Source organism: Bos grunniens, chromosome 1, assembly GCF_055505025.1.
Source record: "Bos grunniens cultivar Pamir isolate PY7600 chromosome 1, Bosgru_T2T1.0, whole genome shotgun sequence".
Lineage (NCBI taxonomy): Eukaryota > Metazoa > Chordata > Mammalia > Artiodactyla > Bovidae > Bos > Bos grunniens.
Window position 1 is genome coordinate 38,315,257 of NC_141165.1, and position 62,767 is coordinate 38,378,023.

The following is a 62,767-nucleotide window of genomic DNA, read 5'->3' on the forward strand; positions in this document are numbered from 1 at the left end:
ATCTAAATTTGGCAATGACCTTTGAAAGTTAACTGCCATTCCTATAAAGCTAAATGTTTCTTTATAAAATTAAATATACCATACTATACAACCCAGTAATCCCACTCCCTTGAATATTCCTGGCAGCTGTATTAATAAAACCCAAGTAGAAGCAGCCTCAATGTCCACCGGCTGAAATAATTACATTGTGGTATATGCAGGCAAAAGAATCCTACTCAGCAATAGAAAGGAATGAATCACTGATATTCAACCACATGAATAAATCTCAGAAGCATCATGCTAAGTAAAAGAAGCCATATACAAGAGCCTACATACTGTATGATTGCATTCTATGAAATTCTAGAAAAAGTAAATCTATACAGATGGAAATCAGAGCTGTGTTTGGCAGGGGAGGAGAATGGAATTGACCACAAGATGCAATAAGAAAGTTTTGGAGATAATTGTGGTGATAGTTATATGATTGTATATTTGTTAAAACTCATTGAATTGTATCCTTTTAAAAAGTGAAATCAGATCAGATCAGATCAGTCACTCAGTCGTGTCCGACTCTTTGCGACCCCATGAATCACAGCACGCCAGGCCTCCCTCTCTATCACCAACTCCCAGAGTTCACCCAGTCTCACATCCATCGAGTCAGTGATGCCATCCAGCCATCTCATCCTCTGTCGTCCCCTTCTCCTCTTGCCCACAATCCCTCCCAGCATAAGATTCTTTTCCAATGAGTCAACTCTTCGAATGAGGTGGCCAGAGTACTGGAGTTTCAGCTTTAGCATCATTCCTTCCAAAGAAATCCCAGGGCTGATCTCCTTCAGAATGGACTGGTTGGATCTCCTTGCAGTCCAAGGGACTCTCAAGAGTCTTCTCCAACACCACAGTTCAAAAGCATCAATTCTTCAGCGCTCAGCCTTCTTCACAGTCCAACTCTCACATCCATACATGACCACAGGAAAAACCATAGCCTTGACTAGACAAACCTTTGTTGGCCAAGTAATGTCTCTGCTTTTGAATATGCTATCTAGGTTGGTCATAACTTTCCTTCCAAGGAGTAAGCGTCTTTTAATTTCATGGCTGCAGTCACCATCTGCAGTGATTTTGGAGCCCAGAAAAATAAAGTCTGATACTGTTTCCACTGTTTCCCCATCTATTTCCCATGAAGTGATGGGACCAGATGCCATGATCTTCGTTTTCTGAATGTTGAGCTTTAAGCCAACTTTTTCACTCTCCACTTTCACTTTCATCAAGAGGCTTTTTAGTTCCTCTTCACTTTCTGCCATAAGGGTGGTTATTGATATTTCTCCCGGCAGTCTTGATTCCAGCTTGTGTTTCTTCCAGTCCAGCGTTTCTCATGATGTACTCTGCGTATAAGTTAAATAAACAGGGTGATAATATACAGCCTTGACGAACTCCTTTTCCTATTTGGAACTAGTATGTTGTTCCATGTCCAGTTCTAACTGTTGCTTCCTGACCTGCATACAAATTTCTCAAGAGGCAGGTCAGGTGGTCTGGTATTCCCATCTCTTTCAGAATTTTCCACAGTTTATTGTGATCCACACAGTCAAAGGCTTTGGCATAGTCAATAAAGCAGAAATAGATGCTTTTCTGGAACTCTCTTGCTTTTTCCATGATCCAGCAGATGTTGGCAATTTGATCTCTGGTTCCTCTGCCTTTTCTAAAACCAGCTTGAACATCAGGAAGTTCATGGTTCACATATTGCTGAAGCCTGGCTTGGAGAATTTTGAGCATTACTAGCGTGTGAAAAAGTGAAATAACTGTATATAAATTATGCCATCATAAAGCATTTTAAAGAAAAGGTAACTGCCAAAGAGATTCTCCTAATTTCAGCCTGATAATTAGCTAATTTAAATGGCAATCCATCAACTAAAAGATCACAAATATGATAACTAGAACTTGAGAGGTGAAAAATATTTGAAATACATTTGAGAAACTGGACAACCTTATCCCTCCCTTTTGACCATTATCATGTTGTTATTATATTACTGGTTAGAATAGATAATAAAACTAAGGCTGACAAATCAAGCCATTACTGTGTCTTTTTAAGATTTTAAACTAATTACAGGTTATTCCCATGTCTGGATCAGTTAAGCCTGTCTATGAAATTTTCATTTTACTGACAGATCACTGCAAAAAACTCCAGTCACCCAAATTGAGCTGAAATGTCATCTTCCCTTCTCTACTCCCACAAAAACTCTGATCACTTAATTATTTACTAATTAATTCCACATTCTTTCCCCACTTCCAAAGGATCTCAGCAACTTCAGAAATAAATCAGGCAGGGTAATAATGGAGAAAAAAGGTTAAAGCATAAATAAATGCAGGGTGAAGAGCCAAGTAACTAATGGAAAGTTACAAATTTTGCTCTAAGCCTCTTGCTGCTGCTGCTGCCAAGTCGTTTCAGTCGTGTCTGACTCTGTGTGACCCCATAGACGGCAGCCCACCAGGCTCTCCCTTCCCTGGGATTCTCCAAGCAAGAACACTGGAGTGGGTTGCCATTTCCTTCTCCAATGCATGAAAGTGAAGTCACTCAGTCGTGTCTGACTCCTAACGACCCCATGGACTGCAGCCAGTGGCCTAAAAAAAGAAAAAAAGAATTAATATAACTCAAAATGTCTATTAGATAATGAAAAAAAACTAAGTATTAAGGCGTACAACACTCTTTCTGATACCAAGACCAAGGTGAAAATTTTCCCATGGAGCCTCTGAAAGAGGAAATTCTGTGACACCAAGAAGCATCTACAAGAGCCCATAGGAGGGACCTATTAACCCTAGTGGTCCAGTGGTTAATATTAATAATCTGCCTTCCAAAGCAGGGGTCACAGGTTTGATCCCTGGTCTGGGAACTAAGATCCTACAAGCCTCAGGGCATCAAAGCCCACATGCAGCAACTATTGAGCACGTGTGCCCTAGGGCCCATGATTAGAAACCAGATGAAGTCACAGCAGTGAGAAGCCTGCGCACTGCAACTAGAAAAAGGCCATGTGTAGCATCAAAAATAAATAAAATTTAAAAAAATAGAATCCATAGAATTAATGCTTTCAAACCGTGGTGTTGGAGAAGATTTTTGAGAGTCCCTTGGACAGTAAGGAGATCAATCCAGTCAATCCTATAAGAAATCAACCCTGAATATTCATTGGAAGGACTGACACTGAAGCTGAAGCTCCAATACTTTGGCCTCCTGATGTGAAGAGTCGGACGTGACTAAGCAACTGAACAGCAACATAGGAAAAGTCACAACAGTGAGTTTTTTGTGACATCCTTAAAACCATGGGAAAAGTCAAGAAGATAATGCCATTCTAGGAGGGGAACATGGTAGCTGGGCTGGGGGGAAGGTAGCAGGCAAGACTTACTTTTCACATACACATATGTTTTTTAGTAGTGCACACCTACACACATTGCCAAACAGAGGTTAGTACACAGACTGGAGAGGCAAGCCACCTGATTCAAATCCTAGCTGTACAAATTACTAGCTGCAAAATGTTGGGCAAGCTCTGAGCCTCACCTCTAAAGTAGGGAGTAGAGACTACCTCATCAGATTGCTGGGAAGGTTAAATGATTTAATGTGTATAAGAAGCTTAGCATCAAGTATGTGTCAGTCATTACTAACAATAAAGCCAAAGTGAAGATTTGTCAAGGTTGTCCTATGATGAGGAGAAGGCAATGGCACCCCACTCCAGTATTCCTGCCGGGAAAATCCCATGGACGGAGGAGCCTGGTAGGCTTCAGTCCATGGGGTCGCTGAGGGTCGGACACGACTAAGCGACTTCACTTTCACTTTTCACTTTCATGCATTGGAGAAGGAAATGGCAACCCACTCCAGTGTTCTTGCCTGGAGAATCCCAGGGACGGGGGAGCCTGGTGGGCTGCCATCTATGGGGTCACACAGAGTCAGACACGACTGAAGTGACTTAGCAGCAGCAGCAGTCCTATGATGGGCCAAGATATTGTTGCTTGTATGAAGTTAAATAATAATCAGATTTTAGCCAGGAATATAAATTTAGAGTATCTAGCAGATATGAAAATCAGCTGCCATGCCTGTGGGATTTATATAGCTAACAAGCCTGAATTGTTTGAGTTTTGTTATATGTTTTAAAAGGCAATAGAATAGTAAGCATTGCTGAAAGAAATTAAAGAAGATTTAAGTAAATGAAAAGACATCCTACGTTCATAGATCAGAAGGCTTAATTGTTGTCAATACTCCCCAAATTGAGCCACAAATTCAGTGCAAGCTTATCAATATTCCAGCTTCCTTTACTGTAGAAATTAATAAATTGATCCTAAAATTTATATGAAAATGCAAAGGATTCAGAATAACCAAAACAATCTGAAAACAGAATAAAAACAGAGAACTCACCCTTCCCAATTCTAAATGTACTACAAAGCTGCAGAAATCAAGAAACCATGGAACTAGCATTAGGATAGACATATATGTCAATGGAATAGAATTGAGTCCAGAAATAGAGCTCTCACATTTACAGTCAAATGATTTTTCAAAAGGTGCCAAGACAACTCCAAAGAGAAACAATAGTATTTTCCACAGATGGTGCTGGGACAACTCAGTGTTCACACTGAGAAGAAAGAGGTTGGACCTCTACTTCAGATCACACACAAAAAATAACTCAGAATGGATTACAGACCGAAATTTAAGAATTAAAACTATAAAACTCTTAGAAGAAAACTTAGGGGTAAATCTTCATGACTTTGGATTAGGCAATGGTTTCTTAGATATGACACCAAAAGCAAAAACAAACAAACAAAAAAAGAAAGAAGTTTGATTATGTAGAAATGTCAAACTATTTGCTACAAAATATACTAGCAAGAAAAGTCAACCCATAGAATGGGAAGATATATTTGCAAATTATATACATGTAATATATATCTGAAAAGGACTTGTATCCAGTAAAGACCTCTTTTTTCCCAGATTTTTTAATTGAAATATAGCTAGTTTACAATACTGTGTTAGTTTCCAGTGTAGAGCAAAGTGATCCGGTTATTTATATATATATAGTATATATGTATATATATATGTGTGATTCAGTTTCCTTTTCAGATTCTTTTTCACTATAGATAATTGTAAAGCATTCAGTATAGTTCCCTTTGCGATACAGTAGCTCCTGTTGTTTACCTATTTTATATACAGTAGTGTGTATAAATTGGGCTTCCCTGGTGGCTCAGCTGGTAAAGAATCCTCCTGCAAGTAGGAGACCTGGGTTCAATTCCTGGGTTGGGAAGATCCCCTGGAGAAGGGAAAGGCTACCCATGCCAGTATTCTGGCCTGGAGAATTCCATGGACTGAACAGTGCATGGGGTTGCAGAGTTGGACACGATTGAGTGACTTTCACAGTAGGTATAAGTTAATCTCAAACTCCTATCTTACAAAGAACTCTTACAACTCAAAAGGGTTTCCCTGGTGGCTAAGTAGTAAAGAATCTGCCTGCAAATTCAGGAGACTCGGGTTTGATCCCTGGGTCAGGAAGATCCCCTGGAGAAGTAAATAGCAACTGACTCCAGTATTCTTTCCTGGGAAATCCCTTGGACAGAGGAGCCTGGGGGGCTACAGTCCACAGGGTCACCAAAGAGTCAGACGTGATTTAGTAACTAAACAAAAACAGTAACTTACAACTCAAAAATAAAAAAACCAACTCCGTTAAAGGATGGGTAAAGGGTTTGAATGGACCTTTCTCCAAAGAAGATTCTCAAATGGCCAATACCACTCCAAACCCATTAGAATAGCCATAAAAAAAAAAAAAAAAAAAATAACGTGTATTGGCTAAAAAGTAAAGAAATTAGAACTCTCCTACTAGTGGGAATGCAAAATGATCCCTATACTTTTGAAAAGTCTAGCCGTTCTTGAAATGTTAAACACAGAGTTACTAACTGATCTAGCAATTCTACTCTTGGTATATATCCAGGAGAAAGAAAAACATATATTCACACAAAAGCTGGGAAACAAATATTCATAGGAGCATTACTCATATAGCTAAAAAACAGAAATTACTGAAATGCCCATCAACATGTTTATCCATGATATGAATAATTAAAACTGGTATATCCATATAATGAAATATTATTTGGCAATGAAAAGAAATGAAATACTAATAATGCACGCCACAAGATTGAAGAATCACAAAAACATTTTGCTAAGTGAAAGAACCCAGTTATAAAAGACTACACATAGGCAAATCTCTATAGACAAGTCTATAGAGACAAAAAATAGATTAGTAGTTGACTGAGTGCTGAGGAAAGGGGAAAGAAAAAGGAATGATTGCAACTGGTTATAGGTTTCTTTGGGGTGATGAAAATATTCTCTACTTATATTGTGGTGATGTTTACACAACTCTGTGAATATACTAAAAACTAATTGTGTGCTTTTTTTTTTTTTTTCGGTCACACCTCATATCACGTGGGATCTTAGTTCCCAACCAGGGATGGAACCCATGCCGCCTACAGAGTCATAACCACCAAATGCCAGGGAAGCCCCTAATTGTATACTTTAAATAGCTTGATTTCACAGTATGTGAATTATATCTCCATAAAGATATAATGATACTACTTTAATGGCAAAAGCAAGAGGAACTAAAGAGCCTCTTGATGAGGGTAAGAGAGGAGAGTGAAAAAGTCAGCTTAAAACTCAATATCTTTAAGGGGAAATGGTGGAAGTAGTGACAGATTTCCTTTCTTAGGGCTCTAAAATCACTGCGGAGGTGACTGCAGCAATGAAATTAGAAGACAACTGCTTCTTGGCAGGAAAGCTACGACAAACCTAGACAGTGTGCTAAAAAGTGAAGACATCACTTTGCTGACAAAGGTCCGTATAATCAAAGCTATGGTCTTTCCAGTAGTCATGTACGGATGTGAGAGCTGGACCATAAAGAAGGCTGAGAACCAAAGAATTGATGCTTTTGAACTGTGGTCCTGGAGAAGACTGAGTCCCTTGGACAGCAAGGAAATCAAACCAGTCAATCTTAAAGGAACTCAACCCTGAATATTCATCGGAAGGACTGATTCTGAAGCTCCAATATTTTGGCCACTTGATGTGAACAGCTGATTCATTAGAAAAGACCTTGATGCTGGAAAAGATTGAAGGCAGAAGAGGGTGACAGAGGATGAGATGGTTGGATGTCATCATTGACTCAATGGACATAAATTTGGGCAAACTCCAAGAGATGGTGAAGGACAGGGAAGCCTGGCATGCTGCAATCCATGGGGTCACAAAGAGTCGGATATGACTTGGCGATTGAACAACAACAAAACTTTCTTTTAAGGTAATGTAGCTGGTCACCAAGCTCTTGCAACTTGTGGAGTTGGAACTCCAACTCTTGAGTAAAGAATGGACTCCTTTAGGCCTCGAAGGATAATATATCTTGAAACTAAGCTTCCAGTTAGATATGAACAGGGTTGTGGTCACTGGCAACAATTCCAGGTATGGATTTTATGTATTATCAATTAAGGGAAAACTTTTAGGCTGTCAGTTACCTAGTTAGTTCCTGTGTTTGGCCAGATGCGGTGTATTTATTCCATGGACTGTCTGTGGGAACTCTTTGTGTCTTAGGGCCGCACATTGCCCTCTGCTCTTGATTATATTTCCAGGTCAGTTGTTCCCACCATCAATTAGCATGTGTGCTCAAGGGAATGCAAACTGATTTCAGCATTATCTTAAACAAAACATAATCAGGAAGGTACGTATCCTGCCAAAAAAAATTACATAATGCATTCCAAGGCCAACTAAAAATTAATTTGGACCAACCATGCTGAGTATATGGATTTAGCAAAAGTTTAAATGGTTAATAGTTCTGGGTACTCTTGTAGAATACCAATTTTTTTTTTAACCTTAAATCTTCTTTTAGGAATCAGAAATTCTACAAGTTTAAATTTCACAGAAAAACAATAAACAAATGAAAGTCTCAAACATCTGTCTCGGTACATGTATTAAGGTAGTATTTGCACGTAGTATCTATCTACCACCTGCAAAGCCTTATAAGCCAGAACGTTTGAATACCTACTTGGTCCACAGCCTGGGACATCACCTGAGAGATCCACCCCAAACCACTGAGTCAGAATCTGCATTTCAGCAAAATCCCCAGGCAATTTGTGGTCACATTAAAATTTGAGACGCTTTGATCTCATAATTCACGAAGCTCAACGTGGAACAGCGTCAGGAAAACTGGTCAGTGGGTCACTATTAGTAATCTCAATTAAGACAACATCTAAGAATAGATTGTAGCAACCTCAAAATGCCCCTATTTGACTCAATGTGGTAAAAGCTGCAAAGTCTCTGTTTCTGTAACTCTGTTTCATGTAAATGTTTTTCTCATATGAAACACAGGAAAGGAGGCTATGGTGACTGCTTTTACTGAAACACTGCGGGTTGGTGGGGTGTGGGGTGGGAAGGGGGTCGGGGGGAGTGTGGAGCCGAGAGGAGCTGTTCCTAAGGAAAGCCTGCTAGTTCTAGTTGTCCACAGCTCTTCCTCTAGGCTTTGCCCTTCTGGCCCCAGAACCACATCCTGTGGGAGCCCAGTATGAATACTTAGACTTCAAGCAGCAGGTGGTTAAGTGTCATAAGGGTAGGAGGGTTCCTGGGTGAAAGAGGAAAACCTCACTCTCTCGAGTCCACTTATCAGTATGGAAAAGAGCAATTCAAACCTGAAAGCACCACTCTGTTTTCCCTTTCCCGGTGCATATGTGTGCTAAGTCATTTCAGTCGTGTCCAACTCTTGGCAACACCGTGGACTGTAGGGTGCGAGACTCCTCTGTCCATGGGCTATTCCAAGCAAGAATACTGGGTTGCCATTTCCTCCTCCAGGGGATCTTCCTGGCCCAGGGATTGAACCTGTGTCTCTTACATGTCCAGCTTGGCTGGCGGGTTCTTTACCACTAGCGCCCCTTTCCTCTCCTCAGGTAGGTGCAACTCAGCTATAGCCTTTTATCTTCCTTGCGTGCTTGCTAAGTTGCTTCAGTTATCTCCAACTCTTTGGGATCCTATGGACAGTAGCCCACCAGGCTCCTCTGTCCATGGGATTCTCCAGGTAAGAATGCTGGAATGGATTGCCATTTCCTCCTCTAGGGGATCTTCCTGACCCAGGGATTGAATCCTCATCTTTTTTATCTCCTGCATTGGCAGGCGGGTTCTTTACAACTAGCACCACCTGGGAAGCCTTATCGTCCTTAAAGAGCTCCAACTCTTCTAAACTTGTAGGCTTTGAGTAAGTGGTAATCCACTTACTGCACCTTCTCCCCACATTTCCACTTCCTTCAAAGGAAGTTTAGAATGCCAAGTAATCAGGCGGCGTTCCGAAGCAAATGAGTGGTGTCAATTGCTATGGTCAGGATGGGGGAAAGGAGTCAAGAGTCTCCCAGAGATGACATTTAAAATGCTGATTCCTGGGTTCTATTATTAAGATTCTGATTCAGGGGTCTGGGCTTAGAACCAAAAATCTGCCTTTTTAACAAGTGCCCCCAAGTGATTCTGATGTAGGAGGTCCAGGCCTACACTTGAATAAACAGTGATATAATTAGTTTGGGCTTCCCTGGTGGCACTAGTGGTAAAGGATCTGCCTGCCAAAGCAGGAGACACCAGAGACTGGGGTTCGAATACTGTGTCAGGAAGATTCCCCAGTGTGGGAAATGGCAACCTGCTCCAGTATTCTTGCTTGGAAAATTTCATGGTCAGAAATTCCAGGGTGGGCTACAGCCTACAGGGCTGCAGAGTTGGAAGGAGTTGTGTGAGTGACTAAGCACACATACCGGATTGGTTTGAGAATAGCAATACCACCTTGACAAATAAATCACTTATCTAAAGCATCTGTTTGGTTGTTTCAACTGATGTTGTCAACTTCCTGTTTGGTTTCCATTCAGCAGACACTGAGCAACTATTGTTTGCAGAGAATTGTTTCAATACTAGCTGCTGCTTTCCTGTGTGATTGGACTGGATGGAAGAGATGGGAGAGAAGGGTATGATCACATCAGAGAACTATTTCTCAACTTCCTAGAAAAATGACAAACTCACCTTTTCATGATTTGTGAAACAGATTAACCTAAAAGACTGTACTACCCATAGTTTACTAACCTTTTGGGCACCAGAGTACCAGAGATGCCATGGTCTTGCTTGCAAGGTCAGTTCTGTAACAAAACTGCTGCTGCTGCTGCTAAGTCGCTTCAGTGTGTCCGACTCTGTGCGACCCCATAGACGGCAGCCCACCAGGCTCCCCTGTCCCTAGGATTCTCCAGGCAAGAACACTGGAATGGGTTGCCATTTCCTTCTCCAATGCATGAAAGTGAAAAGTGAAAGTGAAGTCGCTCAGTCGTGTCCGACTCTTAGCGACACCATGGCCTACCAAGCTCCTCCGTCCATGGGATTCTCCAGGCAAGAGTACTGGAGTGGGGTGCCTTTGCCTTCTCCGGATGTAACAAAACTGCTATGGTTCAAACCCTACTTTCTCCACTTACATGATACGACCATAGACAAGTGACTTTTCTGTGACTCAGCTTCTTCATCTGTAAAGATTATAGAACCTACTTCATTGAGTTAACGTTTGACAATTCAATGAAACACTGAAATATCTAATTGATGCAGAGGACTTCGAGAATCTAACGTACTGAAAATGTATTCTGTTTTTAGGTTAAGGCCACAAAACCGCTGTGAGTACACTGAGAAATGCTTCCGGAGGGTGATTTGGAATTCCAGGTGAAGAAAGTGCAGTTAAACTTTACGTTCAGATGAATTATTCTAACTGGAGTGATCTGGGGTTTTTGTTTTGTAAAGTTCCCTAATCCTTGGCTTCTTTGGGAGTTTGTCCCTGGGATGCCACACTCTGCCGCTAAAATCCCCCTCCAAAGCCCCAGCTCACGGTCTCAGGCAGGTGCCCCGCGGGAGCCGGACCAGGACTGGAGCGGCCACGGACGTGGACGCGGAGCCCAGCCCCGCAGTGGAAAGGCCGGGTGAGGACCGGGGTCCCGCAGTCCCGGGGCCGCCTCCCCACGAGGATGCCGGCGGGCGCGGGGAGCGTGCGCGGCCACGTGACGGCCGCTATAAGAGCGCTCCGGGCGGACGCTCAGCTCCCGCCGCGCCTCCTCGCCGGCCGCGCTCGCTCCCCGCGCCCGGCGTCTCCGAGTCACGAACTTGCGGCTGCGGCTGTGGCGGCCGCCCGCGCCCCCGGCTGCACCATGACAGGTACGCGCCGCCCGCCGCTGCCGCAGCGCTTCTCCCCCCGCACCCGGCCCTCTGCCCCGGGGGAGCTCCCGGCAGGACGAAGACCGCCGCGAAGTTGCAGGCTGGCCGCAGCCGGGCGTGTCGCTTCCTGCGTCAGCCGCTGCCTCGCCGCCCCGGGGGCCCGAGCTGCCGTCCCGACCCGGAGCGCAGCCGAGGGGCCCCCGCCGGGCAGCGCCTGGGCCCTCCGCCGAAGCCCCCGTTCCTGCTTCCGTCTCCTTGCCCTTCCTCCTGCGCGCACCGTGAAGGGCGGGCGGGCGGGCGGAGCAGCTGCGGCGGGCTGCGTAGGGGCGGGGAGCCGGCTCCTCCGGGGCGCCCGGCCCGAAGCCGGAGAGCGGCGGGGTCGCGGGGCGCCGCCTCCACAGCCCACGGGTTGGAACCTCTGGAAAGGGGCGGCCGCGAGACGGGCACACCGGCGGCCCCGGCCCGGCTCCTCGGCCGTCAGTCCCGGCGCTGGCCGCCTCGCCGAGCCTATTTTTAGGCCTTTGGGGCTGGGTTGCGGGAAGCCGGAGCCCGGCGAGCGCCCCCGGGGAGCGGGACCCGAGCGGTGGGAAGGCGCCGGCCCACTTGTTGCAGGGTGTCCGGGCCGCTCGGCGAGTCTGCCCCCGAGGACCGCAGACCGTGCTGTTGAGTCTAATAGTGGGGTTATTACAGCCACTGAACTGCGGAAAGATTGCAGAAGTCACCCGGAGCTCGGCCATCTCTGGGAGGGTTTAGCCTCCTCCCCAGCTGTCATTGGTCTTTCCTTTGCTAGGTTTGCCTTGCAAACCTCAGTTCCTAAGGTTGTCCTGCTTCCCTCTTCCTTTGGGAAATCATCCATATCCTTGCTTCCTGAAAGCCTTGAATCCTACTTACCTGTAAACTTTTCTCTTTGATCCCCCGGTGTGTGTATATGTGCTAAGTGGCTTCAGGCATGTCCTGCTCTTTGGGACCCCATAGACTGTAGCCCCTCTTGTCCAGCGATTCTCCAGGCAAGAGTACTGGGGTGGGTTGCCATGCCCTCCTGCATGGTCCTGGAATCAGGACCATCTTTGAGTTGAAACATCATTCATCATGCCCCAGGTTAAGCGCCCCTGTGGTGGGCTGACTAAAATATTGCTATCTTATGACGGGTTGAGGAAACGAGAACAGGCAGAGGTTGATGGGTATGTCAAGGGATGGGGGCCCTGTTCCGAGCTTTCCTAGAAGCAGATGACCCTGGAGGAGGGCGAGGTGCAGGTAGAAACTCTAGACCTTCTACTGCTTAACAGAGAATCCAAGGCTATATGTGAAGATTGCCCTCAAATCTGCGGATGGGGACTGTGCTGGCTCACTGGACAGCCTACAATTTCCTCTTACTTCTCAATGGAATTTGCCTCCAGGCTCCACTGGAAAATGGGCAAAGGGAGGAAGAGGAAACCTAAGACAGAATCTGAGTGACTTCGTTACAGTGTCCCAACTGCCCAGTTGGGCAACAGTGACCCACGTGAGCCCCAGCAGCACTGGATCCTTTGTGTTTGTATGCCCACCAACCTGTTTTAACGTTAAAATCCCTTTCGAGAGGGAATGTGTCCCAGAATCATCCTGGGAAGGACTAAAGAAATCCTAAAGGCTTGGCTGGTGGCCTTGGAAGGGTAAGGCCTGTTCAGGAGGAAGAATAATTCATGTATTTGCAACTAAGTGATTGTTGGAGATTGATATTTGAATGTGGGTGTGTGTGTGAGAGAGAGGGGATTCCCTGGTGGCCAGGTGGTAAAGAATCCACCTGCCAAGCAGATGTGCGTTTGATCCCTGGGTCGGGACAGTCCCTGGAGGAGAAAATGGCAACCCACTCCAGTGTTGTTGCCTAAAAAATTCCATGAACAGAGGAGCCTGGCGGGCTACAGTCCAGGGGGTCACAAAGAGTCAGACAGGACTGAGCGACTGAGAACAAGCATGGGTGTGAAAGAGAGGGTTGAGGGGCCCCAGGGTACTGGGTAGGATGTAGTGCTTGCTTCTCCAAGGAAAAGGACGCAGGTTTGCTGGAGCTTGTGAGGTAGTCCCTAAATCCATTCAACAGTGATGGGCCACTATTTAGATGGAAGCATCAAGGAGGGAAGGCTTCTTGGGGGAAGTGATGTTTAAGAGAGACTCAAAGTGTCTCTGGAGAGATGGTTGGGTGACTGTGGAGTCTTTGCTCCAGGTTGAGGAAAGAGTTGAAAAAGCCGGAGGCTTGGCACACGTGAGCACCAGGATGAAGAATATGGGCTCTGCTTCAGATGCTCTCAGTTGAGGTTGTTGGCTGGGTTTGTTCTTGACTGAGAATACTGTCTATGATACCTTGTAGGACAAACAGAAAATGCACTTCTTGATCTCTTCTCTACTACCTGGTAATTGCCCTCTGGGTGTTAAGCTACTGTGTAGTCTGAGAATTTAGTGTGTCTGGACTCTAGATTTAATTTTTATAGCCTCTTGAAGGTTGCCAATGATCTCCTACTAAAGAATGGTATTGAGACACTCTGAAAGTGGGCACTGGGTTCTCTCTCCCACCCCCCATCCCCCAAGAGGTTCTTCCTTTATTAATCGAGCAGGTTGATCACAGAGGAGTTGATTTTGCCCAATTATTGGTTGACCAGGGTCCTGGGGTCATGTTTTCTAGTTAGAATGATGTAATGAATACCTTCTGTTTTCCTTGTTTTAAGATCAGGCCTTTGTGACACTGACCACAAACGATTCCTACGCCAAAGGAGCCCTGGTCCTGGGCTTGTCTCTGAAACAGCACAGGACCACCAGGAGGCTGGTTGTGCTCATCACCCCACAGGTCTCGGACTCTATGAGGTGAGGACCTTGCTGCCGGGCTGTTGGTTGGGCTCTGACATCACCTCCCCTGTTTCTAGCATCAGTGGACCTTAAGGCCAGACCCTTTCCAGAGATTGAGTGCTGGTGGAGAACGATGAGAGCTGCTGAGTGAAGGATTCCTGGGTCTGAAACCTCTTCCTGGCTCTTGGGAGATGTTCCACCCAAGCTCCATCTGGGAGGTGGAGTTCTGGCCCTTGTGCTTACTGATCACAACCAGGAGTTGGGCTCTCTCATAGGCAGGTCCTCTCTGGGTGATCCAAGTGAGTGATTCAGTCCAGCCATTCCCTCTGTGTCCTCCTCCTTCACCTGCATACCTTTCCCCCAAAGGGAACAGGGGCTATTGTTTCTGTTTCCAGCCAAGCAAACCTCCCTTGCCTTTGAAAGAAAGTAGCAGTTCTTGCCTGAAGAATCCCAGGGATGGGTGAGCCTGGTGGACTGCCGTCCATGGGGTCGCACAGAGTCGGACACGACTGAAGTGACTTAGCAGCAGCAGCAGCAGTTTTCTCCACCACATCTGACACCATCTGACCTAATGATCTTTATTTACAATTCAGCAGACTAGATATTTTCCAAAGGGCTCTCTGAATTAGGGGTCCTGCTAGGAGAGACCCTGAGGGGTACAAGCTGCTTGTTGATTGGGTTAGTGCATATTACTTTTTTGGAATTAAATTTTGAAGTATCTCAATCAACTGCCTTGATCCTCATACTAACTTATTTAAGAGTATCTTGCCACACTAGCACCTCTGTATTGCTTTATTTTTGCTTTCTTTTATCCCTTTTAGAAGTTGAAAATGCCCCTTTTGTGACTCTTTTCAAAAAATATAAGCACATGCCAAGGACCCCTGAAAAAGAGGCATTATATATGCATACGTATATCTCACACACTAACAATCTTGTTCCTAAAGGGTAATTTAGGAAAACCAAATTACCCCCAAACTGTCTCCTATGTGTATGTCCTAATCTGTAATCACTTTAGTGAGGATACTGTAAGAAAGTGGATGTAGTCTTAGAAACCAAGAAACCAAGCCCCCTTTCCTGTGGTAAGTGGTACACCAACCATTTCTTTCCAAGAAATCAAGTTTACAGTGTGAACTGGAACATATTTTTGTACAGCTTTGGAGATTACTAGCACAATACCAGTTTTGTTCTCCATGCTTGATATTGTTATAAACTTTCAGTGATGATCTGTCTTTATCCTGTGTTTTTTCTTGTGCTGAGTTTAGTGTCTCACCTAAGAAGTACACCCCGACTTCTCTCACCTCTGGCTTGCTTTCTAAAGTAAGTCTTTAGTTAATTTTGGGCAGAGATAGGTGTTATACCTCACAAACCAAAGTGAGTCTCTTATGCCAGGGGTGCTAAGCATATAATACATGCTGGTTATATTTGATGCAAAAGAATGGAAACCGAGTAATTGAGTCACTCAACTTCTTTTACGACACACAGTTTCAGGCAGTTGTCAGCTGCTTTAGCAAAAATTATTAGTTATAGGCGTCAGTGCAGATATTGTATGCCTTAACTCAGCATCACTTGGAAAAGTATTCAGCGGTCAGCAAGAAGCAGTTCTAATAAAATATCGTTAAAGACAGAGGCTGTTGAAAAGACATCTGACCAAACATGAGTTACATTTTTACAGGCTGTTTCACAATTTGACTGGCAGTCAGTGGTACGGAACTTCTTCTATGATAGTGTTTAAGACAAGTAGTTCATCCTCACCATAAGTCTTGGCATTTTAGTGAAGTTAACTGCACATGCAAATTAAAAGTTTGTGCTGAAGTCAGAACATACTTAAGAGACTAACATACCAAAGTAATAGATTGCTGTAGTTGTCAATAAGCTAATAAGAATGCAGTCTTATGTTGTCTGGGTCATTTGTTCTGAAGAGATGCTAAGAGCTGTTTTCTGGATTTTATTTTGACAGGAAAGCTCTAGAGACAGTCTTCGATGAAGTCATTATGGTAGATGTCCTGGACAGCGGTGATTCAGCACATCTAACCTTAATGAAGAGGCCTGAGTTGGGTGTCACGTTGACTAAACTCCACTGCTGGTCACTTACACAGTACTCAAAATGTGTATTCATGGATGCAGATACTCTGGTGAGTATGACTTCGATGGCTGGAGAGATGGATATAGTAACTGAAAGCGGTTAGGCATGTGAAGAATGCTGTCAGGACTTGACAGTAAAGTTCAGATAAAACTGCTGTTGTGAAAAGTGTCAGGTGTTGAAGGAGAGTAGGAGCAGTCTGCCTCACAGGTGTCATCTGAAGAGTTAAAGACCAGCAACAGATTGCATCTTGTGTGTTGGAGAACTTAGGAAGGGTTATGCTATAGAAGAACAGTTCTGAAATGCTTTCCCTTCTCCCCACCCCCTTACCCTTGAATCAGGTCCTAGCCAATATTGACGATCTTTTTGAGAGAGAAGAATTGTCGGCGGCACCAGACCCAGGGTGGCCTGACTGCTTCAATTCTGGAGTCTTTGTTTATCAGCCTTCAGTCGAAACATACAATCAGCTGTTGCATCTTGCTTCCGAGCAAGGTAGTTTTGATGGTACGTATCTGTTTTCCTTGTATCAGATAAGCTGTGAATAACTTCTAGGGGCTGCTCTTCTCAGGGAGTTGCTACGTTTCCTTGTGTTTACAAGATAGTGATACATGTGATAAGACAAGTGTTTTAAGTCATGTTGTTCTGGGAAATAGTGTGTTTTGTGTGTGTGTATGCTTCTTTTTCCTATAGGTACCTAGGCTGTTTTACAGACTTGCCATTCATTAATCTTCCTGTGCCTAAATTGGAGTATGATTAAAGCAACCATGATTATTCAGGAATTCAAAAGATCACTAAACAGATGAAAGAGTTTAACAGCTGTCTTAAGCCTGAGTAAACTGAAGTGCAAGAACAGGAGGACCCAGAATTGTTTCTGTGGAAATTTGAGGAATAAATTTAGGCTCTCATTCTCAGAACACAGGCTCTGTGAGTAATCTTTGTCTCCAAATTTTCACTGTCTATAAGGAAGTGCATCAGATAGAGTGCTATCTGCAAAGCTAAAGCATAGAACCTTGGCAGTCACCATCCATTTTCCGTAAGGCGTATGTGTATCTATCTATAGCTGTCAATATATGTTTATATAGAAAGGTTATAACTGTGATTTAGGGCTTCAGATCCTTTGGAGAATTTTGGTTAAATTAATTAGTTAGGTATACTTCTATTTTGGCAACCCACTCCGGTACTCTTGCCTGGCAAATCCCATGGACGGAGGAGCCTGTTGGGCTGAAATTCAGGGGGTCGCTTTTCACTTTCATGCATTGGAGAAGGCAGTGGCAACCCACTCCAGTGTTCTTGCCTGGAGAATCCCAGGGACAGGGGAGCCTGGTGGGCTGCTGTCTCTGGGGTCGCACAGAGTCGGACACGACTGAAGCAACTTAGCAGCAGCAACTTCTATTTTAGGCCAGTCTCTAAAATAATAAATAATAAGTCACTTTTGTTTTTAACAGCACAAACCACAAAACTAGCAGTTAGTATGCAAAAGCAGCTTTTTTGAAAATAAACATTGATGGATCCTTTGAATTAAGAAAAGACCCAGTTGTATCTAGGAAGAAGGATTTGTACAAGGAGACCCCCTTCTCAGCAGTGACCCTCTGTCAGATACTTGACACTGTGGCAGAAGCCAGGGCCAGGAGCATGGGGGTAGTCCAGAGCCCTGAGCAGACCCCAGGCCCTACTTTCCACTCCAAGAGCAGGTATGAGATTTGCAGTGAGTAGATCTTTTGACACCAGCAGGAATGACCATCCTCAACTGACATAAAGTTCAGCCCTGGATGCAGATATGGGGGTTCATCTCCATTAACTAGTTGTAAAGTTAAAAATCACAATTTCACATGTAAAGTTTTTGAATTAAAAATACATCTAGACGTTCATGGGATTGCTGAAATTAAGAAATTGGAATTTAAAACATTTTTGTGTGTTAGTCACTCAGTCATGTCCAACTCTTTGTGACCCCAGGAACCTTACCCTGCCAGGCTCCTCTGTCTATGGAATTCTCTAAGCAAGAACACTGGAGTGGGTAGCCATTCCTTTTTTTCAGAGGATCTTCCTGATCCAGAGATTGAACCCAGGTCTCCTGCATTGCAGTCAGATTCTTTACCTTCCCCACTAGGGAAACCCAAAACAGATTTAGTTACATATTAAATTGAAATTGGGTTTTTGTTGTTGCTGTTCACAGAAATTGAATTCTGTTTAGTCATTTGAGGATTTGGAACAGCAGCTATTTGAAATGTCATTGAAAAGGAAGGAGAAATTTAAATCTCAGTCTTGTTTCACTGTTTGACTAGTTTATATTCTATACCAGTAGTGCTAAACCTGGGGCGATTTGGCCCCACCCCCTGGGGACTTTTGGCAATGTCTGGAGACATTTTTAGCTGTCACAAGTGAATGGGAAGACAGGACTGGCATCTAGTGAGTAGAAGCCAGGGATGCTGCTAAACATCCTCCAACGCACGCCCCCACACCAAAGAATCATCCGGCTCAAGAGGTCAGTAGCGCCAAGGTTGAGAAATTCTGCTCAGTGCCAAGTCATTATGTGCCCTTAAAACAGTGAGCAAAAGTATCTGAGCCGTAATAAGTGGCAGCCTCTGACAGGAAGTGCATTTTTACTTTAAGCAACCTTAAGTGAGAAATAATGCGCTGAGTGCTTACTGTGGTTATGGCCAAATGTAACTTCTTCACTTCACTGACTTATTTTGTAGCTCCTGCTATTTTCCTTTCATATAAGGAATGAAAGTTATATTGGCATTTGAGTTCAAAACATGTATTTCTCTTGCTCACACAAAAATAGTTACCTTTGCACAGAAGGAAGATAAGAGTATTTTTAGCAGAAGTCCACTGTTTGTCTTAACCTTTGCGTCAGATTGTGGCTTTCTTCACCTCCTCTCATTAAATTTAAAGGAAGTAGCATAATCCTGCCAGAAATTTCATATAAATTATCAGATCTAATAAGTGAGTCGCATGCTACAGTAGATCTAGCTGCCTAAAATGCACACGATTATAATTGCGTAAAGAGAATCCACTTTCTAATTTTGAAGAATACTAGATTCTGTTGTCGCAAGATGAAAGTTTGGATGCCAGTGTGCCGTGATAAATTACTGGGTTACAATTTCAGAATATAAAATGGTTTAATTAGCTGGTAGAAACCAACCTGGATCATGTATTTTTTCTGGAACCAAGAGGTACTAAAGGAATTGATGCTCCGTTGTTAAGAAGCAAGAACGTGTAAAGAGGGCTCAACTAGAAAGCGCTTTCTGCTCTTTTCAGCTAGAATCTGAAACCGCAGGCGATTCTCTCTGTGCCTGGGAGCACATTCATTATTCAGCAGCAGGGTTTCCAGGAGCTGGCCTTTCTGGAGGGTGCTCCATTTACTGGCTTATTGGTGGCAAAGGATTTGAATTTTTTCTGTGACTCATGGAAATACCTAGTTGAAAGAGGTGAAAATTCAACTATGTAGATAGGAGCTTATGCTTATTCTTTTTTAAATGTTATTTATTTATTTATATTTTTGACTGTGTTAGGTCTTCACTGCTGCATGGGCTTTTCTCTAGTTGTGAAGAGAGGGGGCTACTCTCTGGTTGTCGTGAGAGGACTTCTCGTTGTGGTGGGTTGCAGTGGCTTTTCCTATTACTGAGCACAGGTTTCAGTAGTTATGGTCCCTCGGTTTCTGGGCTTAGTTGAACCAAGGAACTGACGTCAAGCTCTCAATGCAAATGTCACACCACAGGCTCTGAGATGAGCACTTTCAGGCATTTCCTTTCACTTTACCATACATTTTCTAATACCCACAGATATCTCCCCCCACCCCCAGCCCCCAGGTGTACTGAACAGGGGTCTTCAGTCCTAGCATTTTTAGACTGATATTAAAGAAAACCTGTTTGCAGATACCTATAGCTCTGTCTGAATGTCTTGCAAGTTCTGCTTAATCTCCTCATACGTTCAACAAAAATTGATGGGGCCTGATGTCCACTAACAAGCCACGTGGGCTGCTGATGGCTGAGTATTTGCAGCTGCTTCTGCAGCCCTTCTCATGTGAAAGAATGTGGCTGTCAAGGCTTCTAATCACCAGTCCTCTAATCACACCACACCCTTGCCTCTGACCAAGAGGATATTCCTAATATGGCAAATCATGCTAGGGACCTTGACATCTTTTTTCTTCCCCAATATCTATAGAGTGTTAGAAATTTCGAACTAGTGACTTCATACCTAACTCATGGCTGGCGTTTAATTTCCCACAATGAGGTGTCTAACTTCCTATGCTGTTAATATTTGTGGACTGTCTTGCACTTACTTCATAACCAACATTACATGTTTTCTGAAGAGTTGTACAATAACTGTTGCAAAACACATATACAGTAATATTTTATAGACTCTGACGAGATAAGGACGACTTCAGGACTTAACAGTGAGAAGGAAAAGAGGTGATGATTTTGTAGATACTAGTCAGCAGTTTTATCTCCACGCATGAGAGAGTACAGTAAGGCTGATTCACTTGACTCTTCATTTGATTAAATTAATCTGGATGCAAGTTGAGATTTTTATTTCCTTTTCTCCCATGACTCCAGAGTATCCTAAATTAAGGATGCCTGTACAGTTGAAATCATTGTATGGCATCACTGACTCGATGGACATTAGTTTGAGTAAGCTCCGGGAGTTGGTGATGGACAGGGAATCCTGGTGTGCTGCAGTCCATGGGGTCGAAAAGAGTTGGACACAACTGAGCAACTGAACTGAACTGATACAGTCGAAAAGTTTAGTGCTTGACACTTGCTGTATATTAAATTTTGTTTCCATGTGTTACCTTCAAAAACCTAAGTGAAAAATTAGAATTGATATTTTCCAATTTCAAGTATCCATCTTTAAAAAAAATGGAATTCTTAGTGTAATCTAAATATCCTAAGCTTTTTTTGAAGTCATGACATTTTGGTGTGTAGTTGAATTTTCAAAAAAAAAAAAAAAATGAACAGAGTAAATTGGTGTAGAATGTTAGGTATGGTTTTCCTTCAGCAGAATCTAAAATCTGCTGTGAGGTCATTAAACTGTGTGTTCCCTATTCTGATTTTTAAGGGGTCACTGAGACCCTTAAACTGAATTTTTTTCTGTGCTTGGAAATGTAAACTGGGAGAGTACAATGAAGTTTTTAAATAATTTTAAAAGAGATTGTTCTAAATTCTAAGTTTTAAAGTGTAAAAGTGACCCCAGTGTTCTCTAACCTTTGCGATTAGTTTGGATTCAAGCTGTCCAAAAAAGTAGTGAAGGAGAGAGATATTCCCAGATAGTACTTGTCTTGTTCAAACCAGAGATGCTCAGAAATTCAGATGTGCCTCACCTGGTCCCCTGACTTGAAAGGTTCCACTTTGACAGGTGCTCATGGTAGGCTTTCCCCAGTGGCCCACAGACTAGGCTACTTGTGGCTATATAGGCCTTAAGCTGTGTTGTCAGTTGCTTTGAAAATTACTCTGTTCTCTTGTGTTTATATCATCCAGTAAGTAAATTTTAATTGATAGTTTGGGTAGTATATTGAATAAAGATGAAAAGCAAAAGTCATATCATGTAGCAAAATAAATGAGTACACACAGGTTTTAAGGGCTATTTTTATCTCACTGTACCTACCCATGAGTATTTTTTTTTAACTTAGCCATCTGTTTCTAGCCTCGTAACCAGCAGAGATCATGAACTCGAATAGAGACGGAAGGAAGAACTAACGTGTTCATGTGTACAGGCTCTTAGGGAGGTCATTTTACTTCTTCATTTATTCCTTAACAGTTTTGTGAAGTAGTCATTTATTTATTCATTAGTATATTAATTCAATAGATGTTTATTGAAGGCCTGCTATATGGCTGTACTGGGCACCGGCATCGATACAGTTTGGACAGCCTCTTGCCAGACAGTCTGGCAAGGTGTGAAGCAGTCTGTCTGTCTTGAAGCTATGGCTGGGTTGTATGAGTGTAGTTTTATGTCTTCTCTTCCAATGGATCACCACATGCTGCAACATTCATGAAAATATATCCTGGGAATGATACAGGATGGAGGAAAATATTATACTGGCTTTATTACAGATTAATTACTTAAAATGCATTGCCCTGACTAGAGAAAGCAGTTGATATAGTCCTCATTTTAGAGATGAGGACACTTAAGTCTTCTATCTCTGCAGCTACTGTTTCTCCCCTCTAAACCATAATGTCTAGAAATATTTTGTCTTTTTATTGTTAAAATAGTGGATGTGTTTTATTTGATGAATGAGATATGGTTGATTTATAATATATATAAGTTTCAGGTGTACAACATAGTGAGTCACCATTTTTAAAGGTTACACTCCTCTCATAGTTATTACAAAATATTGGCCATATCCCTTGTGCCAGTCTATCCATGTGGCTTATTTTATACATAGTAGTCGGTACCTCTTAACACCCTGACCCCTATCTTGTCCCCACTTTCCTTTCCCCACCGGCAACCATTAGTTTTCTGTGTCTATAAGTTACTTTGTCTTTTTTAATCAGCAGCACAGTTGATAGTCTCAAATTGTGGGTTTAGAAGTATTTTTGCAAATGATTAATTTTGTCTTTGTTTCTGTAATCCATTCCTATAGTATTGAAAAAAAACCATTTGAGCTCCTCATCTGGGGAAGATACTAAGTTTAAGGGCTAGGAATATATAAGTAAATAATACAGGTTTTTTTTTATCCCTACCTGTATAAACCTTGTACACTGTATATTTTATGAGACCTTACATTTAACACCTGATTACACAATTATGTAATCATGAATCTGATAAATTCAGCGTGCTAAAAGAATCTAGACTTAGGAGGAGCTGCCTTAAATTGAGAAAGTGAAATTTAAACCACAAATAAGTGTTCCCTTGCATCTATGTAATTATTTAATAGCTTATTTAAAATATTTTTTAAAGTGAGAAACAAAAGCTGAACATGAAATGGTAAAATAAATCAATCGTTCTTTGTTTAAATGGATTGAGGCCAGCGAGATGCAGTGATGCTAAGACCAGGGCTGAAAGTACCTGGATTCCCATGAGCCACCTGGGTTAATCCGATGATCCTTAGTAAACCTAATGGAAATATCCCCAAGAGATGGAACACTCACAGACAATAACTTAGTATCCTTGGCATGCTCTCTGTCGACAAGAGTGGTAACACCTGCGGAGCATGTTATAGGAATTCAGTGTTAAGGACTGAGTCACATTTTCATTTCAGCATTTGCCTATCTCTTGCTTATGTTGTTCAGTCACTAAGTCACGTCCAGCTCTTTGTGACCCCATGGACTGTTGCCTGCCAGGATCCCCTGTCCATGAGATTTTCCATGCAAGAATACTGGAGTGGGTTTCATTTCCTTCTCCAGGGAATCTTCCTGACCCAGGGATCAAACCTGCATCTCACGTGGATTCTTTACCACTGAGCCACCTGGGAAGCCCATCCCTCTCTTATAATATTAACCATATTTTGCTTTAAATTGTTTGCTTGGTTTATGCTCTTCTACTCCCTGATTAGGTTGAAAACCATTTGAAAGCTGGAGCCTATTTTAGTCATCATTCTATAGTACCTATATGTAATTTATATAACCTCAGACATTTTCTATAGAAATGACATTTCTAAGAGTTACGTTCTCTAATATAATAAAATTTAAAAAGGGTCATTCTCTAAAAGACCCTAGACCAGTGCTTCTCAGATTTTAATATGCAAACAAAGCATCTAAGGATTCAAATGAGCATTCTGATTCTGTGGGTCTGGTGGGATTGGGCACTTACTATTCCGCAGTTCTGTCAAACTCTCATGTGATGCCCCTACTTCTGGATCCGTGTGTTGAGCAACATGGTTTTAGGGGAACATTTCTTTGAGGCTGAGAAATTCAGGTTCATGTTTAAACCAAAATTCATCCCCCTACTCCTGCCCTGCTATTCACAGTAGGCAAGCCGGCTGCCAACAAACTATGGGAAAACACACAAAATACTTAAGCACTGAATGCTGCTGCTGCTGCTAAGTCGCTTCAGTCATATCAGACTCTGTGCGACCCCATAGAAGGCGGCCCACCAGGCTCCCCCGTCCCTGGGATTCTCCGGGCAAGAATATTGGAGTGGGTTGCTATTTCCTTCTCCAATGTATGAAAGTGAAAAGTGAAAGTGAAGTTGCTCAGTCGTGTCCAACCCCATGGACTGCAGCCTACCAGGCTCCTCCGTCCATGGAATTTTCCAGGCAAGAGTACTGGAGTGGGGTGCCATTGTCTTCTCTGTAAGCATTGAATAGTGCACACATTAAAAAACATAACAGCACTCAATTCCATTTCTGTCTCATAAAATAATGGACACAGTTCTGATAAGTGCTGTGATATGTTCATGTTTATCAGGTTCATGACTCTGGTCAAAAGACCTGGAAATACTGAGTGGTTGTAACGTTATCACTAGCACTTGGCCAGCCTGGGGGAAGGAAGATACAGAATTCTGATGTTTGCTTTTGTTGCAGAACAGGTGCCATGCGTCTCTCGTTCCATTTCCTTTCTCTCTGTCTCTCACCTGTGTCACCACACCCACGCTTGCTGGATCACAGCTGCTGGCATGTCTGCTAATCACGCTTGTTGGTTCTGAGCTGATTGAGATGAACAGTGTCTTAACCTGTCAAAATAAATAAAGTTGCCTCTGGAAGCCTGACTACAATGTACTGGACAAAAGTCCTGGGGTTTTCATTAGGAAAATTCAGCAGCCTTCATTACATCCTTGTATGTCTTATAGCAAAGATCTGCTTAGATTTGTATTCTGCTTTAAAGTGTGCTCGAGTTTAGGGACTTCTAATGAAAGGATATTGATAGCACCAAACACAGATTTTTCTAGTGAAACTAAAACATAGTTTTGTATGATCTTGAAATGTGCAGTTGTATATTTGGGAGAAGATGGTTAGATGGCTGAATTTAAAAATTATATAAGAAGCCATGGACTTCTAGGTGGTATTTAAGTCTATTTTGAATCCACAACTTTTGACTAAAGGGTCACTCTTCATAGTCACATAATGAAGTCAGTGGCCATGGAAGTTTCATGGTCTATATGTTCTGTGCCCTGAGAGGTAGGGTCCTTGTTAAGGGTGTAAGGACGAACCATTTGAATGCGTACCATTGATACACACGTCTGCTGCCCTGTCTCTTCCACTTGTTGCTTGTTTCCTGGTCTAGCAGTGCTTCTCAGCCCTGCCATGGCACACAGCTGAGGGACTCATGGTATTCGGAGAGTACCTGAGAGTGAACGGAAGCGGCCGTTTGTGGCTGGAGGCAGCTGGCCAGGGACTCTGAGGGATCAACAAAACTCTTGACTCCTGTTTCCCAGGCTCACCCTGTCAGACTGGGGAGTCCTGCTTTATACTTACTCTTCTGACCTTCGTGGAATTGGATTTCTTCTCTGCGTTACAATGTCGTCAGTAGTCCTTTTAAGTGGAATTGCTTAATTTGAAAAGAAAAGTCTTTAAATATGGCAGGAAAAAACAAGTAGTAGAAAAAGATATGTAGTCTGATGCCTAGTTTTATGAAGTTCAAAAACAAGTGAAAATGCATGTATTGTCTGGAGATACACACACACGTGCTAAAGGAAATCACGATAATTACAAACAAATTTCATAATAAATAGTTCCTTCTGGGGTCAGGGGCAGTGAAATTGGGTAAGGGAACCCCCACAGAGAATTTAAACAGTGTTGGTAATGTATGAGTTTTTCAGTTGGATATTGGGTATATTTAGTGTTGTTGTTGGAGAAGGCAATGGCACCCCACTCCAGTAGTCTTGCCTGGAAAATCCTATGGATGGAGGAGCCTGGTAGGCTGCAGTCCATGGGATCACTAAGAGTTGGGAACGACTGAGCGACTTCACTTTCACTTTCCACTTTCATGCATTGGAGAAGGAAATGGCAACCCACTCCAGTGTTCTTGCCTGGAGAATCCCAGGGACAGAGGAGCCTAGTGGGCTGCTGTCTCTGGGGTCGCACAGAGTCAGACACGACTGAAGCGACTTAGCAGCAGCAGCAGTGTTGTTGTACGCTTTATAACCTACACATATATTTTTCTTTTGATAATATACTTCATACTGAAAATAAATAAGTGAAAAATGGAAAGAAAAGTTCTTGGCACAATTCTCATTCTTCCCCAATTGTATTATTAATATGCTAGAATTACAAAAATAATGTAACAATATTAAGGAAAAGTTGGAGTGAGGGAACATCGGTAACACCAATCCCCTCACATTGCTACTGTTGTTGGATTTATTATCTTCTGGTAGGAATGTGTATGTTCTTGGGGCTTCCTCAGTGGTAAAGAATCTGCTTGCCAATACAGGAGACCCAGGAGATGAGGGTTCGATCCCTGGATTGGGAAAATCCCCCAGAAAAGGAAATGGCAACCCACTCCAGTATTCTTGCCTGGAGAATTCCACGGACAGAGGAGCCTGACGGGCTACAGTCCATGGGGTCACAGAGAGTCATACACGACTGAGCACGCGTGTGCGCGTGTGCGCACACACACACACACACTTATGTTCTTAGTTATAATCATAATATGTCATTGTTTATTTTTATATTACACAGTATATTGATGGTCTTTATAACCACTGGTTTTAATGGCTGAATAATGTTCAGGGAGTGGTTCAGTTCAGTTCAGTCGCTCAGTTGTGTCCGACTCTTTGCGACCCCATGAATTGCAGCACGCCAGGCCTCCCTGTCCATCACCAACTCCCAGAGTTCACCCAAACTCATGTCCATCGAGTCAGTCATACCATCCAGCCATCTCATCCTCTGTCATCCCCTTCTCCTCCTGCCCCCAATCCTTCCCAGCATCAGAGTATACTAACCACTCTTCTATGGTAGAAAATTCAAGTTGTTTCAGCTTTTCTGCCATTAATGTCCTTCTTCATGGTTCTTTTTTCATTCTACAAATAACTTACCCATGTGTAAGGCATTCTGCTAGCTGCTAGAATTATAATGATAAGCAGAAAGAGCCATAATCTCTGTCCTTGTGGAATCTAGAATCTAATGACTAACAGTTCTTGATGGCGTTTTGCATTTTAGTCACATTAATCTTTGAACTTTAAAAAAAAGTTTTTTGAGTGAATTGTAGATTTACATGCAGCTTTAAAAAATGTATAGAGAAACCCCATATATACTTCATTCACGCAGTTTCCCCCAATGGTAACATCTTATAGAATTGTAATTCTGCAACAGGAATTGATGCATTGACACAGTCCACCAACCTTGATTCTCTGGAGGCCTATCAGAACTTTCTGATACAGAGAGATCACTTCACGTGAGGTCACTCCAGACAGTTGCTCAATGATGCCTTTGATCCATAGAGTTGATCGAAGGCATTTGGAAAGGATGGGACACACAGAGGATAGGTAAGGTATGTTTGGACTTTAAGCCTAATGCCCTGATCTTACTACTTAGCTCTCAATATTAAATACATCTCCAGATCTTTAAAGTCTTTTTCAGAACCAAGAAAAATCAAATAATAATGACAGCCAATTCGGGTATGTTTAGAAAGGAAACTAGGTCTTAGTGCAAAGCGAACCAGGGAGGGAAGTATCTGTGCGGTTTACCAGCCTTGCACTTTGAAAGAGCAGGATTCTGCTTGCCTGTCGCCCTCCCTCCCTCCTAAGCACACATACACATACCTGCACACACCTATGAACACCTGTACACCTGAGCTGCTGTTCTGATTCACGGGAGACTCTGGTTCTGGGTGTTTCTTAGGCTCATGAGCCTAAGGTGAGAAGCACGTGGGCTCTGTAGTTGAATGTGTTTTGAAGTGATGGAGAAGGCAGTGGCACCCCACTCCAGTACTCCTGCTTGGAAAATCCCATGGACGGAGGAACCTGTTAGGCTGCAGTCCATGGAGTCGATAAGAGTCAGACACAACTGAGCGACTTCACTTTCACGCATTGGAGAAGGAAATGGCAGCCCACTCCAGTGTTCTTGCCTGGAGAATCCCAGGGACAGGGCAGCCTGGTGGGCTGCTGTCTATGGGGTCGCACAGAGTTGGACACGACTGAAGTGACTTAGCATAGCAATGACTTTTTGGTTACTTGTGTGTTTATGACTTAGGTCTTGCTCTTAGCTGTTGAGATTTTTATTGTTTTATTTCTTTTAAATGAATGGCATGGTCCTCACTATCTAAGCGAAGTGTGAGGTCCAGGAACCCCCAGGGTCTGAGCAGTCATTGTGCTAGGTGTCTGTGGCTGCTGTTGATGTTAGCCCAGTGAGGACTGACCTGCCTGGAGGTATGTTTCGTGGTGGAAGGGTGCACCAGGGTGCCACGGCCTGCTGTCCATCAGCCTTCCATCAATGCTGGGGCCTTCAGAAGCAATTCTACTAAGTTTGCTCTCTTTTGCTTTTGACTTTTTCTGTACCATTTCTCTTTCTTTAAAAAAAAAATGTGCCATCTGACCTTTTAAAATATTTTTATTTATTTGTTCATTTGTTTATTTTTGGCTGCGCTGGGTCCTTTTGCTGTGTGGGCTGCTCTCCAGTTGTGGTGTGTGGGCTTCCCATTGTGGTGGCTTCTCTTGTTGCAGGGCATGGGCTCTGGGGTGTTTAGACTTCCGTAGTTGTGGCTCCCAGATTCTAGAGCACAGGCGTAGTAGTTGGGGTGCACGAGCTTAGTCGCTCCCCAGCATATGGGATCTTCCTGGATCAGGGTTCGAACCCGTGTCCCCAGCATTGGCAGGCGGATTTTTTTTTTTTTAATCACTGAGCAACCAGGGACACCCTGTCCCATTGCTCTTTAACCTAAAGTCCAAAATCTTTAACCGAGAACAGTCTAAAATCGAAGCCTGGGGTGGTCTAGTTGTGGCCTACCTCTTGGAGGCCCACCTGGTGCCAGGTGACCCCGCCCTACTCTGCAGTCCACTTACCCAGGCCGCCTTCCAGGTCTTCTTTCCATAGCTGCACGTTTTGCCCTCCTCAGGTCTGTGGTGCTATGTAAGTGTTCTGCTTGGATCGCCATCTGCCCACCTTCTCTCCAGCTGCAGTTGTCAGCCCGCCTGTGCATCCCTCGGACACCCTGTGTATGTAGGCAGTTCTGGCTTACATACAGTATCTGCAGCCTGTCAGACCAAGTCTCAAGCCACTGCCACGTGCCTCATAGCACTCAGAACTTTGCCTCACTGCCCTCATCCCCATTTGCGATGGTGTTGTGGATTCTTGATTTGCTGATAGTGGTGCCTCCCACCCTACCCAGACTGTCCTAGAGATGATGGCTCTGTCTCTGCCCACAGCTGATTCTCTAGTGCCTGGGCTGGTGTCTGGCACATAGTAGCTTCTCAGTGAATATTGTCTCAATTAATTAACTGAGGGAGATGGCTGCCCTCTAAAATGTCCTTTGGGAGCATGACATAGAATTTATTATTTTAAAAATGGAATTAGTGGGAATTTCCTGGCAGTCCAGGGGTTAGGACTCTGGGCTCTCACTTCCGAGGGCCTGGGTTCAATCCCTGGTTAGGGAACTAAAATCCCACCAGCCTTGAGGCACGGCCAGAAAAAAAAGCCAAAACAAAAAAAATAGAATTAGCCTATTTATAAAGGTCCAGTTATATATTCCTGTAAAATTACTGACCTGTCCTTGAAGTCCGTGACTGTAATTTGTTTGTTTCTTTCAGGTGGGGACCAGGGTTTACTGAACACGTTTTTTAGCAGCTGGGCAACAACAGATATCAGAAAACACCTGCCATTTATTTATAACCTAAGCAGCATTTCTATATACTCCTACCTCCCAGCATTTAAAGCGTAAGTGCAAGGGGTTTAACTGTGGTGTGGGATGGTGAGGGCAGGGGGTGCGGTTCATATTTCGGGGCGGGGTGCCTCAGTGTCGTTCTTGGGGCAAAAACAGGTGGAGACTTTGAGGAAAGTCCTTTCTCTCATAAGAAACTTGGCTGTGATGGGGAGGGGCCTTGCTGGTATTCATCACTTTACGTTTGGAGGAACCCAGAGGGCACTTTGCTGCCTGTGGGAAAAGGTTCCCATTGGTTCCTGGAAGCCAGGCCCTCTGATGAATCATCTCTCTGACACGGTCAAGAACACTTCTGCCTTGTACAAGCTGTTGAGCCTCAGCTCTCTAAAATGAGAGTGTGAACAGCTCCCTCTGAGGTTGCGGTGGGGGTGATATAAGATGAGTGGTGTCATGGTCAAGCTCAAGGCCTGTGGAGCTGGCCTCCTTCACTTCACATCTTGGAGAAGCCACTTCCTGGATGGTTACTAGTTACTGAAGTCGCAGCTTAGTAGAAGTTGTGCTTGTTACTGAACGCTCATCCTCGGTGTCCTCCAAAGGTTATTGTGAGCACTAAGGGAGGTGGCTCGGTCAGTCAAGAGTCTGCCAGCACTGTTTATAATAGCCAGGACATGGAAGCAACCTAGATGTCCATCAGCAGATGAATGGATAAGAAAGCTATGGTACATATACACAATGGAGTATTACTCAGCCATTAAAAAGAATACATTTGAATCAGTTCTAATGAGGTGGATGAAACTGGAGCCTATTATACAGAGTGAAGTAAGCCAGAAGGAAAAACATAAATACAGTATACTAATGCATATATATGGAATTTAGAAAGATGGTAACAATAACCTGGTGTACGAGATAGCAAAAGAGACACTGATGTATAGAACAGTCTTATGGACTCTGTGGGAGAGGGAGAGGGTGGGAAGATTTGGGAGACTGACATTGAAACATGTAGAATATCATGTAAGAAACGAGTTGCCAGTCCAGGTTCGATGCGCGATACTGGATGCTTGGGGCTGGTGCACTGGGATGACCCAGAGGGATGGTGTGGGGAGGGAGGAGGGAGGAGGGTTCAGGATGGGGAACACATGTATGCCTGTGGTGGATTCATTTTGATATTTGGCAAAACTAATACAATTATGTAAAGTTTAAAAATAAAATAAAATTTAAAAGAAAAAAAAAAAAAAAGAGTCTGCCTGCAATGCAGGAGACCAGGGTTTGATCCCTGGGTTGGGAGGATTCCCTGGAGAAGGAAATGGCAACCCACTACAGTATTCTTTGCCTGGGAAATCCCATGGACAGAAGAGCATGGAAGGCTGCACAGTCCATGGGGTCACAAAGAGTCAGACATGACTGAGCCACTCAGCCTACCCAAGGGAGGCAATCATGTGAAGAGCTAAGAGAGGCTGGCCTCCCTTTGTTGTTGTGGTTCAGTCACCAAGTCGTGTCTGACTCTTTGTGACCCCGTGTACTGCAGCACACCAGAATTCCCTGTCCCTCATCAACTCCAAGAGTTTACTCAAGTTCATGTCCAGTGAATCAGTGATACCATCCAACCATCTCATCCTCTGTCGACCCTTCTCCTCTTGCCCTCAATCTTTCCCAGCATCAGGGTATTTTCCAGTGAGTCAGTTCTTCGCATCAGGTGGCCAAGGTATTGGAGTTTCAGCTTCAGCATCCGTCCTTCCAATAAATATTCAGGGCTGATCTCCTTTAGGATGGACTGGTTGGATCTCCTTGCAGTCCAAGGGACCCTCAAGTCTTCTGCAACACCTCAGTTCCAAAGCATCGATTCTTCGGCCTCCCTTAGCATTTAGTAATAGCAGGCGATGCGTCCTCTCTGGGAGGTGATCCAGCAATGCAGGCAGTCTCCCAGCCCAAGGAGCAGCGTGTGTGTTCTCATTCTGCCATTTCCGTGCAGCGTCGGGAAGGCTCTTGGCTTCAGTCCACCATATGTAAAAGGAGGAGGGAAGTAAAAACCTCCCTCGTCAGGCTGTTGGGATAAAGCAGTTCATATACATAAAGTGCTCAGCGGACATTTGCTGTTTTTGCAACGTGCTCATTTCACACTGTTCCCTGTGTATTTCTAATTCAGCAGCTAATACAGCCCAGTTAACAGCGCTTGTCTCCCAGTGAGGGCCGGGGCGCTGTCCTTTAGGCTCTGACTCATTCGTGTGCAACCAAGATGATGATTCAGGCTTCTTGAGCAGAGGCCAAGCTGTCAGGTTGATCCTGAGACGTAGCCGTGAGCAGCGACACTCTGCTGAGTTGGGCTAGGCTCGTGATCTCTGTATCCCGCATGGGCGTTCCTGAGTGAGCAGAAAACAAAGGGTCTTTCACGCCTTGTGTTTCATTATCCAAAGTCCCCTCTAGATATCTTGCCCCACGGTAATGAGCATGCCTGGGTTTTTGAGGCCAAAATGTTTCCTTTTGTGTTCTTTTCTGGGCAAACTCTGTCAACGTTACCCAGCTAAAGATTACAAGTATTTTGTGTTCTTTCCTCCCTAACTGTTCTCTTGGAGTGTGTGTCTCTGACATATTGCAGCCTCTTCCTTTCTAGAACAAAACAGACAGCCTCTCAAACCTACCAACTGTGGTCTGAGTAAGCAAACAGAACACAATTCACTGTCAAGGGATGAAATAGGAGATGCATTATCTTTGCCTCTAGTCCTTGGCCTTGTGAGGTACAAGCCTGTCTTGCTTGGAAGTGTGGACTTGATTTTCTCTAGTTTTGCTTTTAGTTTCAGATATACAGCAAAGTGATTATTTTTTTCAGATTATATTCCAATAAAGGTTATTACAAGATATTGAGTATAATTCCCTGTGCTTTACACTATATCCTTGTTGATTTTTTTGATGTATAGTAGTTTGTTAATCGTAAATTCCTAACTTGTTCCTTCCCCTCCCTGTTCCCCTTCGGTAACCATAAGTTTGTTTTCCGTGTCTGTGAGTCTGTTTCTGTTTTGGATATAAATTCATTTGTATTATTTTTTAGATTCTATATATGAGTGATAACATAGAATATTCGTTTTTGTCTGACTTACTTCACTAAGTATAATATTTTCTCTGTGCCTGATTCTTTGTAACCCTTATTGCCTCATAACTAAAAGTGTTCCTACAAACCGTGGTCACTTTGTTGGTCACTCAGTCATGTCCGACTCTGCAACCCCATGGACTGCAGCACACTGGGCTTCCCTATCCTTCATCGTCTCTCAGAGTTTGCTAAAACGCATGTCCACTGAGTTGGTGATGCCATCCAACCATGTCATCCTCTGTCGTCCCCTTCTCCTCCTGCCTTCTATGTTTCACAGCGTTAGGGTCTTTTCCAGTGAGCCAGCTCTTCAAATCAGGTGGCCAAAGTATTAGAGCTTCAGCTTCAGCATCAGTCCTTCCAATGAGTATTCAGGGTTGATTTTCTTTAGGAGTGACTGGTTTGATCTTGCTGGCCAAGGGGCTCTCAAGAGTCTTCTTCAGCACTACAGTTTGAAAGCCCTCTAGAACTGAATTGCTCTATAAGAGGGCAGTTGCTTAATTTAATTGACTAGCTTCAGCTGGGCAAGCAAAGGTGCGCGTGCAAAAGAGAAAGAATCATTAGTGGTGTGAGCAATTCTGCGCCTCCTTCCACTCAAGTCTGCTCATCGAGCTTGTATCCTGAGATGACTGTACTGGGGAAACATGAATTTGACATCCTCCCAATTGGACTTGGTTCCCAAACCATGTTGATGCAGAGTTTAAAGATTCATATTTTTCATGTAACATGGCCTTATTTCCACTCTGGTTCATTCAGAGATTCCCTCTGATTTTCATTTTCCTACCAACGTTGAACTTACTGTCCTTTTAGTGATAAGCCTGGTTTGCACAGACATTGCTTGTGTTCATTTTATTTTGACAAAGAACAAGAAGCAGGTAGAGCCGAGTTAAATTATTTAGGGAGAAGACAGACTGACTTGCTGGAATCTTGGCCGCCTCTCTCAGAATCCCAGTGGTTTTTATATCCTCTAAATGAATTTCCCAGCACAACAGTTTGGGATCTAAATTACCAAAATGGTTAGGATGGTTTCTTCTTCCTGACTCTAGAAATGAGTGCTAATTTTGGCCATCTGCTTGGGGTATTGCCATAACCGTAGTGTAGATGACGCACTGGGAGGTTAGGAGCAGCCCCGTCACTAGCTCGACGTCAGCTGGCGTGTGACCTGACGGGAGTTAACACTGCGTCCGTGCTGCTCTCCCTGGGGGGTGTCGGCTCCACAGTTTGGTAATGAGGCTTCTCAGAGAGATGCCTTCCCTTTCCCCATTGCTAGTTATTTAGGGAAGTGGAAACCAGATCACAGAACTCATTTTCCCTTCCCTTTGCCAGAAAATTCTTTTGTTTTATTTTGCAGATATCCGTCTCCAGAGAAATTTTTCCTTACATTTTTGTTACAACTGGGAATGGCTAAAAAGGCAGGCAGTTACATTTTCTTTTTTGTTTTAAGTTAATATAAAATTGTGGCCCAAATCTTTGAAGCTTCCCTGGTAGCTCAGTGGTAAAGAATCCGCCTGCCAATCCAGGAGATGTGGATTTGATCCCTGAGTCAGGAAGATCCCCTGGAGAAGGAAACGGCAACCTACTCTAGTATTCTTGCCTGGAAAATCCCATGGAGCTTGGAGGGCTGTGAGTCCGTGGGATTGCAAAGAGTCTGATACAGTTTAGCAACTAAACAGCAACACAGACAGTCATGAACTCTTGGGCTGCCATCGCTACCTGACCAAGAACCCTGTGCACCGCTGAGAACTCAGCTGGGCTCAGGATAGCCTTGCTGGCCTCCAGGACCGAGTGGCTCTGTGGTGTGCTGGCCTTCCCCAGGGCAGCACAGGTGGTGGCAGGTGGGATGAAACTAAGAAGTGGTTTAGAGGCTTCATGGAAGAAGTCAAGAATTTGGCCCCCCACTCCTAGCAACCGTGTGCCTTGAGAATGCCGAGACAGTATTTACATGCCCCAGAGTCTCACCACCTTGGATGTCTTACAGCAATGTAGCCTTTGCTCTTCCATGAAGTTTCTGCAAAAGGACAGCCTGACATGAATCAAAATGAACATGAATTTGAGCCACAGGGGTAGCATATCTAAAGCCTTTCTCTGCAGACTGTTTGGGCAGAACAGAGCACAAAGGAAGCAGATGTACTAGTTTTACCACTTTGAATGGATTCTCAAACATAGCTTCTGAAAAACCAAATTAATAATATTTTCTGTAACAAAAGATCCTGTTTAATACTGCATAACTTGAGAACCAAAATGCTTGGCTTAGAACTTTCCAATTAATTTGTAATATATGTGTTGAAAAACAAGCTCATAAATGTATTTCTTAATGAAATAATATTTCTGAAAGTGCCTCGTATAATGTTTGGGAAATAGCAGGCTCCTAGTTAATATTCGTTTCTTTATGTTTTCTCCATCTGGAGGGCCTGTTTTATCCATATAGCATAGATTTTGGCTTGTACATAATGCTGGGTAAAATCTCATTAGTCTTTTTAAAATCAGCCATTTAGTTCCATTTTTACTTTCTATTAAATCCATTGACTAAAAGCTGTTTCTGTTATATTATGCTATATAAAATTGACCTAAAGCAAAGATAAAGAATTCTATGGTATTGTTTCAAACCGCCATACATTTTAATTGGTCGAATTGATTGAATAAAAAAACTTGATTTGTCAAATAATTTCCAAATAAATATTTTTAACTTACCCTTTTTCAGTTCAGTTCAGTCAGTCAGTCATCTCCGACTCTTTGTGACCCTATGAATTGCAGCACACCAGGCCTCCCTGTCCATCACCAACTCCCGGAGTTCACTCAAACTCACGTCCATCGAGTCAGTGATGCCACCCAGCCATCTCATCCTCTGTCATCCCCTTCTCCTCCTGCCCCCAATCCCTCCCAGCATCAGTCTTTTCCAGTGAGTCAGCTCTTCGCATGAGGTGGCCAAAGTACTGGAGTTTCAGCTTTAGCATCATTCCTTCCAAAGAAATCCCAGGGCTGATCTCCTTCAGAATGGACTGGTTGGATCTCCTTGCAGTCCAAGGGACTCGCAAGAGTCTCCTCCAACACCACAGTTCAAAAGCATCAATTCTTCAGCGCTCAGCCTTCTTCAGAGTCCAACTCTCACATCCATACATGACCACTGGAAAAACCATAGCCTTGACTAGACGGACCTTTGTTGGCAAAGTAATGTCTCTGCTTTTGAATATGCTATCTAGGATGGTCATAACTTTCCTTCCAAGGAGTAAGTGTCTTTTAATTTCATGGCTGCAGTCACATCACTTCATGGCAAATAGATGGGGAAACAGTGTCAGACTTTATTTTTGGGGGCTCCAAACTTACCCTTTAACTTGAGTTTAAATATGATCTAAGACCTGGCCTAGTGATCTAATCTCAGAAACTATATCTACAGACCCAAAATATTTCTTTCCATTTGTTTGCTGCTTTAGATGTTTCGGAGGATGTTCATATCCATTATTTCTTTCCCAGAAATGTAGCTTATTCACTAAAACCTTTTCTAGCCTCTTTAAAGTCAGTATTTTCTGAAAGTGAAATTGAACCTTTGGTGTCCTCATTTCGGTTGTGTACACATATTTCTGATGTGGTTGTTTTTCCTTGATCCCTAAGAGACCCCTGGCTCCAGTTCTGCCTGGAACTGCTGTCATTGAAGATATAGACCATCTGTGTTCATTTCTTTCCACACTCCTCCATCTTCACCTAAAACCCTGAGGAGCTGTACTTGGTATGGCTCTTATTTTTTCATCCATTTGTTGTCTTCTTACTGATTATCCAGCATGGAGCATATGGAGGGTGCCTGCCTTCTGCTCACAGAGGACCAGAAGAATGAATGAGGGTACTGTAATCTAATCAATGTGGCAAATGCTTAAGCATGCAGAGCTTCCTGTACATCCCATGGTACAGTCCAGCATGGTTTGAGTGTCGAAGAATCAAGTCTGTGGTTCCACAGATGTCTTCTTTCTCCTTTCTGGGTGTCAGGGGTGCCTGCCGGGCCCCAGGTGCCCCATGTCTCAGCATAGCCATCGGGTTGTTCTGACTTCACCTCTAAGCACCTGTCGGGTGGTCTGTCCTCAGATCTTACTGCTGCAGCCCATTCTGCTACCCGGGTCCTCATCATGAAGCGGGAAGCTTCCACGACAGTCCCATTGCAGCCTTCAGAGGCTGCTCTGACAGCAGGCACAAAAGGGTCTGAGGACATGGGCAGGACTCTGACTGAGAAATGCTGTCTCACAGGAGAGGGAGCTCGTGGGAGGGGAAGAACGTGGGGATTGAGTGGAAGATTCGGGCTCTTCAGAGGTCTCAAGCTGGTGGGCTACAGACTGTATTTGTCCCACGGATATGTTTTGTCTTCCTAACATAATCTTTTTTTTAATTTTCTCAGTTATTAATGATTAAAATTAGGGAATTTCACATGAAATGCAACTTTCCAAGTCCTTAAAAAAACAGATCTTTAGCAGGATGTGGAAGAAGAATGTCAAAGATATTGTTACCAGCATGGGACCTAAGCAGCTGGAGCAGAGGAGCTGCCATTTCCCAAGATGGGGAAGACTGTGAGCAAAGCCGGTTATTAGGAGCAGGGACTGACCAGAGGTGTATCCAGTGTGTGAAGTTGTGGGGCAAATATTAAGTTCAGGAGAGAGGTCGGGTAAGACATTGCCACAGGAGTGTCAGCATATAAGTGATATTTATAGCTGGGAGACAAGATGATATCAGCAAGAGAGTGGTTATGATACAGAAGAGTCCTGGAGACTGAGCCCTGAGACGGGAAAATGTGGAGCAATAAGAACAAGAGACCAAGACCAGCAAGGCAGGAGGAAACCCTGCAAAGTGAGGTTTTGCACAAGCCAAACAAAGAAAACATTTCAGGAGAGGGGGCAGTGATCCATCCGTGTCAGTGCTATGGTGAGCCAGGTAAGAGGACCACTGAGAAGTGGTCCTGGACCTAGAACGTGGGGTCACCAGTGACTTTGGCAGGGACACGTCTGGTGGAGGGTAGAGGAGAAAACCTTACCACAGCAGATCCAAGGGAAGGGAGAATTGGAACCCTTCTGAAGCATTTAATTAAAAGAGAGAAGAGAAAGGGACTCCTAACTGGATGGGAATGATGGACCAAGAGACAGTGGTGGTGGTGGTTTTTTAAGATGGAAGCAGTTACAGCGTGTTTGTGTGTTGATGGAAATGATCCAGGAGGGAGAGAGAGCCCTGAAAAACCTGGAGGGAGACTTGCTGAGTGAGATGCCCTTGAGAAGGTGAAAAGGAATGTGTCTGAGTGCACAGGTGGAGAGGTTGGCTTCAGACAAGGGGAGGACGGTTGTGTGGGACGGATGCAGGTAGGTGGCTGTGGTTTTTTGATCGAGTGAATGAATGAGCAGTCAGCCAGAAGAGACTGAGAGTGACACGCTACCCCCAGGAGCGTCTCCCTAGTGACCTTACCTCATGGGGCTCCCTCTGCTACTTTGTGAAGAGTAGCCAACCAGGTAGGTGGCGGAGTTGACAAGGTCCAAGTTGAGGTTATTATTTTTTTTTAATATTTGTTTATTTATGGCTGCACTGGGTCTTCATTGCTGCGTGTGGTCTTTCTCTAGATTCAGTGAGCGGGAGCTATTCTTCATTGCAGTGTGTGGGCTTCTCATTGCAGCGGCTTCTGTTGTTGTGGAGCACAGACTCTAGGGTGCAACAGGCTCAGTAGCTGCAGTGCTTGGGCTCAGTTGCCCCGCAGCATGTGGGGTCTTCAGGTGTGGAACCTGTGTCCCCTGCACTGGCAGGTAGATTCTTAGCCCCTAAACCACCAGGAAGTCCCAAGTTGAGCTTATTTAAGTCTGGGTTTGAGTACTGATGTTGTTGGCATTTCCAGGGCACAGTTGGAAGGGTTATTTAATTTAGCTTGAAAGCCAAAGAAAGATTGGGTGGGTCCCTGGAGGCTGCAGTTGGTTGTTGCTGGGTAGCAGCTGTCTTCTGGTGATGGGAAAAGCACTCACCCCATGACCCCCCCTCACCAGCTCCACTCTCTACATGACCAGCCCACCCCATGGGCACTTGGCTTTATAACTCTTGATCTAGATTGTGAGTGGGTAAGAGGAGGAAATTTTTGGTGAGAGAGGAGAGGTGGCTGGCTGATCGACTGTGGGAATCAGTTTGGGTTTGTGTGTGAGAGGGAATCCGAGAAGATACGAAAGTGAGTAGCCACAAATCAGAGAGCATGAGTCACTGAAATGGTCCGAGGATGATTGGCACGGCGGCCACATTTCCTAGGGAAGGATTGGGCTGGCAGTGCTGCGTGTCTCTTCCTGGAACCTGCGTGAACAGTGCACGCAAAGAGCTTCGTGAGAATTGAAATTGCTCCTGTGTGCACCGTCATGGGTTAGTTCCCATTCTGCTCTGGCCAGTCCTGTCGTCTCATCCACACCTTACCGGCTGCATTTCTCAACTGCTAAACTGGTCGTGAAAATTCTATCTGATCTTTTGGTAACACCAGGTCACAGGGATTATTTTAACGGCTAACCTAAGCAGTATTATTGCTGGCTTGGGTTCAAACTATGTCTTGTGATCTGGACGTCACTTTTGAGATTCTATCAAGTTAAAATTAGAACACTTATTTTAAGAGATGTGTGCAAGCTGAGACAAATCCCCAGTAGTGGGTCAGAATGAATGGCTCTCAGTAATTTAGAGACAATTGTGATATGTACCCATTTTTTTTTTTTTCCTGGCTGGTAAAATTTGGTGGATAAATCAGGCAGTGAGTCAGTGATTCTTCTGGTTATCCTTGCACTGAATCGAGGTCAGTTGAATTTGATCTTCTGATATTAGCATGTCCCCTTCTTGTTCACTGCCTACTTTGCTTTTGACTAAAAAAGCGACCTAAATTTTGACTGTCGTACCTGTTTGGCCTTTGGTAAGGGAGAGAGATACCACCAGAAAAATACTCTGGGTTTCTCTTCTCTAAGAAACACCCCTCCCCCAAATTTGCTTTTAAGCTAAATTGTTCTTTTAAGCAGAAGTAATTTTCCCTTTTCTTATGACCTGTGCCCACTGTTATTTCATTTCACATGGTTATTTTGGACTTTTTATAAATGGCTGAAGAGTAAGTTGGTTAAAATGATAGAAAATGATTTTTAAAAACAGTCCTCAGGGAACATGATTGTGACAAACATAATTACATGAAATCCATATCTAGATGAATGGAAATTCCAGATACAAAAACTGAGACCTTTTGCTCATCTCTTTTGCCAACAGACTGTTTTATCATGAAAGCTAATAGAGCAGGCCGTTCAGGCTACTGTGTTTTGTAATTAAATACCATTCTGTTTGTGCAGTGAGACCATGGTTACATAAACTGTGTAACTGACAAACCTTCATATGTGGTGTTCAGGGTTAGGCCTAATGAGGCCGCCCCTTTCGTGGAGCCCAGGGCAGCCTCCGGTGATCTCCAGGAACATCCTTTGGGTGACTACCTTTTGCACAACTGCTGAGTCTGTCTTCACTTCCTCCCACCTTTCTGTCTGAGCCCCATGATTCCCACTCAGCAGCTGCCTCTCTCCCCACCCTCGAAGGGCCCAGGGCAGAACTTTCAGTGACTCACCAGGCCTGTTCTTCTGTTCATCCTTGCTCTGAAACTTGTTTTTCTCCCACCCCTGTTCATTCCCACAGATCTGTCAGGTAGGTGGCACTGAGGTTAAAGTAATACCTCAGCACCTAAAAAACAAGTTCTGATTCCTGACTGTGCAGAAATAGGGCTGACTGTAGAATGAACCTGTGACATCGGAAGCCTCCGCACCGTGGGCTATAAGCCCAGCATCTTCCTGTCTCTCGTATCTCTCTGCTGTCACCTCCTGGATCCTCGTGAACTCTTCCAAGTCTGCCCCCCAGTACCCTGGACCCAGTCATTTTTTTCCCAAGAAACACCTCACGTTGGGCATTTTGCGACTTGTTTTGTTGCTGGAATTTGAGTAGCTGTTGGGGGAGTACATCACACTGGGCAGGCTTCCACAGTTCTGCTCACCTCTTGACCCCCACCACCGCTTACCAGCAGCCAAGGGATTCCTCTCCTTTGAGCAGAAAGAGCAGTTCACCCCACATTTAGGACCCTTTTGGAGAAGGAAACGGCAACCCACTCCAGTATTCATGCCTGGAAAATCCCATGGACCAAGGAGCCTGGTGGGCTACAATCCATGGGGTCGCAAAGAGTCGGACACAACTGAGTGACTTCTGTGTGTTAGGACCCTTTAAGATCTCAGTTTCTACCTCTAACAGACTTATCAAAGAACTCTCTGAAAACCAACACCGCTCTATCTAGGCAAGGACCCTCCAGTGAATAGAATTTTTCACATTGTTAGGGTGGAATGTGAAGTCCTAGAGAAAAGAAGTCCTTCCCCTGGCCACAGAAGGTAACGGTGACTTAGCATTAAAGAAACACTCAGGCACCGTGGATTCATGAAGGAAGAGCCCAGGCCTGAACCACAGTGAAATGCAGGGTATGGACTGTCCCCAGTGGCATTCCTGTTGACTAGGAGAAGGCCATGGGCCATGTGGGCAGGAATCCAACGGGCGTGAGCTGGGTGTCCAGGGAGGTGGCAGAGGGCTCTGAGCCACCTCGGGGCACAGGCAGAACCAATGTACGCTTCTGCCTCCCACAGACAGTGGGCAGTCCTGCAGGTAGGTGGGTTTGCTGCTTTGCGGTGGCATTCTGCTGTAGAATAGACCATTGTGCCTTCCTCTGCATGTGCTCTGATGGCCCAGTTCATGGAGTGAGGTGCTGGGAAGGCCCCTAGACACTGTCAAGCACAGTCCACTTGAGAGTCCCTAAGAAGCACCATCCATTTCTTGCTCTTGTTTTCCCCTTTCCCCCTAAACTTCATGCAGACTGCATCCTTCTGAGAACAGTTTTCAGACAGTGCTAAGTTGCTTGCTCTCTAGCTTCATTTCCTGTTAATTACTTCCTGCTGCTATGTCCTTGACTATATTGGGGATATTTCCAGGGTTCGTTTCCAGCTTTGATATTGACTGTCTGTTTTATTAGTTGCTCAGTAATGTCTGACTCTTTGCGATCCCACGGACTGTAGCCCGCCAGGCTTCTTTGTCCACGGAATTCTCCAGGCAAGAATACTGGAGTGGGTAGCCATTCCCTTCTCCAGGGGATGTTCCTGACCCTGGGATCAGTCGTGGGTCTTCTGCATTGCCGGCAGACTCTTTACCATCTGTGCCACCAGGGAAGCCCGACTGTCTGTAGGCAAGGGGTTAATCTGTGGAGTGATACTCTGAGATTATGTCCTTAATAATTCTGGGAATGTCTTACAGCCTGGCTGTGGTGGAGAACCTTAGCTCTAGAGCCAGACTACTTTGCTGAAATCCTAGTCCTGTTATTCACCAACCACATGATTCTAGACAAGTCAATTTCTTCCTACCTTGGTAGGACTCAAAAAGTTGTTTTGGAAATTAACTGAGGTAAACCAGGCAAATGTTAACCAGTGCCTGGCACACGTGAGTACTCAGTGCATGCTCAGTCACTTAGCTATGTCCGACTCTTTACGACCCCATGGTCTGTAGCCTGCCAGGCTCCTCTGCCCATGGAATTTTCCAGGTAATACTCAAGGGAGTTGCCATTTCCTCCTCCAGGGGATCTTTCTGACCCAGGGATTGAACCTGCATCTCCTGAATTGGCAGGTGGATTCTTTAGCACTGAGCCACCTAGGAAGCCCTGATAGAGGTTAGGTCTTCCAATTACTATTGCCTAAGCATGTGTAAACTATGAGGAGAGTGGGCTGGAAAGGAATAAAGTTCATGCTGTATTCATGTTTTAATATTATTTTTCTTAGTGTTGCTGTCTCTCATGTAATGACTGTACATGACATTTAAATTAGGCTCAGCAGGTCATGGGTTGAGACATTGGTTAGTTAATAAAGGAGAAGCCTTTAAGTGCTATTGCCTCAGGCAGGGAAGTCGGGGCAAGAGGGGTGGATATCAGAGGAGGTGGGAGGGGGCCCCCCTCTCACGGGTGCTCTATTCTGGTTTTAGGCTTAAGTGTACCGCTAGGCTGAGGCAGTGCCTGTTGTCCCTGCCTGGCCCCCGCTGCCCCAGAACGCATGTATCAGGTCTCTGGGATGGGTTGCCCCCTCATCATTAGAACATTTGTTGAAGGCACTTCTCTTAATCCTGCTCATCTTTCTCAGGCCTTGACTGAGCCTCTTCCGAAAATCCCTACCTGCAGTAATTGCTTTGGAATGTCTATAGCACTTAATGTCAGCACTGCCCTGCTGGCTCTGATGTGTTGCCTGCTTGTTCTATTGTTTCTTATTTTTATGTGGATGACTCATCTCCATGTTTGGATAAAGGCTCTTGGGGCTGCACACTGACCATAGTAGTGGTGCCTTACATGGAAGTGTTGGTTATTTAATTGATCGCCCTGGTGGTGGTTTAGTTGCTAAGTCATGTCCGACTCTTGTGACCCCATGGACTGTAGCCTGCCAGGTTCCTCTGTCCATAGGATTCTACAGGCAAGAATACTGGAGTGAGTTGCCATTTCCTTCTCCGGGGGATCTTCCCAACCCAGGGATCGAACCCAGGTCTCCTACATTGCAGGCAGATTCATTACCTGCTGAGCTACAAGGGAAGCCTGTCTATGCACAAATTTGAGCATTATGATTTATCCCTTCAAGAATAACATTCAGAGTTCTTGTGTGTGATGTGCCCAAGTATGTGAATGCATGTAAAATATACCACATGTATAAAATAAAGAGTATGCTTGGGAATCTCAAGTATCTACTCCATCATCAGAAGAAATGCCTTGAGGGGAGATAGTTATCCTTAGGAGGAATTAGACAGTAGGCTCTCTTTTTGTGCTTGGTTTTGGAGTAGCAGCGTGGCAGGATGGTAAGAACTTAGGCTTAAGAGAGGGACAAGACCCCATCGCTGCCACTAAATAGCCCTATGACTCTAGACAACTCAGCTCTAGGACCTTCCATTTAACACATTAGTAAAAATCTACCTGGCAGGACTATTATTATTCCCAAATGTGTCCTGAAAGAATTTGGACCCCAGATGTTGTTCAGTTGCTCAGTTGTGTCCAAGTCTTTGTGACCCCATGGACTGCAGCACCCCAGGCATCCCTGTCCTTCACCATCTCCCGGCATTTGCTTAAATTCATGTCCATTGAGTCATTGATGCCATCCACCCATCTCATCGTCTGTCATCCCCTTCTCCTGCCTTCAGTCTTTCCCAGCATCAGGGTCTTTTCTAATGAGTCAGCTGTTCGCATCAGGTGGTCAAAGTATTGGAGCTCTAGCATCAGTCCTAATGAATATTCAAGACTGTTTTCCTTTAGGATTGACTGGTTGGATCTCCTTGCAGTAGAAGGGACTCTCAAGAGTCTCCAACACCACAGCTCAGAAGCATCAATTCTTTGGCGCTCAGCCTTCTTTATGATCCAACTCTCACATCATTACATGACTACTGGGAAAACAATAGCTTTGATTAGATGGACCTTTGTCAACAAAATGTCAGATAATGATAGCTATATAGCAGGTCTCTGACATTAAAAACAAAACAAAAAACCTTTAGGAGATAAGAAAGGTTACATGAATAGAGTTTGCATTGTTTTGATCTGCCCATCATGCTCAAGTACTTCCATTGCCTACAGGATACCTCCACTAAAATCTGACACTTGAACCCAACACCCAAGGATCTGTCCCATGTTACCTTTCCCTATCAGAGCTTTCTGAAAGTGACAGTCACTCAGTCATGTCCAACTCTTTGCGACCCCATGGACTATACAGTCCATGGAATTCTCCAGGCCAGAATACCGGCGTGAGTAGCCTTTCCCTTCTCCAGGGGATCTTCCCAACCCAGGAATTGAACCCAGGTCTCCCACATTACAGGTGGACTCTTTACCAGCAGAGACATGAGGGAAGCCCTCAGATCTTCCTCAGTTCAGTTCAGTCGCTCAGTTGTGTCCGACTCTTTGCAACCCCATGAATTCCAGCACACCAGGCCTCCCTGTCCATCACCAACTCCCGGAGTTCACTCAAACTCATGTCCATCGAGTCAGTGATGCCATCCAGCCATCTCATCCTCTGTCGTCCCCTTCTCTTCCTGCCCCCAATCCCTCCAAGCATCAGAGTCTTTTCCAATGAGTCAACTCTTCACATGAGGTGGCCAAAGTATTAGAGTTTCAGCTTTAGCATCAGTCCTTCCAAAGAACACCCAGGACTGATCTCCTTTAGAATGGACTGGTTGGATCTCCTTGCAGTCCAAGACACTCTCAAGAGTCTTCTCCAACACCACAGTTCAAAAGCATCAATTCTTCAGCACTCAGCTTTCTTCACAGTCCAACTCTCACATCCATACATGACCACAGGAAAAACCATAGCCTTGACTAGATGGACCTTTGTTGGCAAAGTAATATCTCTGCTTTTGAATATGCTATCTAGGTTGGTCATAACTTTCCTTCCAAGGAGTAAGCGTCTTTTAATTTCATGGCTGCAGTCACCATCAACAGTGACTTTGGAGCCCAAATAAATAAAGTCTGACACTGTTTCCACTGTTTGCCCATCTATTTCCCATGAAGTGATGGGACCAGATGCCATGATCTTAGTTTCCTGAATGTTGAGTTTTAAGCCAGCTTTTTCACTGTACTCTTTTACTTTCATCAAGAGGCTTTTTAGTTCCTCTTCACTTTCTGCCATAAGGGTGGTGTCATCTGCATATCTGAGGTTATTGATATTTCTCCCAGCAATCTTGATTCCAGCTTGTGCTTCTTCCAGCCCAGAGTTTCTCATGATGTACTCTGCATAGAAGTTAAATAAGCAGGGTGACAATATACAGCCTTGATGTACTCCTTTTCCTATTTGGGACCAGTCTGTTGTTCCATGTCCAGTTCTAACTGTTGCTTCCTGACCTGCATACAGGTTTCCTGCTTGTCTCTAATTGGAGGACACTCAGTCTGGCATATATATGCTCTGCAGCCCCTGCCTAGAAGACCCTGTATTACCACCTGGACCCAATGCCCGTCTGCTGTACAAGTTTTTAAGTCACACCCTCTCTCTCACCACCACCTGCCCCACTGACCTTAGCTGTCAGTGACCTCTTTGCCTCTGAACTCCTAGGGCACTTGCTGTTCCCATCTTCCTTTTGGCACTTGTATTCACCTTTATCATTATTTCGTTTTCCATGTATAGAGTCGGACACGACTGAGCGACTTCCCTTTCACTTTTCACTTTCCTGCATTGGAGAAGGAAATGGCAACCCACTCCAATGTTCCTGCCTGGAGAATCCCAGGGATGGGGGAGCCTGGTGGGCTGCCGTCTGTGGGGTCACACAGAGTCGGACACGACTGAAGTGACTTAGCAGCAGCAGCAGCAGATTATATACATAGGACAAACAGAATAGGACCATTCTTAACTCTTCCTTTTCTTATCTTATATAGTGTGTGTGTATTGTGAAATATAGTATATACACAAGAGGATATCAGAAATGTTCAGTTTTAAGAAACATCCACCACTCAAGTTCAGAAGTGGACTATAACCAGCATCTTAGAAGCCTCTTTTTGTCTCTTTCCTATCACAGCTTCCCCTCTCTTCTCAAGATAACCAGTATCATGAAATTTATATTGATTACGGTTTTCTGCTCTTTAAACAGTACTTTTTTTTGTTTGTCCGTATGTAAGTAGATTCATATGTATGTATCCATATTTACATACATATGAATACATACCTGTATTCATATTTCTATTTGAATTTGTATAGTTTGTTCATATTTTAAAAATCAGTCATCTGTTGGCTACAAGATGTTTATAGCTACAGTTCATTTATTTTGGTTGCTGTATTGTATTCTATGATATCAGTATACCAGAAGTTGTCCTTAAGAAAACAGAATGGATAAGTAACCATCAGATTTCAGTGACATTCAACAGTCAGCAATGTATTTCTTGCTCATATGTTAGTGACTAGATTGGGACAGCTCTGATTGTCTCAGCTGAGTTAGGAGCCAGGCCACAGGTTTTGATCCACATCTGTTGTGATCGTCTCATTCTTCTGGAACATTCTTCTGCTGGCAGAAGTTGTAGCTTCTCAGGGAGGCTGAACAGAAACAACAGTGCTTTTAGAAGGCACACTGTCCCTTCTGCGCATTTCATCAGTGAAAGCAAATCATGCAACCACACCAATATCAGGGAGGCAGGAAAGAGATTGGGCAAGAAAGTGAACGTTCGCAGAACAGTGAACTAACCTGATGTGTGGCCATTCTGGTTGTTTCCAGTTAATGACTATTTCAGACAGTGCTGTGCCTGTGAACGTTTTATGTCTCCTATTGTGCACGTGTAGGAGTTTCTCTGGGGTTCATGCCTAGGAGGTGAGCTTACTTTTGGGTTGTAAAGCGTGAGCATTTTCAGCTTTCCTGGGTGATATCAAATGGCTCTCCAGGTGGTTGTATCTTCTCTGTCCTTGCATGTGTGCTCAGTCGTTTCAGTCGTGCTGACTCTGTGCAACCCCGTGGACCGTAGCCCACCAGGCTTCTCTGTCCATGGGATTCTCCAGACAGGAATACTGGGGTGGGTTGCCACGCCCTCCTCCAGGGGATTTTCCCAACCCAGGTATCAAACCCACGTCTCCTGAGTCTCCAGCATTGCAGGCAGATTCTTTACCACTGAGCCACCGGCTCTGTCCTTGGTGGATCAGTATTTGGTTGTTGCACTGATCCACTGTTACTTTGGGATTTTTGTGTGTATTTAACATACAATTGAGGACTTCTCTGGTGGCTCAGTAGCAGAGAATCTACCTAGTGTAAGAGCTGCGCGAGACTTGGGTTCAGTCTCTGGGTCAGGAAGATCCCCTGGAGGAGCGCTTGGCAACCCACTCCAGTATACCTGCCTGGAGAATCCCATGAACAGAGGAGCCTGGCTGGCTCCAGTCTGTAGGGTTGCAAAGAGCTGGACAAGACTGAGGCAACTTAGCACTCAGGCACAATGTACAATTGAATAATTTTAGAGGTAGGTCTAAAGTTTTTTCAGTGAGCTCAACTTTTCTAACCACGACTGAAGGATGGAAGGTGCACTGTCAGTGCTCAGAGTTCACTAACTGTTTCAACTTGTGTTCACTTGGCAGATTTGGTGCAAATGCCAAAGTTGTGCATTTCCTAGGACGAACCAAACCATGGAATTATACTTACGATCCTCAAACAAAAAGTATTCAGAGTGAGTCCCACGATCCCAATATGACTCACCCAGAGTTTCTCAGCCTGTGGTGGAACATCTTCACTACCAGCGTGTTACCTGTGCTTCAGCAGTTTGGCCTTGTCAAAGACACCCGCTCATGTGTACATGTGGTAGGTTCTCTTTTTTTCCTTCAGGTAATTTGGTGTTTTGTTTTTAAAAACTTGGTATACGAGTAGAGACAGACTTTTTAGTGGTATTTTGAACAGAGACATAAGCAAGACTTTGTGGAAAGAAAACAGTGTTCATCGTAGAGGGGGAGAAATATTACCAGCAAAGATTAAAGCAGAAGTAGATATTGTGGCAGATTTCATTAGACTTGGGAGCACAAGAAAGGTTTTTAGAGGTTTAGACTGATAGATGTATCTGTATATATATCCATATGTTATAACTATAAAATCCTTAGTCCGTTGTCCTAAGACTGTAAGATTATTCCTAAAGTAGTGGTTTACAAAAACAAAGAATGCCCCAGTTCATGTTTTAGAAGCCGCAAAAGTTTTAAATATACCTATTTTAGTTTTGCCATTTGTGTAGAAGAATATTTTTCAAGTGAAAATTACAATAACAGGAACATACAATAAATACTTTTCTGGGATCATTTTGAGTTGCTGTGTTTTATTCCTCTGGTTATATGGGATTTTAGAAAAATCCCTTTGTAAGAAGAAGATTACATAGTAACATTTATAGTTACATCCTGCTTAGCATCTTTTCTGACTTTAAAGGTCTTCCTCTGAGGTTGGTTCTTTTGGAAGAGTTGGAGGACGATTGGAAATTAAACTTTTATGTTACGTATTAAGATATAAAGAATAAAACTAAATGGGTGAATTATAATCAAGTCTAAAAGATCAGTTAATTACCTTGCTATAATATAAGAGACTATAAAGTTAGATTTTAGTCATTTCACTTACGAGCACTGGTACTGAAATATAAAAAGGAGAAAGTGAAAAACAACACATTCTTAGACTATTTGCTTTATATGGACCATGAACTAATATTTATACAGTGCTTGGAATATTGCCTTGTACGTAGGAAGTGCTTACAAAAAGTTATCTATTCTTATTTAACCCTTATAACCACTCTGGCAAGTAAGTATTATTTTTGTTGATATCCCCTTCTTATATATTAAAATTAACTGAGACTTGGGAGAAGGCAATGGCACCCCACTCCAGTACTCTTGCCTGGAAAATCCCATGGATGGAGGAGCCTGGTAGGCTGCAGTCCAGGGGGTCGCTAAGAGTCAGACACGACTGAGCGACTTCACTTTCACTTTCCACTTTCATGCATTGGAGAAGGAAATGGCAACCCACTCCAGTGTTCTTGCCTGGAGAATCCCAGGGACGGAGGAGCCTGGTGGGCTGCAGTCCATGGGGTCGCACAGAGTCGTACACGACTGAGGTGACTTAGCAGCAGCAGCAGCAGCAAAGAAGTCCCACAGCTTCTCCTAGTTATGTAACAGACCAGGCGGTAGCAGAGCTGGGACTCACACCCAGGCCTGAGAGACTGTGGTCCTTGTGAAGAGCCTTGTGAGAGGGGGACTCTATGAGAGGCTGCCTGTATCATTCCTGTGGCAAGTGGAAGGCAGAGGCAGGACTAATCCAGGGGAAGGACAGGCATTGCCGCAGCTATAATAGAATCCCGTGGAATCTACCCACATACCTTGGAATTCTAGAATATTTAAATTCATACATATATACTCATACTTACATATAGCAACAGAAATAGGTAATAACATGTTCTGCTCTCCCATTTTCTCTGTTAAAAGCAATACCTGTATGTATTCATTTGCCTTCCTTTTTCTCTACTAATGGTTCTAGTCCTGTCACACCTGAGAGCTTTATGAAGGATAACCTTAAATGTTCTCTTATGCTACCACTGAAGTTAATTGCCCTTGTGGTGTGTGCTCAGTCGTGTCCACCTCTTTGTGACCCCACGGACTGTAGCCCACCAGGCTCCTCTGCCTTTGGAATTTTCCAGGCAAGAGTACTGGAGTGGGGTGCCATTTCCTACCCCAGGGGATCTTCCTGACCCAGGGATTGAACCCACGTCTCTTGTGTCTGCTTCATTGGCAGGCGGATACTTTACCGCTAGTGCCATCTGGGAAGCCTGAAGTTAATTCCCCACCTGTATGTAATGAGATTTGAGCTTAATACCGAGGAGGCTTGCTCCATTCCCTGCACAGTTACCTTGTTCCTTCCACACAAGCCAGGGGCTGAGGGTTATGAACCAAGGGAAGTAAAGATGGGAAATGAAGATTCATTCAAAACTAAGCAGATTAACAGAAGCTACAGGAATAGATCTGACTTGGCAATAAACTTGAACAGGAAGATAAGTTTGGTGTATAGTCTCAAACCATTTAGCTCGCTTTTATAATGTGACGGCTGTATATATGGTGCGGCTCTCTGCTTAGGTTCTTAGCTTCTGAAGTACCATTTTGTTTAAGTTCTCAACCTTTCTGAGCCCACACAGATCAGGAACTTATCATGAGACTTCTGTTCCCTTGTTCATCCATCTTACGCTTTCTAATGAACTGTTGCAGCTTTCAGACTTGGTCTATACACTGGCTTTCTCTTGTGGCTTCTGTAGAAAGGTATGCAGAACTTAAACATTAACCCTACCCAGTTAATTTGTTCCCCCAATGTTTTCACCAAGTCAAGAAGTCTTCATTTTGTTAGGAAAAAAAAAATCACATGATCCTTGTATTTCCGTGTCTTTGTTTGTTTTGTTTCATGTAATACTTTTTGGTTTTTGCTACTTTGCATGATAATTCATCCTGGTTTTACTCACCTTCCTCAATTTATTGCGTTCTTTAAAATGGTCCGACTTTAACCTCTAAAGGAGCCTCTACTTATTCTCTCCTTTCTAGGAAAATGTCTCAGGAGCCGTATCACAGCTGTCCCTTGGGGAGATCCCAGCTCCGGCACAGCCTTTTGTATCCTCAGAAGAACGGAAGGAGCGGTGGGAACAAGGCCAGGCTGACTACATGGGAGCAGATTCCTTTGACAACATCAAGAGGAAACTTGACACTTACCTCCAGTAGAAACACTGCCGTTTTCTGTGGACACATCCACGTCACAGGCACTTGTTTCTGATACTTAGTACCTAGAGCTGGGTTAAGAAAGGTCTATTACAGTTGCTAGAGGCTTTCACTAAAATTCATCAGATGTGGGGTTTTTTGCAAGACAACTGGTGAGAACTGGGCAAAAGTTGTTTAAGTAGCAATTCTGTTATATGAACAACAGTTGTGCTTTTTAACCCTGAGCTTATATTTCAGAAATTCTCAATTAAGCTGACTGCCAATGTATATGGTAAGGGAAATTCAATCTTAAGTTGTTAAGATAGCTGTATCAACTCTTAAAATGTGCCAAGCCAGGCTTCAGATCAGTCTCCTTTCAGAATGGGACACGCATGGTACATGTCTCTTGCTTGCTTGCTGTACCCCTCACTAGACCTGCATTTTAGAGTCTCCCAGAGGCTGCCAGAGTGATTGTAATTCTGCTTTCAGATAAAGACAGCCTGTAATAGCACTGCTGAGTGATTCATAAGCGTATCAACAAATGGTGTTAACCCATTTCCTAGTCTTAGCGTCTGAAGGTGTTCACCAGTTTTCTGTGTACAGTAAGGCGGCATGCTAAAATGCTTTGTTCCGTTCTGTATATCTGAAAACAGCAGTGTGATGGTTCCCTGCAATGGCACCCTGTATGAAAAATAAACACTTACTGCCATATCTTGGTTGTTTCATTAAGGACACCCACTCCTCATGGGGAAAAAAAGTATCAGGGAATTTTTCATAATTTGTAGAATTTGTATTTTTTTTTAGTTTTATTTTATTTTTAAACTTTACAATATTGTATTAGTTTTGCCAAATATCGAAATGAATCCGCCACAGGTATACCCGCGTTCCCCATCCTGAACCCTCCTGCCTCCTCCCTCCCCTACCCTCCCTCTGGGTCATCCCAGTGCACCAGCCCCAAGCATCCAGTACCGTGCATCGAACCTGGACTGGCGACTCGTTTCATACATGATATTATACATGTTTCAATGCTATTCTCCCAAATCTCCCCACCCTCTCCCTCTCCCACAGAGTCCATAAGACTGATCTATACATCGGTGTCTCTTTTGCAGTCTTATACACAGGGTTATTGTTACCATCTTTCTAAATTCCATATATATGCGTTAATATACTGTATTGGTGTTTTTCTTTCTGGCTTACTTCACTCTGTATAATAGGCTCCAGAAAAATAAATGACCCAATCAAAAAGTGGGCCAAAGAACTAAATAGACATTTCTCCAAAGAAGACATACAGATGGCTAACAAACACATGAAAAGATGCTCAACATCACTCATTATCAGAGAAATGCAAATCAAAACCACTATGAGGTACCATCTCACGCCAGTCAGAATGGCTGGGATCCAAAAGTCTACAAGCAATAAATGCTGGAGAGGGTGTGGAGAAAAGGGAACTCTCTTACACTGTTGGTGGGAATGCAAACTAGTACAGCCACTATGGAGAACAGTGTGGAGATTCCTTAAAAAACTGGAAATAGAACTGCCTTATGATCCAGCAATCCCACTGCTGGGCATACACACTGAGGAAACCAGAAGGGAAAGAGACACGTGTACCCCAATGTTCATTGCAGCACTGTTTATAATAGCCAGGACATGGAAGCAACCTAGATGCCCATCAGCAGATGAATGGATAAGAAAGCTGTGGTACATATACACAATGGAGTATTACTCAGCCATTAAAAAGAATACATTTGAATCAGTTCTAATGAGATAGAATTTGTATTTTAAAAACCAGTGTAAAACTTGACACTGAAATATATGCTTTAGAAGTTTTTTTCTAGATACCTAGGGAAATCTACAGCTAGTGCTTTCCAGTGATGGTGATGTATCTGATATGATAGATGGAGGAAAGGAAGATCAAGTTTATCTCATCTGTCACTCACATTTCATCTCTATATTAAGTGGGTACTCAAATTTTAGAATATTGTAACCTTAATGAACCTAGGTTCATTGTCAGTCTCTAAACATACTCAATAATCTTTCAGGACTATTAGTATCAGACTCAGTGTCTTCTAGCATTTTTATCCATGGCTTAAAATGATAGAAGTACCAATATAAAACATACTCATTAAATGTGCTAGTAAAGGGCATGATTTAAATGACCTTTTAAATCTGAAGTGAGTAATCACAAATTATTCTGTTGAAGAAAACAAGAGGGAAAACCATGACGAGAAGAAACTTTAGAAGCTGCAGTGGCTTTTAACCTTCCAGATCAGAAATAAAGATTCCTTTATTTCCACAGTAAGGGTGTGAATGAATGTTGGAATATGGAAACTTGGAGGCAAGACTGGATTGGGGGACCACCTTGGATGTTGGCTACCAGAAGAGCTTAAGAAGAGCCTGAGGACTTACTTCAGAGTGTAAACTGTTAAATAACAAATTATTTCTGAAGGTGAAATAGGCTGGTTAGTTGGACTGGTGGAAAGTGAGTTGCTGTGGTCTTCAAATACGTGAAGCACTACCAAAGATTTAAGTGCCTCTGCGTGTCAGGTCGGAGAAGGCAATGGCACCCCACTCCAGTACTCTTGCCTGGAAAATCCCATGGACAGAGGAGCCTGGTGGGCTGGAGTCCATGGGGTCGCTAAGAGTCGGATACGACTGAGCGACTTCACTTTCACTTTTCACTTCCATGCAAATATACAAATATACAACATTTGTTTTTCTGACTTACTTCACTCTGTATAATAGACTCTAGGTTCATCCACCTCATTAGAATTGAGTCAAATGTGTTCCTTTTTATGGCTAAGTAATATTCCATGTACCACTGCTTCTTTATTTATTAATATGTTGATGGACATCTAGGTTGCTTCCATGTCCTAGCTATTGTAAGTAGTGCCGCAGTGGACACTGGGGTATATGTGTCTTTTTCAGTTATGGTTTCCTCAGGGTAATGCCCAGTAGTGGGATTGCTGGGTCATATGGTAGTTTCATTTCCATTTTTCTTAAGGAATCTGTGCCTAATTTTAAAGTTGGTTTCAGCCCTACGTTGCTTTCACAGTCTCAATGGTTATAAAAATGTTTGATTTCAAGGAAAAACTTGAGCTTATTCCAGAAATTACATCTACCAAAGCATTTATTCAGTCATCTTATTTTCACATCAAACACAATTTGGGTTGACATATACATTTATACAACACAACTCTGAATAATTCATTCAATAAGCACTTACTAAGTACTGACCATATCACACATGTGATGGACAGTAGATACATAGGAATGTATAAGACACATATTTCCTGATATTCTAGTAGCAAACAGACTGAAAGAAACTAACATATATAATTGCAAATTATATTAAATAAAATACACTGACAAATACACTTGCCCCTGAGCAAGTCCAGCCCTAGGGTCTTCAAGAAAAGCCTACAAGATGCTGATTAAGCCAGAAAGAGAGGCTCTCCAGAAGCCAAAAGGGAGTGAGGAGAAGAAGACTATTCCATTCAGAGGAAATTGTGGGAATGGGAGAACTGGGTGGAAATAAAGGCTTTCAAGACAGGATGAAGAGGAACGTATTGCCTTCATAGATGAACGTTTGGGCTTTGGATTTTAAATTCAATAATGACTGAAGTTTTATTAATGTTAATTTATATGTAATGTTTTATTAATGGGAACTTACATACCAAGGTAAGCAGAATGGTATAAAGAACTCCCATCACCTACTTTCAACAGTTTCATCTATGTCCCTATATCCCCATGAACTCTTCCCCTACCAAACTATTTGGAAGCAAATCCTAGATAAAAAAAAAAACTCACATGATATACACCCGCTATCTTTAAAACATAGGGACTTCATAAAATGCTCACACCAAGAAACTTAATTCTAAATGTCCTCCATTATGTTGTGTTTTACTTCCACTTGATCTTATCAGGATCCAAGTGATAGCTTAAGGTGAAGGATGTCAGATTCTTGATCTCTGAAGAAGATTGAGCTTCAGGACCAGGGGACCAGATTTGATCACTCAAGAGCTTTTGTGTGGCAGAGTTTTATTAAAGTATAAAAAGGGACAGAGGAAGCTTCTGACATAGACATCAGAAAGGGGACAGAGAGCCCCCCACTCGCTAGTCTTATCAAGGCCTTATATACTTTTACCAGACCCATTCCCACAACATACATCTTAAATTAAGATTAGAACTAACAATAGAAAGGTCTCACCAGACCCACTCCCACAATATACCTAAGATAACAAAACTAGTCAGAAGGTTCTTCTTAAGGAGAAACATGTCCTTCACTTCAGTTCAGTTCAGTTCAGTCCCTCAGTCGTGTCCAACTCTACGACCCCATGAATCGCAGCACGCCAGGCCTCCCTGTCTATCACAAACTCCCGGAGTTCACTCAGACTCACGTCCATCGAGTCAGTGATGCCATCCACCCATCTCATCCTCTGTCATCCCCTTCTCCTCCTGCCCACAATCCCTCCCAGCATCAGAGTCTTTTGCAGTGAGTCAACTCTTCGCATGAGGTGGCCAAAGTACTGGAGTTTCAGCTTTAGCATCATTCCTTCCAAAGAAATCCCAGGGCTGATCTCCTTCAGAATGGACTGGTTGGATCTCCTTGCAGTCCAAGGGACTCTCAAGAGTCTTCTCCAACACCACAGTTCAAAAGCATCAGTTCTTCAGACCACCTGACCTGCCTCTTGAGAAATTTGTATGCAGGTCAGGAAGCAACAGTTAGAACTGGACATGGAACAACAGACTGGTTCCAAATAGGAAAAGGAGTACATCAAGGCTGTATATTGTCACCCTGCTTATTTAACTACTATGCAGAGTACATCATGAGAAACCCTAGGCTGGAAGAAGCACAAGCTGGAATCAAGATTGCCGGGAGAAATATCAATAACCTCAGATATGCAGATGACACCACCCTTATGGCAGAAAGTGAGGAGGAACTAAAAAGCCTCTTGATGAAGGTGAAAGAGGAGAGTGAAAAAGTTTGCTTAAAATTCAACGTTCAGAAAACTAAGATCATGGCATCTGGTCCCATCACTTCACGGGAATAGATGGGGAAACAGTGGAAACAGTGTCAGACTTTATTTTGGGGGGCTACAAAATCACTGCAGATGGTGACTACAGCCATGAAATTAAAAGACGTTTACTCCTTGGAAGAAAAGTTATGACCAACCTAGATAGCATATTGAAAAGCAGAAACATGTCCTTACATTGTTTATATTGACTAAGACAAAGCAATGTAGAATAAAAAGTTTGTCCTTTTCTCCTCCTTGAGAACTCCAGACCCCTATCTCCTCCTCGAGAGCCCCAGACCCCTTTATCCTCCTCGGGGACCCCAGACTTCCTATCAACCTGCCTAGGAATTGACTCTATCACAAGTAAGGCCCTTACAGTGCAACTGGTTGATATCTCTGATTCAGCTGTGTTTCCTTACACTCCCTTGTTTTGTTGTTGCCTTGCAATTTACTGAAGAAACCAGATTAGTTGTCCTTTAGTCTCTCCCACATTCTACACTTTACTGATGGCAGTTTGTTTCCTTGTATTCTGTATTTCTTATAAACTGATTCAGAGAACCAGATTAAGGTGTGATTTAATCTCATTATGATATTAACTGCCATTAATGATCATTGCCTAGATACATTATCTCACTGGGGTTACAAAATGGTAATACTCTCACTAGCTGAAATATTTCTATATACTTCCATTCATCAACAATCTGGTTATCCTGAGTTTTTCCTATTAAAGAGGCAGGATAAATGCTTTATTCCTTCCCTTTACTCACTAGTCAGTATATAAAATATGCAACTGGTTTCATAGCATCCTCCAAAGGTGGTTTTGAGGGGGTTGGTTCTAGTATCATTATGAATGAATTAATTTTAATATAGTTTGTTTCAGTCCAATGCCAGTCATCTTAAAGAAGGTCTAATTGTCTTACCTTTGTGATTTACATTTTAAGAACACTGCTTCTGAAGCTGGTGGAAAACAGCTTAAATGAGAACAAGAGTTGATTAGAAGGCAAATTAGTTTACTGTGGTGATCCTGGAGAGAGACAGTGGTATTCCAACACACCTTCCACCAGGCTGAAGGCATAAAGCTGCTGATGGATTGGATATGAAGAGAGAGGAAGGAGTAAATAAAAACTAGAGGCTTAAGCAACAGTCTCCAACCTGGCTGCTCCTGAAAGACACTGGAGTTGTAAGTACAGTCTCTCAGGCTTATCACTATAGATTATGATTCAGTAGACCTTGGTTGAGGTTGAGGCCATAGTATTTCTATTCCAAGTACTATCAAGCAGTGACTGTGACCCAAGGGACATTTGAGAACCATTTGATACATTAAGAAGGTATTTACACTAAATAGGGAGTCAGAGCTTTCAGAAGATGCATGGTGCAATGTTGTTATATAGCAGGGGATTCAACTTGTATTTAGTAAAGGCTTTCCAGAAGACAAACTTGGCCCCTTGAGTGAATAGGCAATATTATCATAAATAACATCTATAAATGAATTGTAATATTTACCTCTTTAATGTCACTGAAATGTATGGAATTAAGCTAAGGAAGCGGAGAAGGCAATGGCACCCCACTCCAGTACTCTTGCTGGAAAATCCCATGGACAGAGGAGCCTGATAGGCTACACAGTCCATGGGGTCGCTAAGAGTTGGACACGACTGAGCGACTTCACTTTCATTTTTCACTCTCATGCATTGGAGAAGGAAATGGCAACCCACTCCAGTGTTCTTGCCTGGAGAATCCCAGGGACGGGGGAGCCTGGTGGGCTGCCATCTATGGGGTCGCACAGAGTCGGACACGACTGAAGTGACTTAGCAGCAGTAGCAGCTGCAAGCTAAGGAAGACTTGGTTTCCCCTTAAATAAAAGTCTGCCACAGTCTGCTTTTTTTCTACTACAAATGGATTATTAACTATTTTTACCCTTGGGTATGTTATGTGATGGGCTTCCCTGCTGGCTCAGCCTTTGATAATTTATTTCTCTGAGTTTCTGATGCTGAGATTTAATCTTCTTTAAGAGAAAACAATCTGTAAGAAAGCAATGAGGAAAGACAATATTTACTAGGTACTTATAGCTCAATTCTCATATCAGCCCTATAATGTATATATAGATTTCTCATTTCTCTGGTAATCAGAGAATAAGAAAGGTTAAAAACTTTGATTCAGATCTGTGTATGTTCTAAATCTAAAGCTATGCTCTGCATTAAACAAATGAATGATCAATACAGACAATGAGATCAGGGAAATGGGCCAAGAGATCAAGAGTATTCTCTGTATATACCCATAAATGCCAGAAACAAATAATGGAAAAGCTTTCATTTTGCTTGCTATGAAGATAAGGACAATGGCCTTGAAATAGGACTTGGAAAATACTTTTTACAAAAAGGCATTCCTAAATAGGCTGCCTGAAATTTTATAAAAATGAGTGGGTAAGAAAATTCAAGGATAGGGTTAAGTCATAAATTTTGGCTTGGACACAATTCAGCTTCACAATGTATAGACTTTGTATCTTAAAAGCCTATATAGAATTATCCTGTTTTCACAGTTGTTTTATTGGCCCAGAAGAGAGAAAACTTCTATGATATGACTATATAATACTGTGGTGTATTCAGGGTCGGCATCCTTTTAGAGATAAGGGCTGCGCAGAAGGAACCCTGGGGCCCGGTGTCACCCCTTCCGACCCCCCTGGCAGGAACCCGACGCTAGACCATCCAACACTTGCTAAAAGGTCATCCTTGTGTCTCCTTTGCCTCCTCCAAGGTAATTCCCAGCCATCCCTGCCCTTTCCCATTCACAACATGGACGCTCAGCCCCGTCTTGGTGCAGGGAGTCAGTTGTTGCCCTCAGGCTTATCTTTTCTCTGTCTCCTGCCCACCTACCCTCAACACTTATCCTCCGCATTCCTTTCAGGCCAGTTGGTTCCTTCTTTTGTCCATACCCCCCACCTAGGCTCCCTTTCAGACTGTCCTCTACCTCAGCTCCCCCTACCCCACCATCAGTCGTGCAGGTCTGCCAGAAATAGGAAGATCTGTAATCCATTGCTCAAAGAGACGGGCCTTCCTAGCCATCCCCTCCCGGTGTGCTGGACCCTCCCAGCCCAAGTGGTTGTGCGTCTTTCCTGTGCTGCAGAAACCCCTCCTTTACCCACCTCCGTTCATCCACAGCAGGACATTACACCTGGAGTTGAGCTTTTCCTGGTGCTTAGGAGACTGAATCAAGAGCCAGAGAAGGCACGGGACCTTGATCTTGAGAGTTATCAGAGAATGAAGACATGCAGGCTTTTTTTTTTTTTCTTCCTCCAAGTTCAGATGCTTTTTTTTTTTCCTTACAGATTTATTGGGATATGAATGACATGTAACACTGGGTAAGCGTAAGGTGTACAGCATAGTGATTTGCCTGGAAAATCCCATGGATGGAGGAGCCTGGTAGGCTGCAGTCCATGGGGTCGCTAAGAGTCGGATACAACTGAGCGGCTTCACTTTCACTTCTCACTTTCATGCATTGGAGAAGGAAATGGCAACCCACTCCAGTGTTCTTGCCTGGAGAATCCCAGGGGCAGGAGAGCCTGGTGGGCTGCTGTCTATGGGGTCACACAGAGTCAGACACAACTGAAGTTACTTAGCAGCTGCAGCAGCAGTGAACATTATCTCCTACAGATACAAAACTGAAGAAATAGAAAAAAATACATCCTGCTTTCCTTGTGATGAGAACTCTTAGGATTTACTCTTGTAACAGCTTTCATATATAACATATGGTGGTATTAATTAGGTTTATTGTATATTGCATCCCTAATACAGGCTACTTTTGCATACAGGAAGTCCTTCTTGGGATCCGACCACATTCCCTTAGAGTACTTTATCCACTCTGCCAGTATTTGAGCTCTTGCCCTATAGGGGCCATGTTTTTTACTGAGGCAACAGAATAATGGTTAAGAGCATGGACTCTGGAGCCAAGTTGTTAGATTCAACCCCTGACTACACCCCAGTTAACTAGCTTACTGGCAATTTCCCTTCCATGTGTCTTGCTTTCCATTAATAGTTCCAGAATCAAATATGGAGTTAATAGAAATGTGCTGATGGCCAACGTATGTGGCCATCGACAGTACCTATTTCTTAGTGTTGTTTTGAGGATTAAATGAATTCAGGTCAGGTGCCCTTGGACTAGTGCCTGGCACAGAGTAAGGTGTTACATAAGGGATTCATTGTTATTATTAAGGTGGATATGTTTTATCTCCAGTGCCCAGCAGTAGTGCTTCTAAAGGTCTTTTAAGTAAGGACTGACTTCCACTCCTCAGTGATGAGTACTAGCAGGTGGGGTTAGGGGAGACCACTGGACAGGCTGCTGGCAGGGAGGAAGCACAGTCACCCCCCAGTCTTCTCTTCTAGATTATAACTGGTGGATTAGGTGGAGTATTTTTCTTTAAATAAACTTTTTATTGTGGAATAACTGTAGATTGACCACAAAGCTGCAAAGACAGTAGAGTTCCCGAGGAACCCCTCAGTCTCCCCCCTCCCTGTGGGCATCTTGTGTTATACTGGTGTTTGTCACAACTCGGGGGCAGTGTCAGTCTGTTTCTGTGACCTCCCCCTCGCCCACCCTATCTTCTGATTTCACCTGTTGTTCCCTAACCCCTTCCTCTGTTTCAGGATCCCCCCAGGATGCCGAGTTACACTTAGTTTTCACGTCTCCTCAGCAACCTCTGGTCTGTGGAGGCTTTTCAGACTTTTCTTGTCTCCTGTGACTTTGATGTTTTGAAGAGTGCAGGTTGGATATTCTGTGAACTGTTTCTGTTTGGTTTTGTCTCATAGACTGAAACTTGGAGAAGGAAATGGCAACCCACTCCAGTATTCGTGGCTAGAGAATCCTGTGGATGGAGGAGCCTGGTGGGCTGCTATCCATAGGGTTGCACAGAGTCGGACACGACTGAAGCGACTTAGCATGCATAGCACTTAGCATACACCTATACTAAGCCACTCAACTCTTGTGATTTACTTATTCTGTGTTCACTTTGAAGTTTCCTTCTATAATGTCCAGTCTTCCAGCTACCACTTCTCACTACTGTTTGCCTAGAACAAAAATAGGAAGAGTTAAATGTTCAATAACAGAGCCTTTGAACACTAGGTCCTTTTCTATTAAGTATATGGATTTATTGAACTTTATTTTAGGTGGTTAGAAGCCTTTTTTGGTTTCTGTGCTCCTAGTTGGGATGAACAGAAACCTAATCTTCAGATAACTAATACTGCCTTATTGTTGTGACCATGTAATATGCAATCCAAATAATTTGGAGCTCTCCACCTGTATCACGAGATCACAAGACTCAAGTCCTTTTTTTATAAAATTGAGGATATCAAAGCATCTTAACTAGGGAGTGAGGAGAATGAAATATATCATCTAGTATAGACTTTCTGTGTTTACTTATTCCCTTTGGTTCCCAATTTTTTTACACTGCATAAGAGAAGAGCTCTAAACGTAAAAGGCTGACGTAACTTTTCTTTGGCTGTGCTGGGTCCTTGTTGCTGCACACAGGCTTTCTCTACTTGCAGAGAGTGGGGGCTGCTCTCTAGTTGTGGCGTGCAGGCTCCTCACTGCAGTGGTTTTAAAATCCTATGATGTACTATTAGGGAATAGCCCTTCCCTACCCTAACAAAAAGGGTAAAATAGTTTAAACATTCAGCAAACTGTAGCCTAGTTAATTTTATCTGCCTTTCTAAGACACTATTGACAGAATGCTGAAAAGATGGCAAACTTACTGAAAACATTTCAAAACATTAGTCCTGTCTCTGCTTTAGCAAATGGCCCACATATTTTAATAATATATAATCTCTCTGATGACCTTTAATATCACATTTATCACATTAAATACCCTCTTGGAATACTAGACTGGGTTTCAACTGTGCAAAGACATGCCCTAGAATTTATCTACCAATTTAAGAAATCATTTTGACATTTGCTGTTCTTCTAAGTGAAGTCCCAGTGTAGCCTAGTTATTATATCTTGGTTCAGATTAATAGAGGTGTCCTGTTCGATGTACATTTGAATCATATGCATTATTAAAATTATATTTTCATGTAAAAATTAATTTTCATATTTAAAAGTAGAAGCAGGTTTAAATCTGTCAGAAAATTCTTGATCAAGAAGGTTCAACACGGAGCTGGAAAAGAGATTTTTTAAAATCCCATCTTAACCTTTGAAAGATCTGACTGGAAATAAGAAATCATCTGCCCTTTCAAAAGCAGCATATTATTATGGCTTCATCTAGAAGACTGTTCTCCCTTATTACCACACAGTAAGTGTAAATACATTAACATGGAAGAAAACATTATGTCTGCTAACAGGGTTTCTAATCAACACAGTTTCTCCCTCTGAAGTAGACATTACTGCAGGGAAGCCTCCCAACCATTATTCACAGCTATCAGTATCTTAAGATCTTTTTATTTAGAAGTAACATAAAAATGAGGTACTGAATTCCAGAATGTAGAACTTGTAAGGAAGGTTATACATACTTATTGGTGAATTAAATGAAGGAAAGCTGTTGTATTTCACCTTTTGAAAATATTTTCAAGTTTAATATGCTGCTGCTGCTAAGTCACTTCAGTCATTTCCGACTCTATGTGACCCCACAGACTGCAGCCTACCAGGCTCTTCCACCCATGGGATTTTCCAGGCAAGCGTACTGGAGTGGGTTGCCATTGCCTTC

At 43.4% G+C, this 62,767-nt stretch overlaps 1 protein-coding gene across 5 annotated transcripts; it reads left to right on the forward strand.

Annotated features, from left to right (window-relative positions):
• Nucleotides 1-10,942: 10,942 nt before the first annotated feature.
• Nucleotides 10,943-51,775, forward strand: GYG1 (glycogenin 1). 5 transcript variants are annotated; one of them, XM_086386942.1, is made up of 8 exons: nt 11,267-12,003; nt 12,583-12,834; nt 13,882-14,017; nt 15,957-16,131; nt 16,421-16,583; nt 29,703-29,829; nt 47,945-48,164; nt 50,915-51,775. In XM_086386942.1, exons 3-8 carry the CDS (start codon nt 14,013-14,015, stop codon nt 51,086-51,088), a joined length of 864 nt encoding a protein of 287 aa, XP_086243068.1. In that variant the 5' UTR covers nt 11,267-12,003; nt 12,583-12,834; nt 13,882-14,012; the 3' UTR covers nt 51,089-51,775. The 5 variants fall into 5 exon arrangements, with proteins under 5 accessions (XP_086242854.1, XP_086242947.1, XP_086243129.1 ...); XM_086386728.1 differs by lacking the exons at nt 11,267-12,003; nt 12,583-12,834 and adding an exon at nt 10,943-11,185; XM_086386870.1 differs by lacking the exon at nt 12,583-12,834 and having other exon boundaries at nt 11,473-12,003.
• The last annotated feature ends 10,992 nt before the right edge of the window (nt 51,776-62,767 follow it).

Excerpts from the sequence above, each read along its gene's own strand:
- GYG1 (XM_086386728.1), top strand. The coding sequence starts at position 10,999 with ATGCCGGCGGGCGCGGGGAGCGTGCGCGGCCACGTGACGGCCGCTATA. Across the intron at positions 16,584-29,702 it reads CGAGCAAGGTAGTTTTGATG|GTGGGGACCAGGGTTTACTG; the intron begins GTACGTATCTGT and ends TGTTTCTTTCAG. Across the intron at positions 48,165-50,914 it reads CCCGCTCATGTGTACATGTG|GAAAATGTCTCAGGAGCCGT; the intron begins GTAGGTTCTCTT and ends TCTCCTTTCTAG.